The following is a 71,102-nucleotide window of genomic DNA, read 5'->3' as shown; positions in this document are numbered from 1 at the left end:
AGTTAGCATATAGTGCAACAATGATTTCAGGAGTAGACTCCTTAGTGCCCCTGACCCATTTAGCCCATCCCCCCCCCACAACCCCTCCAGTAACCCTCAGTTTGTTCTCCATATTTATGGGTCTCTTCTGTTTTGTCCCCCTCCCTGTTTTTACATTATTTTTGTTTCCCTTCCCTTATGTTCATCTGTTTTGCCTCTTAAAGTCCGCGTATGAGTGAAGTCATATGGTTTTTGTCTTTCTCTGACTAATTCCACTTAGCATAATACCCTCCAGTTCCATCCATGTAGTTGCAAATGGCAAGATTTCATTCTTTTTGATGGCTGAGTAATACTCCATTGTATATATATACCACATCTTCTTTATCCATTCATCCATCGATGGACATTTGGGCTCTTTCCATACCTTGGCTATTGTGGATAGTGCTGCTATGAACATGGGGGTGCATGTATCCCTTCGAAACAGCATACCTATATCCCGTGGATAAATACCTAGTAGTGCAATTGCTGGGTTTTAGGGTAGTTCTATTTTTAGTGTTTTGAGTTCTATTTTAGTGTATGAGGAACCTCCATACTATTTTCCAGAGTGGCTGCACCAGCTTGCATTCCCAAGATTATATACTTTTTTTTTTAAGTTGTATTTATTTTGAGAGAGAGAGAGAACATGCATGTGTGTAAGCAGGGGAGAGGCAGAGAGAGGGAGAGTGAAAAAGAGAGAGAGAGAAAGAGACAGAGAATCCCAAGCAGGCTCCTCGCTGTCAGTGCAGAGTAGGACACAGGGCTCGATCCCATGAACCATGAGATTATGACCTGCGCTGAAATCAAGAGTCTATGCTTAACCAACTGAGCTACCCAGGTTTCCCCAAAATTATATCCTTTACCTGATCTATGGAGACACCTGCTGTCACTGTGAGGACTTGTCTAGACGAGTCAGCTCTGCCAAGTCAATAACTGTGGGGCTGTCAGAGCAAGTGTTTCTGTCAGGAGAGCGGGCAGAACCTTATTCACAGGACACTGCATGGCTGGGAAAGCGCATTGGGTCTCTTCCCGGGCAGATGCTTTCTATGGTGACTAGCCATCTCAGTTTGCCCAGGACCTTGGGGGACAGGGTGTTCCCAGACATGAGACTTTAATGGCTAAAAACAGGAACGTTTCGGCCATTTTGACAGGGAACTCGAGGTCTGAAGCCCACAGGATCAGACTGTCATGGTTGGGTGGTCCATTCTGGCATCAGAAGAGGGGTGTGTGTGTCTCTGCGTGTGACAGAGCATGTGCATGAGCGTGAATGTGTGTGAAAGCTTGTGTGAATGTCACTTGAGTGTGTGTAAGAACATTGCACGTTTGTGTACAGGAACGCGTGCAAGTGTACGAGAGGATGTGTGTGTGTGGATAGGAGTGTGTGACTGAGTGTGTGTGTGTGTGGGGGGCAGTGTTCAAGTGACAGTGTTAGGCATTCTGGGGACGGGAGGCCTCACCAATCCGGAATCACCCACGGCAGTCGCTTCTGAAACATCTGAGCCTGGGCCAAGCCAGCTGGCCCTGGGTCCTGCCAGAGAGCAGCCCAGAAAAAAAAAGTTTGCCCTGAGTGGTTCAGTGAGCTCAGGGGTAGAAATTGTACATTTATTTTGCTCTATGACAGTATAATTAGCTTTTCCTCTTGTGAGGAATGAAAGGGCAGTGCTTTCTGACAGCTGTGGGAGCTGCCTTCCTGCCTGGATAAGTCTAGTATCCCCCAATATTGTTACACCTGTTTAAACAAGGAACAAAATAGGTATTTATTTGAAGTTCAAGAGGCCATATGAGCCATGGCCTAAATATAGGCCTGGATATAATTATAAAGATACTTAATTCTTTGTTCTGAGGGATTTTTTGCAGCCTGCTGTTCCCTCAGAGGCTCTGGCCATTTCCTTAAACACATGTACTTCTCAGAATGAGTAAAGGCAGGGGTGACAAAGCCTCGTGGAGTGTAGGGTACAAGCCTGGGGGGCAAGGGAGAGCAATGACTCCCAGACCTTGTTGATCATCAGAACCGTTAGGGAGGAAACTTGATAAAGATGTAGATCTCTGGAGATTCTTCCCTTTGGGTTTGGAACAGAGGGCAGGAACATGTATTTTTAAAGCTCCCCAGGTGATTCTGATGATTACCCAAGTTTGGGAACCTCTGACTTAAGTCATTGGGGTGGGGGACTCCTTCCTATGAGTACTTTCTGGGAGTAGGTCAGAAATGCTAATAATTGCCATTTCCTGACCACCCGTCACATGCAGGCACTCATCATTATTCCCATTTTGCAGATGAGGTGACTGAGTCCTTTCCTTCCTTTCTGTGCTGTATGCCAGAGCACCTCCGGGCAGGAGTTCATCACGAGTTTTAGGTCATAGGCCCTTTGTGACTTTGATGAAAGTATAAACCTCACACCATAAAACAAAACTGCACATGCACAGAAGATTTTGCCCAATTTTGGAGCGTTCATGGAGCCCCCTGAAGCCTATCCAAGGACCTGTGGTTAAGAATGTCCATCCTGGGGGCACCTGGGTGGCTCAGTCAGGTAAGCGTCCAACTCTTGATGTCGGCTCAGGTCATGACCTCATGGTCATGAGATCAAGCCCTGGTTGGGCTCTGTGCTGACAGCTCAGAGCCTGCTTGGGATTCTCTCTCTCTCTCTCTCTCTCTCTCTCGCTCTCTCTCTCTCTCTCTCTCTCTCTCTCTTTTTGACCCTCCTCTGCCTGCTCTCTCTCTCACAATAAATAAGTAAACATTTTTTTAAAAAGAGAATATCCACCCTAAAGGACATTCCCTATGGGGAGTCCACAAACAGGCATGATGAGCTGGGTCCTCAAAAGCCTGAGTAAAGGCTTACAGGCCACTGTGGGATTTATAGGACTTCAGGGCACAAGGAAGCTGGGGATACAAGAAGTGAGGATGGAAACAGGTCCCACTTCCAGTTTAGTTGGAAAGACATGACTGCATAGGAAGAAAGATATGAGTTCAAGGTAGTTTATGGCAGGCCCAAAGAAAGGTCCAGGCCGTGCTGCAGTTCAGTGAGGTGAGGCTGTGGACTGTGAGAGCGCCAAGGGTGGGGAGGCGAGGGCTGAGCCTTGGAGGAGCCTGGCCTGAGCTCAGCAGGGAGGAGAGAATTCTAGGCAGGGGGAGCTTAGTGATGCTTTGGGTGGGGGAGGAGGGGAGAAAGACACACCCAAGGCAGAGACCAGGAAAACCAAGCCTTTAAAAAAAAAAAAAAAGAGGGGCGCCTGGGTGGCTCAGTCTGTTAAGCGTCCGACTTCAGCTCAGGTCACAATCTCACAGTCTGTGAGTTCGAGCCCGCGTCAGGCTCTGGGCTGATGGCTCAGAGCCTGGAGCCTGCTTCCAATTCTGTGTCTCCCTCTCTCTCTGCCCCTCCCCCGTTCATGCTCTGTCTCTCTCTGTCTCAAAAATAAATTAAAAAGGTTAAAAAAAAAAAAAAAGATTCTGCTTTCTAAAAGATGAATTTCCCTCCCCACCCCTAAACAGGAAGGAAGAAAGAAAAGGATAAGAGAAAGAAGTGCTTAACAGAGCGATAGCCCTTGTAATCATTTTAAAATATGTTACACTGAACAATTAAACCCTTTTAACACAAAACGTAATGCTAGATTATTATGCTTTACAGTTACAGAAAAAATATAATTACAGAATAATTACATACTTTACTTAAACTATGTTAACTTACAGTTCCCCACAGATAATGTGGCCCAGGAACAGGACCTCAGATAAACTTGCATGGGAACCTCTGTCCGTTTATCTCTGAGACTCTGTGCATAGCACCATTTGCAGATTACGTCAGAAGTCTAAATTTGAGGCTCTTTGTAAAGGTGAAGTTTGAGCCAAAGGCATTCCTGCCCAGTGACAGACCCTTTCACAGTGTGCTTGAAAATCTGCAGGGAAAAGTGAGGCAAATAAGTATGTCTGGATCCCATTGGAGCAGCCCCGCTGAGTTTCCTCCTTTGTCCTGTAGGGGGCGCCGCCGCAGTTTTAAGGGAAGTAAGGTGGAGTCCCAGTAGGGCAGAGGGCAGAGGACTCTGGGTGTGGGAGAAACTGGAGGCTGGGAGACTAGCCAAGAAACAGGTGCAGAGAGGCAGCTGCAAGGAGAAGAGCCTGGACAAGGGCCAGGGAAGGGCAGATTCCAAGAAGGCAGGATCATCTTCCCCAGCGGCCTGGAGGACAAAGAGGAGGCAGAGAGGAGCTCTGGTTTTGCCTGCGAGTGACTGGGCAGTGGTGGCTCCACAGACAGAACCAGGATTCACAGGGTCTGCAGTGTGAAGTTCTGGCAGGAGGCAGGGAGGCTCACCCCATAGATGATCTCACGTGTGCTTCCTCCCAGTAGGAATGTCCTGATAGTTCCTTAAAAGACAAATTCTGCAAGCGGGGTTCCCTGCTGGCCTGACACTGTGCTCCCTGAGGGGTGTGCAGATTCTGGGGAGCACTGCTTTCCGGCTTGGGAGGTCCCTCTGTTTGCTCTGCCCAGAACCTGACACCATAACGTGAGATTCGGGTTCTTTAAATACACAAGGGATTTCAGCAACTCCAGGGCAAGATGCCTTGCAGGTATCTGCAGAACGTTTTAATGACAAGTGAACATAGGAAAATTAATAATAAAAAACAAAGTCAAGAGTGAATCTGTAAGGTTAGGTGGAGGCAGAAATAGGGGAACGTGCAGGTTGAGATGGACATTTACTCTTGGGTAGTATCAGGAATTAACAGTGAACTAAAGCTTACAAGAAAGTAGAAGGAAGTGTGGAATCAGATAGCTATTTCCCACAGTGGTTCAGTTCTGTACAAAGAACCATGGGTTTCAGAAATGCACGTTGCCACTGTCTGGGATAGTGAAATGATTTCTTAGACAAATAAAGTAGCTTCCTGCTTCTGAATGCAATGTCTTTGCATAACAAGGAGCTTACTAAACACACCCAGAAATCGTTACAAGATTCTTTAACCCATTAAAAAAAAAAATGATTGAAAACATGTTGGGAATCTGATTTCCCATGTTTAGACAAAGCCACACATGACTACTTTTAAAGAACAATTGCAACATAAAGATACATTTAGCTGTATTCTAATTTAAAAGCACCCCTTGCAGGCACATGTGACCAGTTATAGCCAACAAAATGTGAAATGTCTTCTCTCACCAGATACTGAATCTGCTGGTGCCATGATCTCGGACTTCCTGGCCTCCAGACTGGGGGAAACAAATGTTTGTTGTTTATAAGCCACCAAGTCTAAGGTAATTTCGGTATAGCAGCCAAAAGGGAGTAAGACAATGGATGTTTGCATTGTTTCTAGTTCTTCCCTGTTGTTTACAATGCTGTGGTTGACATCCCTTTACATAATGTCTTTGTGCTCATGCCTCCGAGTTTCTTCCAAGAATATAGCAAGAAGTGGAGTTACTGAGTCATAGTGAATATCCATTTTCAGTGTTGCTTGATATTTGCCAAATGAATCTGAAAGAGGGTGGACCGGTTTGTGATGAGAGCAGCTATTTTTAGAGCTTACATTTTTTTAAATTCTATTTTTTTCATTTAAAGAAAATGAAGTTTATTTCTTTATTTTGAGAGAGAGAGAGAGAGAGAGAGGGAGCACACATGAATGGGGAAGAGCCACAGAGAGAGGGAGAGAGAGAAGCCCAGGCAGGCTCCGTGCTGTCAGTGAGGGGCCCTACACGGGGTTCCATCTCACAAACCATGAGATCGTGACCTGAGCAGAAATCAAGAGTCTAACGTTTACCTGACTGAGCCACCCAGGCGCCCGGAGAGCTTGCATTGTATGCTTGTATCTTTGCCCTGTGTCCTCAGTGTCACGCATTCACCTTTAGAAATTTTCTAAACTAACCACTGTCATCCTAGATAATTGCGTTTTACAACATTTTCAAGGTTTTTTTTGTATGTTTTTTTGTTTTTTGTTTTTTAAGACATATTCTTTCAGCGCCTGGGTAGCTCAGTTGGTTTAAGCCTCCGACTCTTGATTTTCACTCAGGTCATGATCTCATGGTTGTGACACTGAGCCCCGCGTCGGGCTCTGTGCTGACAGCGTGGAACCTGATGAAGGTTCTCTCTTTCCCTCCCTCTTACCTTCCCTGGCGAGCACACGTGCACGCCCTCTCTCAAAAAAACTGAATAAACAAAATAAAAAAGACATATTCATTGCAAAAAATTAAGACGATTTGTAAAGGTATAAAGGACAAGGTAATGATCACCTGAAATCCAAGCCCCCAAAGAGGACCACTATTAACATTTTGGTGAATATGCTTCCAAATATTTCTGGTTCAAATGGATATGTGCGCAACATTACAGAAATGAAATCAGGCGGGATGTTGATTGCCTGCCTTTTCACTCAACGGTCTGTTATGAACATCTTGAGACAGTTTTCCAAATCTGTAAAACTCCTTGATCTCCTCTGGCTTGGAGTTGCTTTGGGGTTAGCAGATGAGAGAAAGGGAAGAGAGGAGAGAGAGCTAAACATGGCCAAGGGCTGGGTACGTGCTGCGTCTGATCTCCCCGTCCCTACCATCCCGGGCAGTGACAGGCCTGTCACCCATTCCACGGATGGGGAAATTAAGGTCATAGCAACGGAAGCAGTGGAGTTGGAATTCACTAAGGTCTCCCCCTTAGTCAACTGCATTTACTCCACCCACCTACCCCTCTCCATCTCCCACGGGGCTCCGCAGTTCTCCACAGGTGCAAAAGGTGAAAGGCACTTGAAGACCCAGAAGATGGGAGGCCGTCATCTCACCACAACCTTGGTGAAGCCAACAGGGGTGAGAATATTCGAAACTTGCCTCAATGCGGTAAGCGTCTGTTTTCCCCTTTCCCACCTCAGGCGGAGGGGCAGCAGGCCTTCGGAGGGGCATTAATCTGGAAACATCTCAGAAGGGAGGGTGAAGAGCCATGCCTTGACTAGATGGAAGCAGCCAGATCTGGAGAAAGGGTTCTAACTTCTCCCAGGCTTGCAAGGGGTGGGAGGGTCGAGGAACATGGGGAGGCAGAGATTGGGTGGCTAGTGGATGCCAGGTCTGTGGTAAGGGAGGAGGAGAGCTCTGAGGTCTTCTCTGAGTTGCCGGGAGGGCCCAGAAGACAGATGGTGAGGGACTGGGATCAGCTGTAGCTTCATGTAGCCAGAGGAGCAGTGGTAAAGAGGGATACCACTAGGGCCCAAGGACACAGCTTCCCTTCCTACCCCTGCCATTGGGTAGTGCCATATAAGCCCACGTTTCTTGTAGGCTCCCAGGATAGGGGAAGGGAGAACCCTAATTTTTTTGGCTGCTAAATTTCATTTTGGAGAAATAAGGGAATGTGACATTCCTTGAATTCGATACGGTGGCTTGAAATGCAAGGCTAATGATATGGCTCTGTGACCTGTCCAGTCACCCAGGACCTCATACTTAGAAGAACTCCCCGCACTTCAATGCCCTGCCGTCACCATCTTGAAACTCTTAATACGTTTTGGACGAGGAGCCCCAGTTTCATTTTGCACTCACGTGCCGATTTTATAGCTGGTCCTGTGAAAATGCATGGCTGCTGCATCCCCACATGGCAGATGCTTCAAAAGTCTTGCATCTTTAGGAGCACTCCTCACCGAGGGCTGGGGAACTTACAGAGAATGCTCACCACCAGGCAAACCCACCGTACGTCCACATGCATCATGACCCCCTCATGCCTATTCGTGCTGTTGTGTTTCTATAATGCTCATTCACCAAAGGAGTTGGTTACGTTCGTCTCTCCCGTGAAAGTAGGGCTAAATACAAACTTAATATGTATTATTATGACGCTATATATGAAAGCCATGGTGGTGCATAGAAGGGGTAGCCAAGATGAAAGCAAAGCTGCTGGGGGTGCTGGGTTGGGGGGGGGGGGCGTTTTGTCAGCGGGTTCCAGTGGAGCAGGCTCGAAAGTCACATGTGTGTGTCAAGAATCCCAGCCTGGTCCCAGGAACAAGCGCTTGCCTAGTGCTGACAGTTTGGAGTATTTGTCCCTGCACAGCCCCCTCTTGTTTTTCGGCCTGCAATTTGCACAGATCTTCAGAAGCTGTACATCAATCTGGACTCTTTGTATATATTTGGAGCTGAATAATGTGCTTTTGAAGCCATCAGATCCTGACGTTTATGATGTCTTCCAGTTGGTCCCCAGGTTCTTGGGACTTAAATGGCTGCTTTATGGAGTGAGGACACTTTTTTCCAAGGTTCTGAAATTTGCACAGCTCTAGCCTGAGGTTTCCAGAAGGACCTGGCCAGTACCTGGGTGTTTGTGGATGCTGGGCGGAAATGTCCCCCAGAGATGAGGGGTATGACCAGGGGCTAGGAGACTGGGGTGCAGCGCCCCTCTGACATAGACTCCTCCATGCCCTTACTCACTCTCTCTCATTGCAGTCCGCTTTCTCTGTAATTAGCACAGGACAGCTGCCTCCATTTCCTTACAGGTAGCTTTAATCACCCACCACGGGGGTATCAGGCACAGACCAAAGTGCTAAGGGGAAGGAGATGTTGTCAGGGGCTTCATGCCAGGTTTTATTACGGGCTTGCGGTGTTCTGGGCATTGCTCTAAGCCTCTCTCATGGGTGATTCTATTTAACTCTCAAAACTACTCAGTGAACCAGGCACTCTTATTATCTCCTTTTAGCAGCCAAGAAAAATGAGACATTGAGCGGCCAAAGAAACTAAGGCAAGCTAGCAAGTGTTAGAGCTGGAACTCAAAGCCTGGCTGAGCCTGCCAGTGGGATCCCATGCATGCTCACCCAGCAGACTGGTAGAGAGAGGAGACTAATTACAACAAGGACCCCAGAGCAAAGGTGCAAGCTGACACCCCTGAGAAATGTGGGGTGTTTGAGCATGAGAGAGGCCAGGAGGCAGCAGCTTCATGGGGGAGATGGTGCTACCAAGCAGTGGAGAAACAGGGCACCCTTCGCTTACCAGACAGTGACCGGATACGGGGGGGGGGCCCCACCCCCATGGTGCCCAAGCCGAGCCAGTCACATAGGTGAGCAGTTGGTGAAGAGGGGCCGTTCTGAGTACTACCCGGTACAGGTAACTCAGATTGTCTTCGGGTGTGGTGTCCCCAAAGACACTTGGGCAGCCTCTACAGGAGAAGGTCCTGTCACCTGGAAGAAAGGCGAGGTTCAGTGAAAGACCTCGCCCACCAGAAGCTTGAGGGATGCCCAGAGGGAAGCTTGCTCTGCTTTGTGCCCTAATGAAGGAGCATGAAGCAGGCGGGTGGGTCTACTCCAGGCACTGGGAACAGCTGTCAGAGCTCAGCAGAGGAGCGGTCACATGGAATGCAAGAGTGGGAGTATTTGGGTGAACCTCAGGAAAATGCCACGGAAGTAGGTCAAAAACCGGAGAATATTGGCAATTTGATTTGTTAATTCTAATCCAGCCCACCCAGCAGCTGACTGTCAGCTATGGCCAGGAGAGGATAGGTGCTCACAGTGGACAAGTTAGTGCCGGGAGCAGCCAGCACGGGGAGGACAGACACACTGGGTCACAGAAGAGGACAGATGGGACACATATGTGAGGCATCCAAGAGCACCCTGGAACCTGGAGACAGAAACTTGATGTGGCTGCCGAATTTCCATCAGCAGAAGCTGGAGGTGGGGGCCAATGTCCTGTGAATATCATTCAAACCCTGTTCTGAGCTGGTGTGGCCCAGGAATGAGGGTCACAGGCATACAGGCAGAGGTGGCCAGGCTGGCAGTGTCAGCTAAGCATCACTGCCACCCATGGTCCGGATGATCAAGGGAGGCTTCTTGGAGGAGGTGAACCCTGAGCTAATCCTTCAAGGGTGGGTGGGAATTAAAAACACGTGCGGAGAGGGGCGCCTGGGTGGCGCAGTCGGTTAAGCGTCCGACTTCAGCCAGGTCACGATCTCGCGGTCCGTGAGTTCGAGCCCCGCGTCAGGCTCTGGACTGATGGCTCGGAGCCTGGAGCCTGTTTCCGATTCTGTGTCTCCCTCTCTCTCTGCCCCTCCCCCGTTCATGCTCTGTCTCTCTCTGTCCCAAAAATAAATAAAAAACGTTGAAAAAAAAATTAAAAAAAAAAAACACGTGTGGAGAAGAGGAGACGGTGAAAAGTGGAGAGATCTAAACTTCAAAAGATATTTTAAAATAGGGAAAGTCACAAAATAGCATGGATACTGTGATTCCTTTTTTTGTTAAAAACGTGAGGGAATATATACATATATGCATATAGACACTCGTAAATATTCAACAAATGATATATGGAAGAGTATTTATTAAAATAATAACTATGCTACCATTATTGGGTGGTTTTTACTTCTTTTTGTTCACCTGTATTTTCAAATTGTTCTACGATAAGCATGTAGTACTCATGTAACATATAGAATATAGGCTGCCTTAAGTCCTATCAGTATGCAAATGCCTCATGAAGGAAGCTCCACCTGACTGTAAGTTGCAATGCACTTACGGGCATGTACTCTGTAGGTTTGATTCTATCTCCACAACTTACTAGCTAGTGAAATGGAATAATGATAGTACCTACCTCCTAGGCTCTTCTTCTTCTTCTTTTTTTTTTTTAATATAATGTATTGTCAAGTTGGCTAACATACAGTGTATACAGAGTGCTCTTGGTTTTGGGTGTAGATGCCCGTGATTCATCGCGGCAATACCCGGTGCTCATCCCAACAAGTGCCCTCCTCAATGCCCAGCACCTATCTTCCCCCCTCCCCCGCACCCCCTGTCCTAGGCTCTGTTTGAACTCAGTAAATGTTATTGGCTTTTCTCTCTCTCTCCTGAATACCACTTTGAACCATGCATGTGAAGGTGGTATAGACCGGAGGTGTAAGCCTAAGATTCTGCATTTCTAACAACCTCTAGGATGTCACATTGCTGACTCATGGACCACACTTCGAGGCATGAAGGTAAGGATGTGTTAATGTCTTTCTACAATGTCCAGGAACAAAATGCCCTTACGTGTGTTCAGATACTACCTGTCATATGGATTCTCTTTTCTCTTGGGCAGTGTTATGCTTTCTGTCCATCAGTAAACATAAACAACTACCTCTGTGTGTAAGACTCTGTGCTCAGTTCTGAGAAATCATGGTATCTGTTATAGGACAGGGCCGCTACCCTTAAAGAGCTTATATTTAACACCTAAACATCAAAATGTAGGCAGCCATGAAAAGAAGCTATCCTGGGTGCTAAGTGAGGGCTACAAACAACGAATGAGAGCAAGGTTCCAAAGTCTATTTTAAATTCTGTAAAGAACTAAAGTCCAAATACTTACTTTGAAACGTTGAGGATTAACACATGTTCCAGATGCAGGATTGCGTGAATACGTCTTAAGAGTTAATGTGAGTCGTGTCTCTCTATATAAATATGTGCTCCCATAGGATATGTGAGGTTGTGGTGTATTATTTGCATAGTTGCAAATCCTCCCCATTCCTTGTTGAATGGAAGAACCAGGGGTTGAGATATGGAAGTCATCTGGAACATAAATGCATAGGCTTGCGGCCACACCACACTATTGTATCCATTGTTTAAGGAACATGTTTGTCTCATTTGGCTGCATTTTGTGGGGCTTTCAGTTCCTGCTGTATTCCATTTGAAGATTATTACTTACTATGGAAACAGTGATGTCAAGTTGAATGTGGGTGGGGCTCAGGCCGTGAATAAACACAAAATAGTTCATCGCACAGGGTGCAAGTTATTCTTAGGTTTAGGAATAGCCAGTTTGTGCATGCACCCCTCCCAAGCCACGTGTCGGCATGCAGCAGCCTGGCAGGCCGTGGGGTGGTGCGCTTGGGAGAAAGTGTCCATTTTAAATGGCACAAGTGTCTTGGAGTAAATATGTCGGCTCTGCTGAAACAGGACACAGTCCACCTACAGGAGCAATGGGAAAGAAGAGAGGTGACTTAATGGGGCACATCGAGGTACGTGATCCAATGTGGGAAGCGTTTCTTGAGTAATGATTGCCCTAGGAAGCAAGAACTCTATTTTTGACATAAGGAAGTTCTATCGGGGGGGACGCTTTGGAGTGGGAACCCCTGGAAAACGGGGCTATCTGGGAGTACTTGGAGTTAAGCAGGACCGAGGTTGGCAGAAACTGCTGTGGAAAGCCATGGGGCCAGAGAGCCATCAGCCTAGCTCATGGAGACGAGAGGTGCGAATAAGACTGTTGGAAAATATCAGCTGCTTTTATCAGGTGCTAGTTATGTTCCAGACATTATATCCTTTGGTTCTCTCCATAAACCATATGTATGAATATGGTTGCTTCCATCTCATAGATGTGGAAACTGAGAGAGAGAGGGCAAGCACTTGTCACGGGTCAGAACAGAAGGATGAAATGAGATGAGTCCATTCTGACTCCAGAATGTACTTTTTTAAAACACCATTCCAGATCCTTAAAGAAAAAGACCAAACCAGGGGCGCCTGGGTGGCTCAGTCAGTTGAGCATCCGACCTCGGCTCGGGTCATGATCTCACAGTTTGTGAGTTCGAGCCCCGCATCGGGCTCTGTGCTGACAGCTCAGAGCCTGGAGCCTGCTTCACATTCTGTGCCTCCCTCTCCCTCTGCCCCTCCCCTGCTCATGCTGACCCTTTCTGTCTTTCAATAATAAATAAATGTTAAAAAAAGGAAAAAGACCACACCACAACCTTAGAGTTTACTGTCTTCTGCTGGAAGTGTTTTGTTATCAGTGGATCCATGAAACACACACCACGGCCTGGTGACAGAGCACCTTCAGATCAGGGGTAGGGTAGGGTAGCTGGAGGGTGATTGGTTCCCTCTGCTGACTTTCCGTGGTGAAGGCAATGAAATCTTAGACCCGAAGCCTGGGCAGGAATACCATTGCCTTCATTTACAAAGCTCCTACCGGGGCTCTGGGCACATGATAAGCACTGAGCTGGGCCTCACGGCCACACTAAGAGGCACAGACTATTCCACTCAACAGATAAAGGGGGCAGAGGTATGGCAATTTTCTCAGACATTCCCAAAGTTACTCGGCCAGTAAGGGGCCAAATCCTGTGACTCCAGGAGTCGGCCCTTGGCTGCTGTGCTCTACTGCATGTGGTCCAGAGACCTGGTGACTGCAGGTGAGTGCAAGGGCCCCCTGAGGTCCTGGACTCCCTGCTGGCTCACCAGGACAGTGTAGCAGACCCCTTCGACTCACTGCCTTTGACAAGGCTGAGGGGAGGCCCTCAGCCAGATGTATAGCTATTTAGCACTCCCTTCTGCTGGTCATTGTCTCCCTCTCAGCACCCAGAACTTTCTTCTCCTAGCATGGTTTGCCCCTGCATTATTCACCTATGCCCATGTTCTACTAAGGACCACTGACTGTTTCCCATGTGCGAAACATGGGGCCTTTTGGTGGCGGGGAGGGGTCAGCGGGGCCACCTGATTTGAGGCCCCAGCTCGAGGGAGAAGTTTGGCGAGGATGAGGCTTCATCACAAGTGCTAATCTCACTTGCAAAGTCTATCTTCTAAATCTTTCTGTAGGAATCATAAACAAGAAGGGAAAAAAATTCCCAGCAGACAACGTAAGTGAAAAGCTTCTGTGTAGAGGCTGTCACACCCCTGCCCAGGGCTGTGATGTGAGTCTGTGCAAACTGTCCCCAGTATAGCTGCAGGGGACACCATTCGCATCAAAGTCTACGTGAGTCAGACCATTGGTTCTTAAACATGGTTGCACATTGGAGTCACCTGGGAGGCTTTAAACGTTATTGGCCTCTTGGTCCCTCCTCTAGTGTCTGATTTAGTTGGTCTGAGATGCAGCCTGGGCTTTGGAATTTTTCAAACTGTTCAGGTGGCTCTAATATGCAGCCACGTTTGAGAACCACTGATTTAGACTATGCTGTGAATGGCGTCCACCGGGGGGTGTGCGGTATACAATTGGCTAGCCCTTCAAATCGGCCCTGCCCACACACATATGCCATCTTCAATGACCTTAACTTGCTAGTAGGGGAGATCACAGACGAAATACATACTTTTCTGCCTTTTGAGTCCCAGTTTCCCTTGGGTTGTGATTGAGGCTGAGGAGAGCATAAGTACTGACCTCTGAGTCTTTGAAGGCTCTCTTATACTTCTTGCATCCTTCTGAGGGATGAGAGAGAGGCAGGGGTCTAATCCTGCTGAAAACAGGGAGTTTGTCAAGCCCAGTTTTGCAGGCTGCACAACTCTGGTGCTCTGCCCAGGGCAAGCATGCTGTTTTGATCGCCTGGCTGAGTGATTTAGACCCTCGGAAGAATCTGGCTTATTTCCCCCGGTGCCTAGGTTATAAATCAGCCACCCGTTAGCAGCTGCATTTTATTCTCTGGGGCCACAAGGAAACTGTAGTCATTTTTACTGAATTAGCAACTTAATTGCACTAAATATAGCTCTAATGCCCCAAAGAAGTTATGGCAGCTCCCAAAGGTGTCTGGCTTCCTACACTCTCCCCTCTCCCTCCCCACCACAAACTCAGGGAGCAAGTTAAACTCTGAAGAACTCAAGTCCTTAAATCCTAGCTTCTGGAATGAACGCACTTTGTTTTGATTATGTCAATACCATTAAATCCTGCAATGTGAATTTAATGTCCCTGTTTCCATAACAACTAATGTCCTTCAAATGTGAGGATGGGTTACACTGAAAATCCCACAAAAACTGAGAGAAATGAGACAAATATGTGACACAGCAAGTCCTTGGTGTTGCGGTTCAAAGCTTGCCTGTTGTACAACTTAGATGCTCTGTAACTCATTGATGCTTCCCTGCTGATGAGTGCATCTGTCGTTCTGAAATTATAAGTCAAGCTTCTTTGGCCGAAACCTTGCTTCTGGCATGTGTATTTATACTTGGCATTTCAAAGTTAATATTTTGGGTTCAGCAGAGGGATTCAAAACAAACATTTTCTGAAACGTTCCAAATTCTTGAGCAGATAGTTGAATCTAAACCGAAGCGAGTGAGCGAGAGAGAGAGAGAACCAAGTATGGAAGAGGCTGCAGTTGCTTGCCCAGTATCCATTCTACAGTTTCCCCCCTTGTAATAGAACAACAGTAACAGCAAACAGCTGTGTTTCCCAGAATTCCTTTACAGCTTGGTAAAGCCACAGGACCACATTCCGGTCAATGAGGTGAAGGCTTTAAGAGAATCGAATCAGGTGTGAGGTATGCCCTTTTTTCTTTTCTTTTAATTTTTTTTTTTTATGTTTTGTTTTATATCTGAGAGAGAGAGAGAGAGACAGAGCGCAAGCAGGGGAGGGGCAGAGAGAGAGGGAGAGACAGAATCTGAAGCAGGCTCCAGGCTGTGAGCCGTCAGCACAGAGCCCGACGCGGAGCTCGGACTCACTAGCAGTGAGATCATGACCTGAGCTGAAGTCAGACACGCAACTGACTCAGTCCCCCAGGCGCTGCCCCCCCCTCCTTTCTTGTCTTTTTCTACTTCCTTTTACCTTCTAGGATGTAGACATAATGCCATGCTTCAGCAGACATCTTGGACTATGGGATGACTGAAGAGGAAAGCTGGGTGGTGACTAAAGATGACAGAAAGATAGGAGTCTGGGACACTGATGATAGGGATCTGCCCTATACTACCTACCTTTGGGCTTTTCACATGGAGGAGAGAAATAAACTTACCTTGTTTAAAGTAATGTCATTTGGGGGATTTAGTTATATGAAAACACATCTAATTCTAAAGTGATAGATTATGGCAGGAAAAAATTAATAGAAAAGTCATTTCTCCAGCTATGTTAGCACATTTTGGTCTGTGTTTGTCCACCTCCTCGAATGAACAGCATTGTCTGAGAACACGTGCCTAAGTATTTCTCACGCTCAGCGAGGTTAAGCAACTTGCCTAAAGTAGCTAGTAAGTGGCAGAGCTAGCGTTCTAGTTCAACCTAGGCTTTTACTCCTCCCTGTTTTCCCCATCAGGGTAGCATGACTTACTAATTACAAGTCTGCGGACTTTGTTGTTTTAATCAATAGTATCATCGTGTTTAATACTCAGCAGGCTGTGCAATGGTCAGGTCTGGGCTGAATCCACCCCAAACCCAAGGAGCCTGGAAGAATTTTGGTAACCATGAAGATGCTGTCTCCTCTGGAATCTTCCAGCCTTCATGAGTAAGTCTTTTGTATATCTCTTTTTTACCCAGTCCCCATCTATAATGCTCCCAGTAAATGGTAATAGACTTTGTACAACTGGAGGGAAGAGACTGCTTTGAGGTTCCACAAAAAGTTACCTTTGCTTAGAAGAGTTTAGTAACAGGTGGTTCCTTGACCAACTTTGTTGACCTTCTACAACGGTATTTCAAAACAAGCCACTTATATATCGACCGTGTAGCATGAGGGAGCACTCAATAACGGACATGGCTAATCTTGGAAATGAGATTTGTCAACCCATCAAAATTAAGGACAGGGGAGAAGGAAGCCTCTTTGTTTATTTGGGCCATTCTGGTTCAATGAGTGTGGGTGGCAATGAAATTTACTTATGAGAATTTTAAGTCCTGCCCCAGAAACACCAATTAAGTGACAAGCTGTCTGCTTCTCTCTTCATACTGAGAATAGTCTTAACTTATCTTAACATGGGACCCACAGCAGAGCTGTGAGGGCAGCACCAGTTCCTGGAGGGTGGCGGCTCCCTCCCTGGACCATAAGAGCTCTGAGGGCATGTACACCCAGTGCCTGGCTCACTGCATGCCAATACGATGAGCCTCCAAATGTTTGTTGCTTAAAGGGTTGAATGAATTTCTGAGAGCCTACAATGCTAACCGTGACTAATGTTACCTTAATACAATGGTTGTCATGCGGATGAAACCCAATCTTAAAAATAGATGAGAAATAGTTATAAAATCCATGTAAAGCTGGGTCCTTTGTGGCTAATCTTAGCACATTGTCACACTGAAAGGAACCAATTAGGTTTCCCTACATGTAACCGTAAAGTCAAAATAATAGTGGCTTAAACAAGTTTAAAACTTTATTACTCTTTCATTTTAAAGAAGTCTAGACTAGACAATCAGGCAGCATCATAATAGTCACTAAAGACCCAACTTTTTTTTCTATCTTTCTCCTCTTTTTTTTTTTTTTTTTAACATTTATTTATTATCAAGAGACAGAGAGAGACAGCATGAGCAGGAGAGGGGCAGTGGGAGGGGGAGACACAGAACCCAAAGCAGGCTCCAGGCTCTGAGCTGTCAGCACAGAGCCCAACGCAGGGCTCGAACTCACAAACCGTGAGATCGTTGGCCTGAGCCAAAGTCGGACGCTCAACCATCTGAGCCACCCAGGCGCCCCTCTCCTCCATCTTTATAATAAGTGGCTTCTTTTCTCAGGGTCACCTCATGGTCCAAGCTGGCTGCTACATCTTCTGTGATCACATGTAAGTTGTAGTCTTTCAGAATGAGTAAAAAGCAGGAAGTCAGAAAAGGAATTCCCCTAGCTGTGTATTTTCCACATAGTCTTTCTGGAAGTCCTATCCCAAAACTTCTGCTTACATCCAGTTAGCCAGAACTTAATCATATGCTCATACTTAGCTGCAAAAGAGGCTGGGAAATGTAGTGTTTTAGGAAGACACATTAACAGTCCTTCTTTTCTACCCCTGTAGTTTAGGCCAGCTGTTCTCAACACTTAGGCTCTTGAAAACCTTTTATACCCTTAAAATATACAGAGGAACCCAAAGAATTTTTGATTATGTGATATATATTAGTATTTACCATATTAGAAATTAAAATAAAATTAAATATTGTTTATTCATTATAAAATTAGTATATTTTAAATCAAATATATTAATATATTAGTATATTGTATATCAAATCATCACATTGTACACTTTAAAATCTTATCATTTTACTTGTGAATTATACCTCAATAAAGCTAGAAAAAAATTAAAAGCGCTCCAGGATCTTCAAAAAACTTAAAACATAAAGATAAAAATTATAGGGGCACCTGCCTGGCTCAGTTAGAAGAGTGTGTGACTCAATCTTGGGACCATGAGTTCAAGCCCCACGTTGGGTGTAGAGATTACTTAAATAAATAAATAAACAAATAAATAAACTTCTTAAAAAATTAAAAATAAATTAAAAATTAGTTTAATTTTTAATTTAATTTTAAAATTAAAATAAATAAAAATTATAATTATATACCCTTTATGTGTTAACTAACATATTTTTTCCAAAGTGGAAAAGAAAGGTGAGAAGAATGGTATTTCTTTTCAATTTTGCAAATTTTTATAAAAGTATCCAACTGAACAGAGGACAGCCAGATTCTTGTATCTATTTCTGCATTGAATCTGTTGCAATGTGCTGTTTGGGTTGAATTATATGAAGAGAATGTGGTTTCACACAGATGTGTAAGTTGGAAATATAGAAATATTTCTAAAGCTTTTCAGATAATTGTAGATATTATTCTTTGACATGACACTAAAACTCACATGGCAGTTTCTTAAAGGCTAATTGCAATATGGAATCTGAAATCATATCCATGATTATTTTGTGGTCTATTCCATGAAAAGCCATTGGTCTATCTAGCATGTTGAATGTATTTTTTACACGCACATGATTTTGTAATATCATGTAGTGCTCATGTGGAAAATATTCATTCACTGAGTTATGCCGACCTTTCGAATGTTAACATTTCATTATATAATAGTGTTTAAAATCACACTTTTAAATCTTCTTTATGTTTATTTTTTGAGAGAGAGAGAGAGAGAGAAAACAGCCAGGGAGGGGCAGAGGGAGAGAGAGGGAGAGAGAGAGAATCCCAAGCAGGCTCCACCCTGTCAGTGCAGAGCCCGACATGGGGCTTGAACTCAGGAACTGTGAGATCATGACCTGAGCTGAAACCAAGAGTTGGACGCTTAACAGACTGAGCCACCCAGGTGCCCTTAAAATGACATTTTTAAATACCACTTTGATCTCAAAAATAAAGTCAGTTTTAGGGAAGTTGTCAAACTCGTGATGACAAATAAAATTTTCAGAAATACTAATTTTCGCTTGAAAGGTTCAATATTATCATTAGCACTAAATGCTGTCAGTTATTTCCCTTGAAGTGACAAACTGACTTTGTTCAGTTTTGAAAGAATATCTGCCAGGTACACAAGTCTAAGTAGCCATGGTGCCTCCTGCCACGGGCCTTTGAGAACCACAGAGTAAGCTGGGAGGTCAGCCAGGGTGTCACTTAAGCACAGGGACCAGAAAGGTGACCCCTGAAGGTGAGCCCCCAGTGACCTCTGAGGGGCCAAATGAGGCAGAGACACGCTCTAGTCTAAACCTGTTCTCTTTGGAGCTTTATAGACAGAGATTTTTGTTTTCCCTTTGCAGTCTCTTTGCCTTCTGAAAAATTCCAAGCATGTTTTCGTGGCTCCTGTTCAGACTGTTGAGGGATCAGGGAGTCCTTCCTGGCTGACGGGGCGATCAGACCAGCCCCAGAGGCCCAGAAGGAAAAGCCTCAGCTGGAATGCAGGAGGGACCAGGAGGGAAAGGGCCCATGGCTGCTGCAGGCGCTGATGTCCTTGCACGGACCCATCCAGAGTGGGAAAGAGTAGGAAGGGGGACACAGTTAATCCTACAGCTCCTTCTGATGAGGAAATCGGGTAGCTAGAGTTACTCTCAGTTTCATCCCCAAAGGTCCCAAGGTACGTGAATTGCTGCTGTGGTGAGCAGTTTTTCAAGGTGTGGAGGCAGAGGCTGGGTTGAGAAAATTATCAAAGAAAGAACCTGTGGAATCTGACTCATGACTCTCTGTGTGCTGTTGTTCCATTGACATTGGTCACTGTTTACCTAACATTGAACATTAGCCAGCAGAGGACTTTAGCAACAACATATATGTGTGAAAAATCTTTCCCACACAGGGTGAATGACGGACAATGGAACACTCTGTTCTCTCTCCTGAGACCTTATGTGTATATGTCCATGTAAAAGTGTTATTCATATCACAGTATAAACATACCACGTTTGCATCTATGTGCCTTGTGTGTATGTCTGTTGCATATATAAGCAGCAGTGGCAATGAAAATTATTTACTCTAGGACTCAAGAAGATGCTGTTAACAGTACAAGTACATGGGGAAAGATCATTTCCTTCTCTTCTTCCTCTTTCTAAAAATAATTTTGTGAACAGATAGTAAATGAGCATGGTAAAAAAAAAAAAAAATCCATCAGGGGCACCTGGGTGGCTTTGTCAATTGAGCGTCCAACTTTGGCTCAGGTCATGATCTCGCGGCTCGTGGGTTCTGTGCTGACAGCTCAGAGTCTGGAGCCTGCTTCAAATTCTGTGTCTCCCTCTCTCTCTCTGCCCCTCCCCTGCTCGTGCTCTGTCTCTCTCTCTCTCTCTCAAAATAAATAAACATTTTTTAAAAATCCATTGATTAGCATGGACTAAAGTGAAAAATGACCTTCCCATCCTCTGCTCCAGAAACGATTATTACCAGTCCTTATGTATTCATTAAGACATATTAAATCTATTTTTAAAAGTGTACGCATACACACATTCCATCTTTTAAAAATTTATTTTTTTAAACTAATAGATTGGAAGATTCAAAGAGGAAAATCTCTGACTTCTTACACAAGCTTCACTTTCAGCCCATTGTGTGTAGACATATTTGTGTCTATGATTTACACACGTGTAGGTTTTGTGCTGGAGGACAAATTCTTTGTTCCAGAAGAAAACTTCTGGAACCCAGAAAACTGATTTCCTTCCCAGTTCATCTGGTTATTAATCTTCTTAAAAGCTCAAGGCAAATAAAATTCCCCTATCTGAGACCTTTGTGGTATCCCAAAGGCAGGTGAGAATCATTCCCATGGAGTTGTCTTCACTTTCTGATTTGTCATCAGTTCTTAAGAGCAATCCAGTAACGGTTTATTTAGTACGGCTCGCTGTTGATTTTATAACCAACTGCTGACTGCCTGGGACATAAAACTCTTGATGATTTACTAGTAGTAAATGGGCAAGAAATCCATAAATCACATTCTATAAGAGGGTATAGGTGAACACACACACACACACACACACACACATACACACACACACACACACACTTATCCACCTTCAAAGGAAGAGTTGTAGGCATGTCCAGAAAATATATTCATCTTTAACTTGAGGAGAATTGGGAACTCATTGGTGAGAGGTCCACAATCAATGACCTCTGCGAGTTAAATTGTACCAGGTAATATTTTAATGTTCAGCAAGAGGTTTTGCCAATTATTTCTTAAAGAGAGACTCTGGTTTCCACTTCTGAAATGTTCCAAGGAGTTTTTATGATTTCTGAAGGGAAGAACTTTTTTTTCCTAAAAAATTTTGCCTAGCAAGTCAAAACTGCTAAAGGTTGCCAGAATTTTCAGATACTCTTGAAAATATTCAGCAACTCATAATTATCAACTAAACATTCACTTAAAGATCGCTTTGTGTTTTTGTGTATGTATTTTTTCTAGGCCTATGTTTAGAAAAAATCTCTAATGTGCAAAAATTAGAAGAAATAAGTTTCTTTTTCCAGGGAAGTCTTAGAGTTTCAGGGAAGTGACAAAGGAGGAGATATAAAGTGAAAAATCTTGAAAAACATTTTTGGTTGGGAAGTGAGATTTAATAAATATGAATCTGCTACTATGAACAATTTTCTGGTTGTCTGCCTCCCAAAATACAGTATAAGGTAACTAGAAACTTAGGATGCATTTAGCAAAAAGCTAATCTCATTTGGTTTTTGAATGAAGAAAAATGAAGAGGTAAAAATAAAATAGAGAAAATTGGGGGTAAGTTGAACTGTGATTTAGATATTTGATGACCTTAAGGAAGTATACATTTTTTAGGTGTAATCATGGCATGACTCTTTTTTTGAGTCTTTACCTTTTAAAGGTACACAATGAAATATTTTTAAGATGACGTGATTTACTTTTTAAAAATCCAGTTGGGGATGCCTGGGTGGCTCAGTCAGTTAAGCATCGGACTCTTGATTTTGGCTCAGGTCATGGTCCCAGGATCATGGGATCGAGCCCTGCACTGAACATGGAGCCTATTTAAGATTTTCTCTCTCTCTCTCTCCCTCTCCCTCTACCCCTCCACACCTCACACTCTTCCTCTGTCAATCAGTCAATCAATCAATCAATAAAATATCCAGTTGGGTTATACAACTGCCAAATCATTATATTGTACACCTGAAACTAACATAATGTTAGATGTCAGTTATACCTCAATTAAAAAAAAATCTTTACAAAATAAAATAAAAAGATGAAAAACCCTGAAAAAAAATAATAAAAATCCAGGTTGGGGATCGTGGGTGGGGGTGTCAATGAAACAAGCTTGGCCATGAGTTTTGAGGTTGGGTAATGGATGACCCCGCAGGGTTTCATGTACTATTCTCTCTACCCTTGTAGTTGTTTGACATTTTTCACAATGTAGAAAACAGCAGAACAGCTAAGTTGAAGTGGTCATGTATTAGCCATTTGGAAAGCTCTTCATTTATTTATTTCATATTTGTTACTCAACAGGAGCCGGGTGTTGGTTGTGCAGAGGGCTCTGCATGAGGCCTTTGGTGAATGCCAAGTGGTGTGAGTTGCATTCTGCAGACAGCACCCTGGTTATCTCGACGGGCAGGGACACTACTGAGAACTAGGTGGGAAGCTTTCTTTGTTGATAAAAGGAGTCTACCTGACAACGGTTACTACCAGGAGCTTCTGTTTGGGGGAGAAACACCAGCCGCCTGGGGTGCAGGGTTTCAGCCAGCCCTGCTCCAGGGATCCAACAGTAAACAAGGCCCATGAGGCACTCCAGAGGTCAGAAGCTGAAAACAGACACCCACAGCCAGCTCTTCACAAACAAGAGTCTTTATTTTTATGATGTACCCCGCCCTCTGTCAAAAAAAAAAAAAGTGGGGAGAGCATTATTTAAATGGCTGGTTTTGTAGCAAAGAGCTTGAAACTCAGATCGGTGCCCGGCACAGTGGAGCCAAAGGGAAAGGATTGATTGATCGCAGGCTCTGGGAAGCCCTCCACCTCTGCAGGACCCCTCCCTCTGGAGTTCTATAGAAGGGAGGAAACACACACCCAGATTGCACAAGAGATCCAGTCCTTGGTTGGCCCAAATGGATCAAGAAGAAGTCCCAGGAGCTCTGTGAAAGCTTCTTCCCCTTGGTGGCTGGGCCTCACTTCACAGGCCTAGATAATCCCTCTCCTGCCCTGTCAAGATCCTGAGGTGTTATCAGTCTCTCCAGCCAAAAGGCCCAGCCCAAGTCGGCTCCCAGGAGAAGTTTCCACACAACATTACATTCTTCAGAAACCTGTCTCCTTTGATTAACAAGACCTTTTAGCTTTCTTTTGAATTCTATATAGATGGCCAGAATGCACCCATACACGGTGTCCCGCTAAAGGCTGAGGGTGGAGAAGTGTCTCCTGGTGTTGTGGTAACCTAGATCTGAGCTTTGCCAGCAAAGTCATTGTTACACCCTATGTGACACTGGGTTTACCTTAACCAGTAAGTGTTCAGAATCATATCACAGCTCCCTCCTCATTAAGAGCATTCAATGGCTTTCCAATTGCTCTGCCGACACAGACTAAAATGGCTGACAAGGCTGACAAGGCCCTAAAGGTTCTGGCCTGGGCACTGAAACTTTGAGCACGTTCCCAAAGCCAGGGCCACTTTGCACACTGATAATCTCAGGGTGGATAGCATAGCAGGGGCCGGACAGACTCTGATTCACTAGCCCCACATCACAGTCCTCCATTCATCCCTCATAAGATACTGACAGAAAGAATGATAAAAGGCAAATACACGGATGACAAACTAAAAATTCTTCCAGTCAAAGAGACCGAGCAAAGACTCAGTGTTGGAATCCAAAAGCCATTCACTGGGCTTTCTATAATGCTGGCACCTGCAACCCCCGAGTGAAGACAGAGACCATGGTGTCATGAAGCAAGAGAGCAGGTGGATGTAATTCTCGGGTAGCAGAAGGCCCCTCTATTTGGTGCCCTGCAGTAGTAGAGGAATACTGTTTACACAGCCTGTAAGGTGCCCCCTTAATACTGCCTCCCGCTTAAGGGAGATTGCCAGGCGTCTCCCTCCTTCTCTTTGACTGGGTATCAGCTACTGTTCCCTCAGCTACCAGGACAGTCCTCAGAGGTCAAGAGACATCAGTCACAAAGCTTTCCTGTGTGAACAGTGCTCCCTGGGGTTCTGCAAGGCAGGGGCCTTGACTTCACTTCCTCAAGCAAGCCCTCATGATCCTCCTGACCGGTCCAGAGCTATGAGACCCCTCCTGGATGTCAGAGAGTAGTTGATCAGATCTGTCTCCCCTCCTAGACTAGAAGCTCTGCTCTTCTGTTGGTGGGTTTTCTCACTGTTCTATCCCCACTTGGCCCATGTCCTACCAGGGAGTACAAGTTGAATGAACAAGTTCTCATTTTCCCACCCCCTGACTATTCCAGGCCTGCCACCCACCTCGAGCTCCTGACACTCTGATGCACAGTCTTCGGAGGCATCGATGACCTCTGTGTTGGCACTTTTTCTCTTTCTTGGAACAGGGATGGTGCTGAGTGATTTTGTTGCCTGGAGCTAAAAACTCCCCAAGGCCACTTCCCTGCGTGTGGGACTCGTGGCATCACTGAAATAAATCGGCTTTCCTGCCTGGCCCGCTTCTACACATGGGCACCCTTTCCAAACATCTTTTTGTGATTTGACCTTCCCTTGATGCTCATTATAACTGAAATCCAGGAATATAGAGTTGTGGGATGGGGGAGGATGAGCAGAGCAAGGGGTGAGGAAAGCAGGCACACAGGGCTCCAAGTGTCATTGCCAGCAGGCATGCCACAGGTGATGCTCAGCTGTGTCCCTGTCCCCAGACTTCCTCCCCAGAACCAGTGGCTCTCAGTTAGGAATCCAATATTTCCTGACTATTTCTGTAAACAGAATCACATTTTTCCATTACTTTCTATCATCACACATCAAAACGAATTCTCATATAAAAAGGTTTTGTTCCTAAGATATAATACAGATCACAATAATAATAAACCAAGCATATTTTAATCATATCCTTGGAAAATGAGATGTTTTTGATAAAAATTAGTAAAAATCATGAACATGGTACCAAAATGTGAATATGAACATGGTACCAAAACTTTAAGGAATTGTTGAATCCTGTCTTCCTCTGGGATGAGCCTCCCTTATCTCGAGTGACAGGAAAATATTTTCTTTTAACACTCAATGGTCGTAACTGTCTCTTCTAAAGTCTTCGATCCGTGGTGGTGGTTTATTACACAGTTCAGATTCAGGGAGATTAAGGCCACCAACTTCTTTCATATAGAAGATGAGCTTCTGTTGACCATAAAGATTGTTTCCATGATCGATGATATTCCGGGTATGGACACGAGGCTCTATTTTGTCTAATTGAGCAGAACTCATCAACAGGTGCTTATAGAAGCACCCATGTTCTGTTGGTCCCTGGGCCCAGGTGGCTTGTGTCCAGCAGAGATCCTAGCCTGGGTGGACACATCAAGCTTTAGCCTTGCCAGTAGTCCTTGTGACCCAGTGATAACTTAAGGATTTATTGACATCATTATCCTATTATTATTTATTTTGTATGGTTATTATTTTATTTTGTAGCCAGCTACCTAATACTTTTTGAACAGGAGACGTTATTTTACTTTATTCAGCTGTTAAAATGTTTTGCAGCCGTTAAGATACCCAGAGCCCTCAGGGGACACCGGATGGCAACCGAGTTGTTTGGGGATCTGCAAACCCCCTTTGAGGGGCTCAGAACCGGCACTGGGGAATCTCCAGGTGAGCCTATTTTCTCTTGCCCACCTGCTGCCCACCCCCCACTCTCACTTCCATGGAAACTTCCAGAGTCCCAGCAGCCGTGATGTTTCCCTTGGCTGCTGGAGCTAAAATTGAGACACCAGTGCCTTCCTGGCAAGGGGTGGGTTGTGGACAAAGAAAAAAAATTTCTGCCCATCAACCATATGCGGGGATGTCCAGTTGTACCAGAAGGAAATATCCCCCCACCCCGGGCCTAATTTTTACCAATCTGAGACATGTTGGTTCCCATTTCCCCTCCCACCACACCCCCTTGAACAGTCTCCATCAGGCTGCCTAGGCTGTCTTACTGTCGAGACTCTGAAAGTCACGGCATCCGACACCTCATTCGTCAGCAACAATGACTTAAATGCTGTTCCCTCAGCCTCATGGTCTAGCGAGGAAGGGAGTATATTTCCTCATAGGGAGGAGGAGAGAAGCAGGTGGAGTCCTCTTCTCCCAGCTCTGTCTCTTCCAGCTGGTCAGCATCAGGGCCGGACCTGGCAGTGGGAGCAGAAAACACAGACCCGTTACAGCCCACGATGCGTGTCTCAGAGCCGACGCCACCACCCTGGGAAGAGGCCACACAGACCTTCACATTCTCCCAACACCTTCCTTCTAGACCGGACAAAGCCACGGGCTGTGACTGTGACACCCGCAAGGGGAGCGTCCCCCCTCCACACCACGTACCTGTCGTTTCCACCAGCCACGATCGAAGAGTAGTCTTGCTCTCCAATAAATGTGGCGTTGTCTGGAGGGTAGATGGTGTAGTACTGAGGAGGACTTGGCGTGGCCGTCACCACCCCTCCAGGTGGTATGAGACCACAGGGGTTCACCACTGGCTGCAGGTAGGCGGCGTTGATCCCAAGGGGCTCTTGAGAGCCATAGGGAGGAGGGATATATTGCACCACAGTGGCCCCATGGAAGGTGATGGGCTGGTTGATACCAGTGAAAACAAATGATTGTCCTCCCGCCGTCTGCTCCAAATCCAGAGCCCTTTCCTCACTTTCTTTGCACACCTGGCAGGAGAGCATTTTGAACTTGCACACAGCAATCAGGATGAATGTCACTCCAACCGATAGCAGGATGGGCCCAAGGAGCTGGGTCCATTCAAAGTGAGAGACACCTTGGTATTTGATCCAGCCCATGATGGTGAACGTGATCCCCACTAGTCCCAGGAAGATGCCTGAGAAGAGCAAGGTGGCCCCTGCCTTGTCATCATCGGACACCTGGATGTCAGCGGTACTGGGTGTGTAAGGAGTGACCGAAAACACGTTGAGAGGGAAGTCGTCCAAGCGGCTGCCGCCCTGCTCCATCGTCCGCATGCAATCACCCCGCTTCCCAGAGCGGAAAGGGATTATGAGAGCTCCTCAGAGCACAGCAAAGCAATCACAGGCTCCGATTAGTTATGGAAGAACTTTGGGCCTCTGTGGTTAACAGAGTATAACAGGCAGAGGCCTGAACTTTGTTTAGAAGAGTAAAGGTCTGAGAAATGAAGCTTGAAGTTTTCTTATACATTGTCCACGATTGGCGGCCTCTGTTTTACAATTCAATGACAAGCCCTTTCTCATTCACATTCATTCATTCATTCATTCATGAATTCAAAAAGTGTTTGAGCCTGTCCTTTTGTGCCATGAGGTGCTTTTCTAGATGCTAAAGGAACCGCTCCCAGGCCCTGTTTGCATCCTGCCAAAACCAGGGTTCTAGAAATGGCAGAGGGACCTCCGGGGCCTCTGGCAGAGCAGGGGCCCTTGATGTACCCATCGCATGCTCAGACACCTAACCCGCTTTTCCTGCTGGGTCAACTCACTGGAAGGGAACAGACACACATTTCTTGACTGTGTCATCCTTCCCACATCAGGGGGCTCGACCTGTGATGACCCTTAACCACCCACAGCCCTCACCGAGCTCTTAGGCGCAGCTGTCTTCTGGTCAGCCCATATGCCTTTTGCTTTCAGCCTTGGGGAACAGTTCCAACCAGGGGTGAGGAAGGACCCCCCTAGGAAACCTTCCTATGCACCACATCAGTGGCAAAAGTTGAATGAGCGTCAGGTATGACCTGGCATCTAGGGGACACCTACTGCAGACCCTCCCTCTGTGGTGGCAGCACGGTCCCTGGTCTCCAAGGTGACGTCAACACCGGCTCTTTTTTTAAAGGGAACATTTTTTTTTTTATTAATTTTTTTTGAGGGGAGGGGTAGAAGGAGAGAGAGAATCTCAAGCAGGCTCCATGTTCGGTGGCTTTTTAAGCCTGCTGTGTTTGCAACCAAACTCAAGCTAATTCAGAGAAGAAAGCTTGACCTTTAATGACATTATCGGTCATTCATGATTGCAGAACTCGAAAGCGGCCCCATAAATTTGTTCCTCCACAGAATAGTAACTGTAATCCCCTTCCTTTCCTGGACAGGCCTTACCCAAACAGATGTGTCTCTTCAGTGGTTAAATATTATATTAGCTCCCTTTCCCATTAATAAGCAGAGGTCTGGGAAAAGAGTTGCCCTCTTGCCCTAGACAAGGCTTCCAAACTTTCCTAATGATACAAATCACCAGGGCCACTTTCTTTAAAGGCAAAATCTAAGTTCCTAACTCAGACCAACAGAATCAAAACTTCCAAGGAAGTGTGAATGCCCCGAGTGGCTTTTATCATCAGAATCTTTGTTAACCTACTCCAAGTTAATCCCAAGTGCTGCTGGAAGACCAGTGGACTTTGTTTCCCACCAAAAATGCCTCCCCTCTGCTACAGGACAAGGCCTGTAATCTCTAACTTCATTTCCAGCTGGGAAAGCAAGCAGGTGACCCCCCCTCGGATATCGTCCCAGATGTGTCCTTAAGCAGCCAGATGGGCTGGTGGTGCATTTGAAGCGGTCTGCCGCTTTTCCCACTGAGCTAGATCAAAGACCCAGAGAAGCCAGCTTTTCTCTCTAATCATAAAAATTCTGATCAGCTAGCCTGACATTCTTTTCATGCTCTTAATCCCTGAGTTAACAGTTGAAACAGTCCTTGGCATTTAGAAAAAGCTAGGCTTTCAAAATTCTTCTTCTAAACCACTCAGTTTATATTTTTCATTTGTCTGTAGCTATGTCCACTTGCAGCTAAGAGAGTAACTGGGAACACTGAAGGAGCAGGGCGGAGGGATCGCCTTTATGAAAATATCCCATGACAGCAAAACTGGAATGACTTTCACAGCAGACAGTCCAGGAAATTCTCTTGTTACACTTTCAAGGTCACCTTGATTTAGCTTCTCCCTCCAAAAGCTCAAACTCTGTGTATATGGTAAATAACAATTAAAAAACAAAACAAAACAAACCCCTAACAAACTGAATTCAACAGCATATTAAAATGATTATGTGCTATGACAACCAAGTGGGATTTATTCTTGGAATGCAAGGATAGTTCAACATTCAAAAGCGAATCAGTGTAATACATGAACAGAATGAAGGGGGAGGCAGGGAACCCAGTGCTTATATCCGAAAAAAAGTGTTAGGGTTCATTGAACATATTATGGACCAGGCATGATTCTGGATATTTAATATGCATGGTATCATTTCATCCTTTTAACAACCAGGTTATAGTCAATCAAGAAAATGATGCTGAGCTCCAGGGCCTGGGGTCACTTGTATATTTGACCACTGCAGCTTCATGGCAGCGGGGCCCTGGACACCCACGACCACAAAATAACATCTGACTCTGCTTTTCCCTCTAAAGTCATTTTGACTTTAGTCATTTCTTAGTTTAGATCCTACTTAATTAATGATGTGCTCAATTTAATTCTTATGTATACATGATTTGCATATGTAGATAACGTCTAGAATTACGTACGGTGTTACATTTACATTTGAGTAGATTGCCTGTTATTTCAGCCATTAATGTATTTCAGCATGGAAAGAGACATTTAAAACAATAAGATTATTTTAGGAGGAGAAAAGAAAAGAACCCTATGCTGGTAATTAAGCTCCAAACCATCCTTAGGTACTCTGCTTTAGCGAAGACTCTACCAAGGAGATTTTTCCTTTGCCAGGTGGCTCCATGTTAGGATCTGCCCATAGGGCGCACTGGAGGGAGACTGCAAGAGAAAGAAATTACTATTTCCCGTTTTGCTTGCTGTTACTGTCAGTAGATTTCATCATTCTGGCTGTGACAGTTCCAATTTCTAGGCGTCCCCCTGCAACACACCCAGACCAGCCTCACGGTGCCCCTTCAAAGATACCAGCAATGTATTGTGTATTTGCAAGGTGCCAAGAGAGTACATCTTAAAAGTTCTCATCACAGGAAAAATTATGTAACTATCCATGGTGATGGATAGTAACTATGTGGTATACGTGAAACTAATACAATGCATGTTGATTTAAAAAAGAATGACCAGCACCAGCCAGACGGTGCTTCCTCCCCAGAGGTTTTTGGTTGTTGGTTTCGTTTACTAGATCACTGGTTTATTATGAAAGGATATAACACAGGAACAGGCAGATGGTATGGGGAAAGGGCGGAGCTTCCATGCTCTCTCCCTCCAAATCTCCATGTGCTCACAATCCTGGATATGTGAACCTCTCCAGAGGTTCTTGGCCCAAGATCCTCAGATGCCAGCACTAGCTAAGCGCCATTTTCTACTCAGAAAGCTGGGTCCCGATTCCATGGGGTCTCTTCTCCAAGCTTCTACGTTGTAATATAATTCCAGCCTCTTCCCTTTGCCCCCCAACCTGCTACTACCTGAGTTACCTCAGTGCTCACTTTTTGCTTTTTCAGTCCCCCAATATCTGTTTAATTTCCTATATTAAATCTTTCTATTAAAATAGCTCGTAAAGTTTCTGTTCCCCTAACTGGATCCTGACTGATACATAATATTAACAGTGGGGTTAGGAAACAGACCTACAAAAATGGGATTATGGGGTTGGTTTGGTCATTTCTTGGCCTCAAAGATAGTGCTGAGCTCCTTGTCAATGAAGAATGGGATGTTAGTAACCTATGGCATGCAGTAATATCAAAACTAATCAAAGCATCACTTGTAGTAGGCTGTGAGGAAGTTCCTGGTGAAGGAAGTGATGTAAGGACCAAGTGGCTGCTACATTTAACCACAGTGGTAGCAACAATGGACTATGAGGTCTGTGGGAGTAGGGTGGCTGCATTGGAGTGCCCTAGAATAGTTAAAAAGAACATTAACGAGCTCAAGGCTTTAAACTCTCAGCTCAAGTAATGGTCAGGAAACCAAAGAGCTTCTACGGTGGCCCTAAAAGAATGTCTTTTTTTTTTTCTAGTACCTGCAGGGCTGACCTCCCTAAAAATCAAACACACAACTCAAATATGCAGGTTACATAATTACGACAAAAGTTTAATTTGAAGCCTCATCAAGTATGTCATATGCAAGTTCGGGGGCTTGTGAAGGATTGGGCTCCTGAGATTTAGAAGGAGGACACCCATGGAAACTCAGATGAAGTTGATAAGCTTGAGCCCCCAAGTCATTCTGAGCCATCCTTGTTAGCAGAAGCAACTGTGTCCTCTTACTCTTTTTGGAGACACTATGGTAACCTCAACTGAAGTAGCAAACGATGCCTCGTTTCCTCAAAATTCCTGCTAACCACCCCTTGTTGCCTCTGAACATAATGGATCGGTTTTCAGCACACTCTAGGGAAGTGGTACAAGGTTCTGACACAGGAGAAAAGATCTTACAGTCTCTGTGATCGAGGAAGTCTCTCCCTTCAATTTTAAAATTTGATTTTCATTGCAGTGACATTATGTGCAATGAAAACATCCAACTTCCACCTTGCAGCTGTTCAAGAATATGTAGCATTGAAACTTGACAAACACTTGGTGACTAAGCCAACTTTGTGAGCCTTTTGTCATTAAGGTGAGCAATTCATTCATTCATTTTGTACAAAATTCGACCCTTTTTAGGATATTTCTTATTCAATGACTAAAAATAAGAATAATTCATAAAGCAGTGGTTCTCAAAGCATGATCTCCAGATCACCAGCATCTAGCAGCTTGTTAGAAATGTGAATTCTTGAGGGTGCCTGGGTGGCTCAGTTGGTTAGGCAACTGACTCTTGATCTCAGCTCAGGTCTTTTTTTTTTTTTTTTTTTTTATTTTTTTTTTTTTTCGTTTTTTTTTTTTTTTTGGGACAGAGAGGGACAGAGCATGAACGGGGGAGGCGCAGAGAGAGAGGGAGACACAGAATCGGAAACAGGCTCCAGGCTCCGAGCCATCAGCCCAGAGCCTGACGTGGGGCTCGAACTCACGGACCGCGAGATCGTGACCTGGCTGAAGTCGGACACTTAACCGACTGCGCCACCCAGGCGCCCCAGCTCAGGTCTTTTTTTTAAATTTTTATTTTAGTTATTATTATTTTTTTTTTTTTGACAGAGAGAGAGAAAGAGAGATGGAGAGAACGCACAGGCAGTGGAGAGGAGCAGAGGGAGAGGGAGAGAATCTTGAGCGGGCTCCATGCTTAGTGCAGAGCCTGACTTGGGGCTCTGTCCCACAAGCATGAGATCATGACCTGAGCCGAAATCAGGAGTCGGATGCTTAACCGATTGAGTCACCCAGGTGCCCCCCCACCCAGGATCCCATCTTATGGAAAATTTCTGTGTCAGTTATTATCCGAGTACCTGGGACATGTCCTCACAGACAACATTATAAACCCAAGCTGTCCCCCTATGGGTTTCACTCTTCCCTTTGCTCTCCACTTGAAGCAGCTGTGGGATTAAACGAACCGGAGGCAAAATGACTTTCCTTAAGACGCAGTTACAATTAAAAAAACAAAAAAAAAGTAAAAAGGGGTACCTGGGTGGCTCAGTCGGTTGAGTGTCCAACTTCCGCTCAGGTCATGATCTTGCAGTTCGTGAGTTCGAGTCCCACATCAGGCTCCGTGCTGACAGCTCGGAGCCTGGAGCCTGCTTCGGATTCTATGTCTCCCTCTCTCTCTCTCTACCCCCACCCCGCACATGCTTTGTCTCTCTCTGTCTCAAAAAGAAATAAACATTAAAAAAAATTTTTTTTGAAGATGCAGTTACAATGACAAAGGAAAGCTAATCAACTAAAACTACATACTTCCAAGAAACAACTCAGGTTAGTGAATCTGCCATTTAGCAAATTAGTTGTTTGGGAGATCAACCCAGATCCATGACTCTATGTAGAATAAAGACTCGGTACATCATCGACATCTATACTTGCGTCAAAACACTAAAAGTTGATCTCAGTCTTTCACTAATGTTCAAATATGGCTTTTTAGCACATTAAAATGTATCTTTTGTGGCCCCTGAGTGGCTCAGTTGGTTAAGCTTCCAACTCTTGATCTCAGCTCAGGTCTTGATCTCAGGGTTGTGAGTGCCAGCCCCAAACTGGGCTTCATGCTGGGTATGAAGCCTACTTCAAAAAAAAGAAGTATCTTTTGATAAAAGCACTCTTTTTGGTTTGGCTCTTTCGACCTAAACTTTTTTCAGCCACATCTATAGAGCAGACCCACCTTCTTCTGAGGCAGTCATGACACTGACCTTGCAGGAAATTTCAGGTAGTGTTTTATTTGCTCGTTTGGTTGTGGTTTATGATTTTATAGAAATGGAATCACGTTAATCTTTGGCTCTTTTTTTTACCTAGCAGCTCATACCGTCTTTCCCAAATCCATACAATTTATTTTTAATATTCTGATGAAAAGGACTGCTTGATACAGTTACAGCTGAGCATTTCTCCAACAAGATATATCAAGATATGAAATTGCAATCAAGGATTAAGCTCATTTTTTGCCACAGTAATAAAATCCATAACCTGAATAAGAATCCAGGGTAAAAAAACATTTAAACTTTGGTATAGGCACTGTTGTGGCAAGAGTGTGGTAAAACAGACAACTTTAAATTGTGAGAACCTAACTCGGCACAACGTCTTTTTTTTGGAACAGAGTGATTTGGCAATATCTATTACAATTGAAAATGCACATACAGTTGAATTCAAGAAGATGCAAGTATTTGCTTCTAGGAGTGTAACCTACATATATATTTTACACGAAAGAGTGTCTTAGCAGAATGGACAATGAATGTCTGCACTGTCAGTGCACAGCCTGCTTGGGATTCTCTCTCTCCCCTCTCTCTCTGCCCCTCCCCGCCTGTCCCCCTCCCCACAAAAGAGCAAGCAGGTCTATAAGAACAGGTATGAGATGATCTTTAAGATGTGTTGTATACTGTTGTATAGTATATTTACTATGCTACCATTTGCAAGGGGAAAGTGGTATATGCTTGTCACTGAATGTATGTGCTTAAAATATCACTGAAAGGATACACAATAAATTGGGAAAGAGAAGTGGCTGGGTGTTCCACTTATCTATGTATAACAAACAGTGCTCTATATAACAAGCCACCCCCAAACTTTGTGGCTTGAAACACAATTCCGTAGGCTGACTTGAGTTTTGCTGGGCAGTCTGCTAGGAATGCAGCCATCTGTCAGCCCAAGACTTACAGACTGAGCTCAACATCCAAGATGGTTCACTCACACGGCTGGGAGTTCTGCTGGCTGTTGTTAGAAGCTCAGCAAGGTTGTTCACCAGAGCTCCTACCTGTGGTCTTTCCATGTGATTTTTTCCCAGCACGGTGCCTGGCTCTCAAGAGGGAGTGTCCTAAGAGTGAGCATTCCATGGGTCCCAGGTGGAAGCTGCAAGGATCTTATGACCTAGCTTGGAAGTCTCAGAATATCACTTCCGTTTCATTCTGTTGCTCAAGCAGACCACTAAGCCAAGCCAGATTCAAAAGGAATGAAATTAGATTCTTCCTCTCTGTGGGAAGAGTGTCAAGGACACAGTGCATGTGGACTAGGAGATAATATTGCCATCCTCTGGAAATACAATCTTCCATAGAGAGATACTGACTTTTTTACCGTTTAGTCTGTGATACTTCTTGAACTTCTGTCCACATGGACATCCAAGTGTGTTTCAAGATTTTAGATCAACCGCATTTGTAGTTGTTTATGGTCGGTTAGTAACCTCATCCTTCTTTACAGACACGTTCTCTGGGGGACTCATGGGAGTTACACTGTCACAGCCATCAGTAACATCAAGTTCTGAATTGTCCTGAGTTTCTTGCACATTTTCACTGCTTGTCAGGCTTACCCATCAAACTTCCTGTTTTTAACCACCAACCCACAGTCTTAGTTAAAAATTGTAATTTTGAAATGATTACAGTTCAAAGAGATCAATGAAAAGTGACACTGAAACCACAAAAACAGAGTTATCAGAGAACTCTTGTGGGAAGTGAAACTAAGCATGGTCATGCATTTGTTACCAAAACATTTGATTTCAGCACATTGTGGTGGGAAGGAAACTGCTTTGTGGAAGCCTCTGTGTGTGTGTGTGTGTGTGTGTGTGTGTGCCCGCGCGCGTGAGATATCAAATGCCTGGAACCTCACCCTCGAGAGAGAGGACTCTGCACTTAAATGTCAGGTGTCTATAAATCAGTTGGAGGTGGATATTTGAAGGAAATCTCAATATTAAGAATTATCTACTAGCCAGCTTGTTTCATTTACTTGAATTATGTCTGTGACCGCAGTTTATATTCCTCTTTTACAATAAAAAAAAAAACAAACCATGGTGGTTGAATCATAGCTATATAGTAGTCATGCAGAAAATCAAAATTGTCCCTGTGTATTTTACCTTAAGAATCACCAAATATTTGGGCGGGGGGGGGGGGGGGTGAGGATCGGTGTCGTATGGACTCTGAGCATTCATCCCAGCCTCTTGCTTGAGTTTCCTAATACCCATGTGAGGGGCACTGCCTCAGTTTTACAGGTGATTAATCTCAGCCACAGGAAAGGGTGTTATCTGACCAACCAGCAGGGCAGGAGGGCAATCTGTTTTCCTAAACTGTTTTTAAACCGCTCTTCCATGAAGGGCACGCGCCTGCTGACGAGCGATCCCTCTGTGTTCCCGAGTCAGGCTGCGTCTGCTGAGGGTCACTGGGACAGGCGGTTCTTAGGATGTTCTCTCCGACAACCTTTACATTTCTTTTTTCGACTGAACTGAATGTTACCTTGGTGGTGCTAGAATGTAAGTCACAGCCACTGACATTTCCAGCAGGCAATAATAAGGGGCGGAGCTCGAGGCCTGAGGATCTTCTGAATGGGGTAGGTCTGCATTAGGCAGTAGCTCCCTTCCAAATTTGGAAATTTAGGTACTTGTGTTAACAGCCATAAGAAGTTCTGGGCTCTTAAGGGAGCCGTGTAATTAGATTACACTCACCTGGATAATCCCTTTTTGCATCAACTGTGTCATATAACATAATGTAGTCACAGGAATGATATCCCATTCACAGGTTCAGGGGGATAAAGGGTATGGAATCTCTTGTGGGAGCAGGTAGGGCATTTTTAGAATCCTGCCTACCACATTCTGGTTCTGCTGCTGGGAGTCAAGACAGCATTTAAGAACAAGTGATCAGATGAGAATGACTCTCCTGGGGATATGTTTTCCCAGGCTTCGTTGGCATTAATTGCTAAGTAGGCTTAGGTAACATTTGCAGTGGGTCTTATGGTCCTTAACATGTACAATTTACCCTCATGCCATGGTTCTCACAGTGTGGGCGCAGGACCAGCCTCATCAGCATCATCTGGGACCTTGTCAGAAATGCAAATTGGGGGGGCGCCTGGGTGGCTCAGTTGGTTAAGCGGCCGACTTCGGCTCAGGTCATGATCTCGCGGTCTGTGAGTTCGAGCCCCGCGTCGGGCTCTGTGCTGACAGCTCAGAGCCTGGAGCCTGTTTCAATTCTGTGTCTCCCTCTCTCTGACCCTCCCCGGTTCATGCTCTGTCTCTCTCTGTGTCAAAAATAAATAAACGTTAAAAAAAAAAAAAAAGAAATGCAAATTGGGGGTCGCGTCCCAAACCTACTCAATTAGATGCTCTGGGTTTGTGGTCCTGAGATGTGTGTCATTAACAGGTGATTCTGATGCTACTCAATTGAGAACCATTTTTCTAAAGTAAGTCCCCAGTTTCTTTCTTTCCTTCCTTCCTTCCTCCCTTCCTGCCTGCCTTCCTTCCTTCCTTCTTCCTTCCTTCTTCTTTCCTCCTTCCTTTCTTCCTTCCTTCCTTCTTCCTTCTTCCTTCCTTCTTTCCTCCTTCCTTCCTTCCTTCTTTCCTCCTTCCTTCCTTCATCCTTCCTTTGTTCCTTCATTCCTTCCCTCTCATTTCTCTGCATGTGTATGTGTGCATGTGCATAAATTAGGCCATCTCTAAAGTGACTTCTGTTTTCAACAATCTATGATTCTGTGAATATTATTAAAATGATTACAGTGTATAAACCAAAAGGCACATGTGTGCATCATCTGTGTGTGTGTGTGTGTGTGTGTGTGTGTGTGAGCTTACATACGCACAGTGGCTGAGAGCAGTCAAATCCTGGCTTCACTAATTACTAGCTGTGTAGCTGGGGCGGCTGCTTAGATTCTCTGAGGCTCAGTTTCCTCATTTATAAAAGAGGCTGTTAATAGTACCTACTTCGGAAGGGCACAAGGATCGAGTGAGAGGACATGGAATGAGTCCATAGCCTAGTAGCTCAGTGACTGTCAGCTGTAGTTATTTATCTTGCTACATTTAAGTGTCCCCCTTGGGTTCTTGAGGAGCTGCGTCCCTAGTAGGGCTGGAGTACCAGGCCCAAGTCAGGAGGCCCTGAAACCACTGCCCGGATACTAAGGATTAGCTGAAGGTCAAGATGAAACTTCTCTGATTCTCAGGGTCAGTTTAAGTCATCCCACTACAAAGGGAGTCATTTAGGTAGAGTGTGTACGTAATCCTGTGGCTGCCTCAGTGTCCTCCCCTGGGAAGCTTGAGGAGATCACAACATAGAATCAGCTGAAATGTGGAGAAAAGAAGCTGCAAACAGTGGGCCTTTGTTATCTGTGTGTGTCTGTTTATATGTTTGTTTATTTTTGTTTTTTAACTTTCTTGTTGCTTTTCTTTGTTTTGCATCTTGAAAGGAGCAGAAATAACTAAGGCCTGGAAGAGAGTCAGGATGTGCCTCTGTGAGGAAGCGTGTCAGGTGGGACACCCCTCATCCCCCCCCCCCCACCCGACTTCACGGGACCCTCATCCCACCCCGACTTCACGGGCCTCACCAGTCAGGCTTCGAGGGATCTCCCCAGAGCTCGCTAAGAGGCCTGAATAAAGATGAAGACCTCGTTGAGCCAGACACAGGGAGAGAGAAGAGGCCCCTCAGCAGGGTCTGCTTCCTCCAAGGGGAGCTCCACACTCCTCAACCTTCTGGGTCATCCTCCGTGCGCTGATGTGGGAGGGAACGCAGAGGCCACCCAGTGTGAATTGCTGCTGTCTGAAATGGAAGCCATTCTCCCACGCGTAGGCAGGCAGTGACATGAGAGGCTGAGCCCCACAGCTGCTCCCCACCCGCAGCCTGTTCCCAGGCACCACATGGCTCCTTTAAGCTTCTATGCCACCAAGAGAGTGGCCCAGCCTGGGAGACACTGCTCTGCTAACAACCGCTAATAACCACAGGAACTCTCCCGGTGGGATGCGGATGCTGGCCTGGTCCTCTTCAGCCCCAGGAAGAGGAGTTAGAGCTTGCCGATATGTGTGCTACTCGAGGTGGGTCTCTGGCTGAGGTCTTAAGCGGCTGCCATATGTCCACCAGTCTTATGCAGGAGGTGAGCTCCCCCAGTGAGAGCTCTTAGGACTGCAGACCGGCCAGGTTCCTGGAAGGCCTCACCATTCACAGTTAGAGGCCCAAAGGTGCACTCATAACCGTTCTTGCCATCCAACACTTCTCGTATTCCCCGTTAATGTGTCTGCATATTAATCCACTTGGTCCCCTTCATGCAGACCAACGTTGACCAGTGTGGGGAGTGATTACAGATACTGCCTTCTCCCCTCTGTTGCTCCAGAAAGCCCGTCAATAATTTGATTCCAGTTAGCTGGAACCCTGGGTAACAGAACATTCTGCAACGCTAAACAATGTTTATAAAATGTTTATAAAAAAAATTTGGAAACCAACACCCAGCATCCTGAGGATATATTTTTTTAACTGGTGCTGAGTAAAAAAGTGTTAGAAAAAAAAAATGAAGTCCGTAGCACAATATAACATATGAAAATAAAAGATCCATACACAAAACAATACTCCTAAAACTACAATGATATTTTTCACATTGATGTGGTTGCCTGTTTGGAGTAAAGAGATTAGCGCTAGGAATGGAGAAAGCAGGGAGAGGGGAGGAGAGGGGGTGGAGCGGGGAGGAGGGGAGTGGGGGAGGAGGGTGCAAGGGAGGGAAGAGGAAAAGGGAGGGGGAAAGGGGGGAGAGAGGAGGAAGGGGCGGGAGAGGGGAGGGGAAAAACTTGTAATGATGATAGCCAACTATGTCTCAAGGAGTATGAGTAACTCTATCCTCTAGAATGAAGTTACAAAACAAAAGGAAAGAGAAGAAGCAAGCCCTCGACTTGTCATTTCACTTTACAGATGGAGAAAACCAAGGCTCAGAAGCATGAATTCTTTGGCTCTGAGGTTTCACGGCCATCGGGGCAGAAACCAGGTATTTTGACTCCCCCTTCACTGCTCTTTCTACTCTGTCACACTGCTGCACAAGTATTTACAATACCTTGATTCTTGCCCTTCTAATGAGTAATTAATTCGGTTATAGTTTTAACAAGAGAGGTTGATCATCACCGGTCCAACTCATACCTTCTCCTCCTGGAAGCTACCCCACGCTGCGCCAAGACAGTAGCCCTGCTGGCCACCAGACCACCTAGCCCTCCTCCTCTTGAGGTGGGCATCTGATGCAAGGGCAGCCTTTCCACAGATAGGGGGAAGGCTGGCCAACCATCCTGGTTTGTGTTGGACTGGGGGGTTCCCAGAAGGCAGGACTTTCAGTGCTAATTCCAGAAAAGTCCTGAGCCAACTAGGACAGGTTGTTCACTCAGGCAGGAAGGGACTTATTACCTGTGAGCTCGGGTTCCAAACCACAGAATAGGCAATCAGGTTCTCAGAAACGGGCAAACTAAAAGACTGGGCCTGTCACCTGAAATAGAAGGGCCATGATATGGAAAAAGGGCAAGGAGAGATGAAGAGCTGCCATGTTGATCACATGGAAACAAAACTTACGAGCAGAAACTGTGAACAAGTAGAGGACACTGACTGTATTTTAGGAAAACTGACTTTCAGTAGCTTCTTCCTTAAAAACCACCGTGGCCAATTGCAGATCCTTGTGGAGACTCTTTCCAGATTTCCAGATGCTTCTGTTTGCTGCTGCTGCTGCTTCTGCTTTCATTGCCAAGGAAAGGGCTACAGCAGACTCTTCCATATTAAAGCAAGTTCTCTCCAAATCATGCTGCTTATCTTCTGAATTGAAACGAAATGAGCAAAATCCAGCACACTTAGCAGTTTCAAGTTGGGAAACCCCAGAGTGACTCTTCCTGACTCCCACCTCACATTTTTGGAGCTCAGGAAGCTCCTTAATCAACCAAAGCTGAGGTAGCAGACTGTTTTTCCCAAAGATAGCCGTGACAACATTTCCCATCTCTCATCCTCTTCTTAACACCGTCTTATTTGACACCCTGTGGCTACTGTGAATGTTGGCTGCTGATGGCTCACAGCTGATCCCAGTCCAGAGACTTGCCCTTGGCCCATGGGAGCCTTGTCTCCCAGAGGAATATGCCGACCCCCCCCCCCAAGGGAACACCCAGCCCAAGCCAAGCTGACACAGGGGTACAAAAGGCCAGCCTCACTGCATCACAGAGGACCAATCCAGTGGCACGATTCTTGCTTCACTACTTGGTGGGATCAGGCTGTCTCTTGTCTCCAGCTGAGGCCACATCCTTGCTGAGCGTCCCCCCCACCTTGCACCCCTTTTTTCTTTCCTCGCTCCTTTCCCCGTGTAAGTACTTCCTTAACTAAGAATCCCCCACTCAAGGGTATTTCTGGAGATCCCAACCCAGGACACGCTTCTGGGGAAAGTAACAATTGTGCACTTTCGACTGAAATCTATGTGTGATTTTTTTGTGATTGCTATTAGCTTCATTTAACAGCATTTATTGGCGACCCATGATACACAGAAAGTGTGGAATAAGGCCTGGCTTTTACAGTCAAGGAATTTATATTGTAGTAGGGAGGACTTACAAGTAACCACAAACTCTACTCGAAGATAGAATTCAATATGAACGACAACAAAGTTAAAAACCTAATTCTGGAATGTAGAGAAAGGGGTGCTTGATTTTGACTTGGAGAATCAGGAAAGAAATATACACGGGGAGGTGGCATTTCAACGGAGACTCCAAAGGTGGTAGCATTTTGGTAGCCAGAAGACACAAGGAAGGACATTCCAAAGGTGGGAACAGTGTGTAAAAGGCACATATTCCCGGGATGCATGCTGTATTCTCTACACACCGGAGAAGCAGTCTGTCTGCTACAGTAAATTTGCTTATCTCTGTTCTGTCCAATAAGTGTTGAGCCGATTTTTTTTTTTTTTTTTTTTAGGTTTAACTCTCAGAGGGCAATATTATTTCTCTTATTTGTGTGTTTCTGGAAGGAAGCCCTATTACAGCCCCAAATATTGATAACCGAACCATGAGGTGTTACTTTCGGCAGCCACCAGAGGGACCTCCTAATGGTAAAAATGGCTCTACAGGAATGACAAGAGCCTTCTGCTGGCCTCATTACCCTTCAGTTAGCATCAGCCATAGACAGGAGAAGCCCAGTCTGATGTCTACTCTAAAGCGCCTCCCTCCAGGCAATCACTACCTCTGAGGCATTATGGATATCTTCTTTGAAAAGATGCCTGTTCAGATCCTCTGCTCATTTCTTCATTGGATTGTTTGGGGGTTTTTGGTATTGAGTTGTGTAAGTTCTGTATATGTTTCAGATGTTAACACCTTATCAGATATGTCATCTGCAAATATCTTCTCCCCTTTAGTAGATTGCCTTTTCTTTTTGGTGATGGCTCCCTTCATCGTACAGAAGTTTTTTATTTTGATGTAGTCCCAATACCTTGCTTTTGTTTCCCTTGCCTGAGGAGATGGTGTTGCTCAGCAGATACCTGAGAGATTACTGCCTGTTTCCTTTTAGGGGTTTTATGGTTTCAGGTCTTACATTTGGGTCTTTAATCCATTTTGAGTTTATTTTTGTGTATTATGTAAGAAAGGGGTACATGTTTTTGTTCTTACTGAACCATTGGAAAGTAAGTGGTAGACGTCATGATATTTCGAACCTAAATACTTCAGCTAAGAATATACCTAAGAATAAGGACATGCTTCTCTCCAACCACAAAAACATGATCACACCTAAGAAGATTAACAATCATTCTGTAATATTATCTAAGAGCCATGCCCTATTAAAATTTTCCCAATCATCCTAAGAATCTTTTATAGCTTTATTTTCACTAAATTAGAATTCAGCTGAGATTGACACATTACAGTTTGTCATTATTTCTTTTTAGTCTACTTTTTAAAAGTTTTTACTGATGTAAAATTAATGTAATTTTAACATATCCATTTTAAGTGTGCAGTTTGATGAGTTTTGGAATAAATATATATAAATATATATAGGTTTTTTTTTTTTTTGAAATATATATGGGGCGCCTGGGTGGCTCAGTCATTTAAGCATCCAACTCTTGGTTTCGGCTCAGATCATGATCTCACAGTTCATGAGATCCAGCCATGCTTTGGGCTCTGTGCAGAGCCCGCTTGAAATTCTTTCTCTCCCTGCCTCTCTGCTCCTCCCCGGTTCATGAGCATGTACATGCATTCTCTGTCCCTCTCTCAAAATAAATAAACATTTTTTTTTAAAAGAAATACACACACACAAACACACACACACACCCCTTCACAACATCCACTCCAAACAAAATATAGAAAATGTTCCCTGGGGCACCTGGGTGGCTCAGTCAGTTGAGCGTCCGACTTCAGCTCGGGTCATGATCTCATGTTTCCTGAGTTCAAGCCTATGTCGGGCTCTGTGCTGACAGCTCGTAGCCTGGAGCCTGCTTCAGATTCTGTGTCTCCCTCGCTCTCTGCCCCTCCCCTGCTCATGCTCTCTCTCTGTCTCTCAAAAATAAATAAAGATTAAAAAAATTTTTTTAATAAAAAAAAAAGAAAATGTTCCCTCACGCCACCTTTGCAAACAATCACCCATTCCCACCCTGCCCCAGGCAACCACTGATCTGAATTTTATTACTGTAGTTAGCTCTGCCTGATCAAGAACTTCAGAAGTCCAATAATACAGCTTATATTCTTGTGTATCTGACTTCTTTTGCTCAGCATAATATTTTTGAAATCCACCATATTGTTGGGTATATGAGTAGTTTGTACCTTTTTGTTGCAGAGTAATATTCCATTATATGAATATTACCCGTTTGTTTATCCATCCACCCATTGATGAACATCTGGATTATTTTCAGTTTTAAGCTATTATGATTAGCTACTATGAACATCCATGTATGAGTCTTTTTGTCGACCTATGTCTTCATTTCTCTTGGGTAAAAATCTAGAGGTAGAATTGCTGGATCATGTAGTTAATGAACGTTTAACTTTATAAGAAACTGCTGAAGTGTTTCCCAAAGTGTTTCAACATTTTACGCTCTTACTGGGAACATATGAGACTTCTAGTTTCTCTACATCCTCACCAGTGCTTAATACTTTCTTTTGCTTTTTGGCATTTTATGGGGTGTGTAGTGATCTCAGGGTGGTTTAAAACATTTTTTTAACATTTATTCATTTGTGAGAGTGAGAGAGACAGAGCATGAGTGGGGAAGGGGCAGAGAGAGAGGGAGACACAGAATCCGAAGCAGGCTCCAGGCTCTGAGCTGTCAGCCCAGAGCCTGACACAGGGCTCGAACTCACGGACCTTGAGATCATGACCTGAGCCGAAGTCGGACGCTCAACCGACTGAGCCACCCAGGTGCCCCCTTTTTTTTTTTCTTTAATTTTTTTTTTTAAACATCAGCATGGTTTAATTTGTACGTCTCAGATCTCTAGGGAAGCTGGACATCTTCTCATGTGTCTATCGCTCATATATATAGTACAGCTGACCCTTGAACAACATGGGCTTGAAGTGGACAGGTCCATGTTTATGCAGATTTCTTACAATATACTAAATGCATTTTCTCTTCCGTATGATTTTCCTAACATTTTCTTTTCTCTAGCTTACTGTATTATAAGAATACAGTACATAATACATATAACATACAAACTATGTGTTAATTGGCTGTTGATGTTATGAGTTAAAGCTTCGGGTCAACAACAATAAGCTATCGTAGTTAAGTTTTGGGGGAGTCAAATGCTATACACAGATTTTTGACCACACAGGGGATGGCATCTCAGCCCCCATGTTGTTCAAAGGTCAACCGTCTGTTAAAATATTTGCCCTTTAGGGGCGCCTGGGTGGCGCAGTCGGTTAAGCATCCGACTTCAGCCAGGTCACGATCTCGCGGTCCGTGAGTTCGAGCCCCACGTCAGGCTCTGGGCTGATGGCTCGGAGCCTGGAGCCTGTTTCCGATTCTGTGTCTCCCTCTCTCTCTGCCCCTCCCCAGTTCATGCTCTGTCTCTCTCTGTCCCAAAAATAAATAAAAAACGTTGAAAAAAAAAATTAAAAAAAAAATATTTGCCCTTTAAAACTTGGGTTATTCGTTACTGATGTGTGCCTATGCATTTTTGCCAGGTTTATTCATTATTATTTGTTTGTTTGTTTGTTTGAGAGAGAGAGTGGGAGTGCAAGCTAGGGAGAGGGGCAGAGACTAAGACAGAATCCCAAGCCAGCTCCATACTCAGCATGGAGCCCACTGCAGGGCTTGATCTCACAACTGTGGGATCATAACCTGAGGCATAATCAAGAATCAGACACTCAACAGACTGAGCCACCCAGTCTCAGTTTTATGCATTATTGCCCCATAAATGCCCCAGTTTTATGTGTGATTATTATTTTCCTCCAATGACTTGGGCTTTTCATTTTCTTAATGGTGTGTTTTGAGGAGAAGTTTTTATTTTTGATAAAGTCCAATTTATCAATATTTTCTTTTAAGATTGGTACTTTGTTTATATCCTGTCTGTGAAATCCTTGCCTACCCCAAGATTAGAACGATTTTCTTCTTTGTTTTTTCTAGAAATATTGTAGTTTTAGCTTTTACATGTAGCCCTATAATCCATTTAATTTTTATATATAGTGTAAGACAGGAGTTAGGAATTTTTTCATACATATATCCATATCTTCTAGCACCATTTGTTGAAAAGAATATATTTTTCCCATTGGATTACCTTAAAAAAATAAATTGGCGACACCTGGGTGGCGTAGTCTGTTGAGCATCCTACTCTTGGCTTCAGCTCTGGTCATACTCCAAGGGTCATGGGATTGAGTCCCACATCAGGATCCATGCTAAGCATGGAGCCTGCTTGGGATTCTCTCTGTCTCTCTCTCTCTCTGCCTCTCTCTCTCTGTCTCTCTCTCTCTGTCTCTCTCTCTCCCCCCATCCCTCCCTCTGCTCCTCTCCCCCACTCATGTTATCTCTCTCTCTCTCTCTCTCTCTCTCTCAAAAAGAAGAAAAATAACATGCAAAATAAGTTGATCATAGATAAATGGATCTACTTCTGGACTCTAACCCATTGTCTATCCCATGCCAATATCACAACAATTACCAAGGTGTTATAGTAGCTCTTGAAATCAACGTGTAAGCCTTCCACATTTGTTCTTTTCCAGAATTATTTTAAATCTTCTGGTCCTTTACATTTTCATATAAATTTTATAATAAGCTTCCTGGTTTTTATTTTTTTAAATGCCTGTTGAGATTGTAAGTGGGTTTACTTTGAATCTATAAATCACTGGAGAAAACTGACATTTTGCCAACATTGATTCTTTGAATCTCTGAACATGGAAAATCTGTCCATTCATTTAGAGCTTGTTCAATTTCAACAGTGTTTTGTTGTTTTCAGTACACTATGTGTGTGTGTACACATATATACATTTATATATAAATTTATCTGAAACATTTTTTGACATTGTAAATAATACTTCATTTCCCACTTGTTTGTGCTGAAATACAGACATACAGTTGCTTACTGTATATTGACCTTGTGTTTTCTGTCCTTACTAGATTCACTTTTTGGTTTCCGTAGCTTTTCTGTGAAATTCTGAGGGTTTTCTATGTTCACAACCATGTTTTACTTCTTCCTTTCCAGTGTGTGGGCTCTTTCTTCCCTTGCCTGTTTGCACTGGCTAGGACGACAGCAGAACGTTCACTAGAAATGGTGAAAGAAAACTTCCTTCCTTGTTTCTGATCTTAGGTGGGAAATATTTGGTCATTTACCAAAAAGTTTATTACAGAAAAAGAAAAGGATTCAGAAAAAATCATTTTACAAAACTCAAAAAATCCATTCATGATTAAAGTTCTTGGTAAACTTGGAATAAAGAGTCAAAGGTATCTATCCTTGCTGTCCTCTTTAAATATGGTTAAGTTTTGTTTTCATGGATAGTTAATTTATACATGGATTAACTTGATTCTTTGAAGACCTACTTTTTTTTTTTTTTTTTAATGTTTTACTTTAGTTTTTGAGAGACAGACAGAGACAGACTGCAAGCAGGGGAGGGGTAGAGATAGAGGGAGATACAGAATCCAAAGCAGGTTCCAGGCTCTGAGCTGTCAGCACAGAGCCCAACGCGGGGCTCAAACACTGTGAGATCACGACCTGGGCTCAAGTCAGACGCTCAACCGACTGAGCCACCCAGGCGCCCAGAAGACTTACTTTTAATCTTCGTTGAGATAGATCTAGAGTAGCTAGTTAGTCCTAATCCTGAGGTGTGGCCTTTTTGATAGTCTACTCAAAGTCCTTGGTGTTCCGTGAGGCCTTTCCCCTCTGGCTGGTCAAAACTCAATCATCTCCCAACTCTGTGTGAGCTCCAGGAGTTGTTATGGGCTCCACGGTACCCTTTCTTTCCTGGATGGTGGTTTTTTGGCCAGGCTGGTGCTGTCTCCCCCAGACACATGCACAACCTGGTATTTAGCCAAAGACTCAGAGAGGATCCCGTGGCCCGAAACCCCTTCTTTGGTTAGTTTCTTCCTCAAAAAATATTCACCGGTGGAAATTCCAGCTGCCTCAGCCTCCCCACTCTCCAATGATCTGTCTCGTCAGCTCTGTGAGAACTCTGTATTCTGTTTGTGTCCCCCTCCCTGGGTTGGGAAATGCAAATGCCTCTGGTAGAAAGCCTGGATGACTGTAGACTCACTTTGTTTGTTTCCTTTCTCTCAGAAAGCCCAGCCCTGTGCTGCCAATCATTTCACGTCTGAGAACAATTATTTAATATGTCTCATCTGCTGCTCTAATTGTGTGTGACAGAGTGGCCAGCCAGGACTACTTACTCTGTCATTGGTTGGAGTACAAGAGTCACTGGTCTCTTAATTTAGAACAGGGGTCAGCTAACTTTTTCTGAAAGGGCAGGAGAGTAAACACTGCAGGTTTGTAGGCCACACTGTTTCTGTTGCAATCACTCAACTGTGTCACTAGCACAAAAGCAGCCACACACACTACGTAAGCGAATAAGCATGACAGCGTTCCAATAAAATTTTATTTACAAAAATAGACTGCTGACCCGTGGGTCATAGTTTGGCAGCCTTTGATCTAGAACAGGACCTTGGCCTGTTTTTCCCTGCATGACATAGACTCTTTCAAGTGTCCAAGCCAGTCATCTTATTGAATTCCCCCAATTCTGGGTGCATGTAGTTATTTTCTCAAGGTATTGTGTGACATGTTCCTTCATCCCCTGTGTGTGTGTGTGTGTGTGTGTGTGCGTGTTTTAAATAAATTGTTAATAATTAGGTCAAGAAGCTTCATGAAAGGGTAAATGTGTTTTGGCAAGAATTTGTCTTAGGTAATATTGGGAAGATTCACTTCTAAAAAAGCATCGTCAAAATCAGTACAACGGTGCTTCGATGACTGATGAATTCCTCTGCTCACCCATTCCTCCTCCATCCATCGGGGATCGATCCCTCGTGGGCTCACCCTTTGCCATGTGCATCTCTGAGTGCCCTGAAAGGCCCAGTGAGGTGGTCCAGCCTGCCCTCAGTGGGGTGGGGCAGGACAGGACTGTTGGGTGACAGAAACCACAGTGCTGAAAAGCCAATGCCTCACTCTGTCTTTCTGGGCCAGGGCCAAAGGGCTTGCTTGATCGGAAGTAGCTGTAAAAATTCACCAGCCCCTCAGACTCAGTGAAATAGAAAGAATCTCTTGGTGAGGTCCAACCTGCATTTTTAACCAGTTCCATTGTTAAAAATAGGTCAAAGGAAAGTAGATGTGATGAAAGTCCCTTCCTAAGGGGTGGGGAGCCATCCACCTGGGAGGTGGCTGCATTTCCCAGGACTTACCAGAAAGGCAGACACGCCTTACAGCCCAGGGGTCAGGCAGCCCTTTAGGTATGGGAGAAGAAGCCTCTTGGCCTCAGGGACAGTGGCGATTTAAAAATATGTCCACAAATTCTCTGAGACACCTCCCTGGAAAAGGTGGAGTTAATTCCTCTCTCCTTGAGTGTGCGCTGGCCCCAGTGACTTGCTTCTCACAGACAGAATGGGGCAGACATGATGACGTTTGGAGTCAAGACGAGATCCTGAAAAGCACTGAAGCTTCCTCCTGGCTTTCTCTGAAATCTCTTGCTCTGAGGGAAGGCAGGCATCACATTGCAAAGACACTCCAGCAGCCCTGTGGCTGTCCCCGTGGAGAGGAACTGAGGCCTCTTGACAACAGCCAGCATCAGCCCTATGAGAGACCATCTCAGAATTGGGCTCGTCAGCCCCTGTCAAGTCATGCCAGAGGCCTGTGACCCCAGCTGACATCTTGACTGCAACCTCAGGAGAGGCCATAGGCCCAAACAACTCAGCTGAACTGCTCCTGAATTTCTGACCCACCGAAACACGAGAGACAATATATTTTTATTGTCATGGTAAGCTTGTTGTCCTGGGGTAATTTGTTATGTGGCAACAGGTAACTATTACAGGGGCTTTGCACACAGTTCTGGACTGCTACTGAGTGAGCCCCCTGTGCCACTCCAGTTGAGGCAGCCAGCTTGAAAACAACACCATGCAGGGTGGTGCGTGCTGTCCCGTTTGACGCATGTGTCTTCTCAACTGGCTGCTGACCTCACAGTGAAATTCCCAGGCAGAAACCTACACCGAGCTTCCAAAGAATCAGGAATTGGGGCATCCACTCCCCCGGGGGGACTATGTTTGGAGATGACACCATTGCCCCTTCCTTACCCACAGAGTGTTCTTTTGAGACTTCTGTCTGAATGGAAGGCAGCTGGGCAGCCCCACTCCTGGCAGGGGAACAGCTTTTCTAAATGTAGAGCCAACGGCACATATGGGTATCAGAACCAGCACCTTTATTTCATTAACACCATGTTCCAACAGAATCAACTGACTGGCCATGATTTTGAAAAATAATGAAACGATGCTTTGGTGCCAAATTACCCCAGTCAACTCAACAGGAACTACGAGAGCAGGTTAAAATGTAAGTGATCACGAGTACTTTTTGGATTAGAGTGAGTTTGGGAATGAGGGAGCAGAGTACAGTCCTAATGATGACTCCTTGTTGATGGAGTTCGTATCTGACATCTCTGTGGAAGGTAAGAATGAAAAGTGACTTTGCTCGAATCAACAAAGATTTGAGTTAAAAATTTTTTTTTCAGTTAGGCTAGAACCCAGGAAACAATGGGCAACATATGGAAATAGTTCACAGAAAAGAAGATTCAAAAAGCTCTTGATATTTGAAAAAATTCCCAATTCCACTCACAAGGAAATGTAAATTAGAACTGCCCTGAAATAGGATCTCTCACCTTTCAGATGGGCCAAAATCCAAAAGTTGGATTTGGGTAACACATTCTGGTGTTGAAGTGGTAACGAAATAGGCGCCTGTGTATGTTGCCGATCAGAGTATAGAAGGGCACACACCTCGTGGAGGAAAATGTGGCAGCATCTAACACAATGACCTATGCATTGACTGTTGAGAATGGCACCATTCCTCGAGGCTGGCACTGAAGACATACCTTCTCTGGTCACAAGCACTGTAAGCACAAGGTCATTCACTGTGATATTATCTCTAACATTAGAAGATTAGAAACGATCTAAATGTCCATAATTAGAGGAATGGTTGAATAAACTACAGTGTATTCACACACGAGGGGGCCATGTAGCTGTACCAAAAAAGGAGAAAGATCCCTACGTATGGAGTCATTGTCACGAGACCTTGTTAGATGAAAAAAGCAAGATGCAGAGCAGTGTATGTTTGTGTGTGTTGTGTGTACATATATATATATACACGTCTATAAAATTAGCATATCGTAAACTACATGCTATAGTATTTTATACCGTATATATTGGTACATATTTTGCAATATGTATTCGTATTCATATATAAAACATATATATAAATATGTATTGCAAAATATATATCAACAAAAAAAAAACACTGGAGGGGTGCCTGGGTGGCTCAGTCAGTTAAGCATCCAACTTCGGCTCAGGTCATGATCTCACGGTCCGTGAGTTCGAGCCCCGCGTCGGGCTCTGTGCTGACAGCTCAGAGCCTGGAGCCTGTTTGAGATTCTGTGTCTCCCTCTCTCTCTGACCCTCCCCTGTTCATGCTGTCTCTCCCTGTCTCAAAAACAAATAAACGTTAAAAAATAAAAATAAAAAAAACACTGGAAGGAGACAGCTGAAACTAACGGAAGGAATAATGACCTAGATGGGGTTGATGGAAAAGGGTAGGTGAGAAAAAGGATACAACCAAGACTTTTCGATGCACACCTCTTAATATAGTATATGCTTTATGTGTTCAAAAACTGAATTAAAAAACAAAACTGGGCGCACCTGGGTGGCTCGGTTGGTTAAGGTGTCCGACTCTGGCTCAGGTCATGATCTCATGGTTTGTGAGTTTGAGCCCTGCATAGGGCTCTGTGCTGACAGCTCACAGCTTGGAGCCTGCTTCAGATTTTGTGTGTCCCTCTCTCTCTGCCCCTCCCCTGCTCATGCACCGTCTCTGTCTCTCAAATATAATAAAGTTAAAAAAAAAAAAAAAACTAACCCTAAATGTCAATGGAGATTAGTGACCAAAATTGTATATCAAATTAGTGATACAAAGAAAAATAATTATTTAAGTGACTTCCAATGTACTGCTCTAAATTTACATTTGTGCTTAGCGAAATCAATTTTAAGGATTTAAAAAACTTCAAAAATCTTTCAGTTTATTCGTTAGATTCATTAGTAGTAATACCGAATGACAATTCAAATGGAGAAAGAATCCCAAAGCCAGGAATCTACTATGGAAAGAGGAGACACTTCTAGGAGCTGGACTGTGTTTCTAGTTCCCTTCTGGGGCTGAAGGGCACCCCCTGAAATGGGCCAGGGCGGGAACGGAGCAGTGACCAGCCGATGGCCACATATAACTGGGCATCAAGGTCCCTTTAGCAAAGGTGCACAGCCATAAAGGGCACAGGCATCTTGAAGGACATCAGGCTCTGCCAGCCTGCACCAGCGGGACCTGAGATAACCTGTTACTGCTCCCAGGGCAGCAGGGAGCAGACACAGGAGGGAAGCAGCTTGGCCTGGCCTAGCACCTGTCAGACCCGGGCTTCTGCCCCAACCCTGCAGGTCCCCAGGAGAGAGCCGCCGGTGGGGAGGCTCCTTCCTAGCAACTTTACTGCCTGAGCACCAGGAGGGAGGAGGAAAGTTCCAGAGCCTGAGAAGAGAATCTTGGAGGCACGTTAGTGCCTCATGGCTTTTAAATAAGTGTCATCTGAGTGGTTTGGCACACAACAGCAGTGGTGGCTCATCTACCCACCCCGCTCACCCTGCCGAACTTCTGGCCCCTTCAGGCCCAAGCAGCCTCCAGAAAGCAGCCAGAGTGGTTAAATCACTGACCCCATCTCAGCCCTGGCAGGGCAGGGGCACTCCCCTGAGTGAGGTGGGGGACAGATATCCTTTCCAAGCAGTCACATGCTTCACCCAGCTGGAATCTCCCCCATCCCCGCAAAGCATTTCCTACTAGGGAAAGCTGCAGGCAAGCCTTCCGCTCTGTTCTTGTTGTGGCCCTCAGGCTGGTGGCAGCATGCATGATGCTCCAGGAATCCAAGCTATGCAAGATCCCAGGAGTGTGCGTGGCATGAAGCAGACTGACCATGCATGGTTCCCCACCAACAGTCAGAGGACATTTCACCCCTCTGGCCCACCCACCACCCCCACAGCATGCTTCCCAGCTCGTCTCTTCTTTGGAGAAGTTCCTACAGCAGAGGCTGGAGGATCAGGGTGTCCCATGTCCAGCGTGGCAGCAGGGCAGATCCCAGCCTACCACACTGCCCGGGGAGCTCTCGTAACTGACCCATCAGAGGCTGGGGGGCCCCTGGAGGAAGCAAGACTCCTACTGTTCTCCTACTATTTCCCACTTGGACATTGTCGAGCATTTTCCATTTCAACCTGGCTACCTTTTACCTCCACTCTGCCTCATCTTGACAGACATCGTTGATGCTTCCAGTTGTAGGCACCCAGCAGTCCTGACTTCATCCAACACGAAGAAGCAAAGATAAACCCATGCCTTCCCTAATAAATGAGTCCAAGGTCCCCCAGTCTGGAACTACCGGAAGTCTCCCTACATGAAAGGAGCGAGGGCCTCTGACATCGTCTCCCCACACCCTCGGGGTTGTCTCCCGGATCACTGGCAGGGCTGCCTAGAAGGCTGGGCTAGGGAGACCGTGTGCAGCCCTCGTCGACACTGGGGGCTGACGGTAAACCCACATCCTTCCCTTTTAGGACCCTCAGCACGGGGACGGGCTCTGTAAACAGGCCTCTCTGGAAGGCATAGAAGTCACAGGGGCTCATAATCCCAGATAATCTGGCCCACTAGGTATTGCGTCTGCAGTTTCTGTGGTCCCCATGGGCAGTGTTTTGCAGATCCCGAGATGATAGATGTTACTCCCCTGGAGATTTGGATTTATTGGCCCAGTCTGGAATGGAACCCGGCCATTAACCTTTTCAATATTTATAGGGGTTCTTATCCATGTGGACCCTCATAGATCCCGCCAGACTACTGTGTCTCTTCTGCCTGCCTAAGGCCACCTTCCAAGGTTCCCTTCCTATCTCTAGATCCATCCCTTTACTATGACCTGCCCTGGAATGATATCCCCCTTCAGGGGATATCTACCACCCACATGGCGATAGTCCTCTGCCCAGCACCCAAATCAGAAGGCCAACAGTCACATGACACAGTCACAGGACACCTGTCCCAGGGGCCTCGCCCCACCCCACTGCCACCTCTCGGGTATAAATTGGATGAGCACATCCTTGCTCCCCCCTCAGCTCTCATCCTCTGAAAAGCTGCTTCCCATGGCCTGCCTGCTGCGTTCCTCCTTAGTTTGTAAAGTGAAGAAATAGCAAAGGGACCTTACCTGGTCCAAAATTTGCTTTAGTTTTAGTAGGGGTTAGTCCACTTAACTGACCCCGGGAGAAGATGAAGAATCCACAAGAAGAGGTTTTCATGGCATGGAGGCAGCGTGGAAACAGTGTACCTTGTGTGGATCGTCCCACCTGAACTTGCAGAGCCCGTCACTGTTTGCCAGAAGGTGGCTTTCACACCTCCCGCCACCACAGGAGGGAGATCAGGAGTGAGATTTTCTATGCCACTGATGATGACGTTTTGGTATTCCAAAACAAGTGACACCCTTGGAAGGATGTTCCATGTTATCGGTCACTGGAGAAATTCAAACGAAAACCGGAATGAGGTACCATTTCATACTAACCGGGGTGGCGATGATGATGATGGTGATAATAATGATAACAAGAAATAACAAGCGTGGGTGAGGACGTGGAAGAATTGGAACTCGCACACCTTGCTGGCGGGAACAGAAAAGGTCCAGCCTCTGTGCGAAAAGGTTTTCATTTAAGTCAGCATGGTCCAGCAATTCCGTTCCTAGGTATATGACCAAAAGAATTCACACAGGCACTCCAAAAGATGCTCGTACTGATACGGATGATGATGTGGATGAATCTGAAAAATATCATGAAATACCTAGAAAAGGTAACTCTACCAAGACAGAAGCAGATTGGTGGTTGCCGGGGGCTGGGGAGGAGGGAGGCAACGAGGAGTGACTGTTGCGTGGGGTTCCTTTTGGGGTAATAAAAATATTTTGGAGTGAGATAGAGGAGGTGACTATGCAACAGGTAAATGTACTAAATGCCACCGAACTGTTCACCTGAAAAATGGTTCGTTTCGTGTTATGTGAATTTTACCTCGATTGAAAATAATGTTGATACGTACGCAGGAAAAAAAACAAGTAACAGTCACTACGTGGCTTTTCAGAAGCTGTCACCCTTTGCCAGAACCTGGATAGGCAAAGGATGTATCTTCCGTGACTCAATGATTAGCCCCAGCTCCACTGTGACGTCAGTCCTTCAATAAACATCTTCACCCCGGGGACCTGTCTCAATGCTCTGTCTTCTTCATTCTCCACCTTCCTCAATGCTGCCGAGAACAACAGAGGTAGAAGAGACTTCCTAACTAGAAGGTCAGACTTACACCCAAGAATTTCTAACTGCATTTCAATTATATTAGCATAGAAAGGGAAAATACCCAGTTACAAACCCCAGCTTTGAGCCACTAAAAGGTCTTGGATATAAGGAGAACTCATACGTGTTCAGTGTGAAGTCTACCTAGAAATTTCAGCTTAATCGTTTTAAACAAATAACAGCAGAAGGAAGTGGTCATAATCTACCCTTGGCTCTAATTTTAAAATGTGAATAATTAACCTTCCAGGAAAAAAAAAACACACGGAATTTTAAGAGTAGTTCAATAAACGTCCAATTCAAAAATAGATCATTGCTGGTACCCATGATTTATGGTGGTGGTAATTCCCATGGAATCAGTCATGACTTCGGTTGAACTACTGGAGCATTAACGCCCTTAAATTCTGCTTTCAGGCACCTAACTGCTGGGTAATATGCATTTTTTTTTTATGTTTTTTTTTTTAACTTTTATTTATTTTTGAGACAGAGGGAGACAGAGCATGAACAGGGGAGGGGCAGAGAGAGAGGGAGACACAGAATCTGAAACAGGTTCCAGGCTCTGAGCTGTCAGCACAGAGCCTGACACGGGGCTCAAACTCACGGACCATGAGATCATGACCTGAGCCGAAGTCGGACGCTTAACCGACTGAGCCACCCAGGTGCCCCATGGGTAATATGGATTTTTTATGGGGGTTAGGCTTGTGTAAAGGCATAAAAAGTTCACGTTTTTGCGTGATTTCATTATCACAACAGTGCTGTTACCACAGATTTTTATGTTCCAAAAGTCACTTTCTCCCGGGTAGAACTGCTAATACTTAGTGGTGATTTCTGGTTTATACCTAGAATGAAATACTTACCTTCGCACCCAACAGTACAAAAGCTGTTGTTCATCAGTAGCCTTATAAGAATAAAAGTCGGTGGTCCAGGCAGCCTAGCACCAATACGTTGTAACAGAAAGGCACACCCTTCCACGGGAATCTAGCTACCACAGTAGCCCAAGAAATCTCTTTTCTGACAGTGTCATTCCACAATGAGGAGGCTTCAGGATATCAACGTGCTGGTCACTGTCCTGGTGTAAACGACCTAATTACCTTCTTGCAAAATGGAAGAAAGAAAAGAGGAATAGGAAGAGGAGGAAGAAGGATGACGGGGAGAGGGAAGGCAAGAAGAGGAAGAAATAATAAAGAACTTAGGAGAGTCGTCTAGTTTCTCTGCTTCAGAAGCAGTTAACATTGGAAATAGAATGGGCCAGGCTAAACATTAACAGCTGCCTCCGGTCAGCCTTTGACAGAAACAGGGTAGCCACAGGCTGGCTTTCAGAACCCAGCTAGATGGGTTCAAAACCCAACCTCACCACTGAGAAGCAGTGTGACCCGGGGTAACTTAATTAGCCTCTCAGAACCTTTGTTTCTTCGTCTACCAGGTTGAATGTAGTAGGTCTAAATGAGAGAATCAGCTTATGGGCACTTTGCCTCGCCCGTGGTCCAGAGCGCTTAGTGCAGAACGTTCGCTACGGATGTTGATACTGAAAGGCCAGGGAAATCAGAACAGAGCCGATGCCACTGTATTTTTTTTTTATTACAAAACAAATTATATAAAATAGTGATTGATTTTATGTACAATTGAACTGGAGTCACGGTCGGGAAGGCTCAGAAGATGGGGATAAGGATGTGGTTGCCGCGATTTCTTTTTCTTCGTATCTGGGAGGCAGTTCAGAGGAGAGATGCGGAGTGTATGAGATCCCAGTGGATGAAGGAGACCCAGAAATGGTGTATATAGATTCACAATCTCTCTCAGAGCCCACACCTTGGCCCCCAGGAGTTGGGGTCCTACTAAAAAGAAGGAAGGAGAACAGAAAGGAAGGAGAGAATAGTGACACACATTAAATATGAGGTTCTTTTCAAACGTTTAATTATATGCTTTTAGGAGCATTTGCAAGGGTCTCAGGAGTAATTTCTTCCATGTTGTATTTCTTATAGATATATCTTGATTCCTTACTCCCTACTTTTCTTACAGCTGATTGTAACATTAAGAGAATTTTACCCTGTTTTGTTTTCCTTGACATTGAGAAGACGCAAGGTAGGAACGTATAGGTGCCATCCAAAATGAGTATACACACACACACACACACACACAGAGTTATTACTCTTCTCTGCCTGACTCTTCTCTGTTTCTGTCTTCCGGGACAGCTAGCATAAGGCAGACAGACTGAGGCAAATAGAAAATTAAATCAAACCAAAAACTTGAAGGGAGGCAGTAAAGCACAGTGGTTACTGGAGTGAGTTCTACCAGGCAGACCTGCCTCTGAATTTCCACTCCGCCGCTTTCTAGCTGTGTGATCGTGAGCAAGTTACTTAACCTCACTAAGCCTCAGCATCCTCATCTGTAAAATGGGGATGATCAGAGTGCCTACTCTCCTACCCATGAGAATTACATGAGATAATGCAAGTAAAGCCAGACTGTGGCACACAGAAATCATGGTAGTAGCAAGTAGGAGTTGTTGTCGTTTTTTAAGTTAATAGACATTTATTTAGGGCTTGGGGAGGTTCATCATTGGAGTAAAGAATATAAAAATTCACTAACAGAATTCTACAAATGCCCAGAACGTAACCTCCCCTTCATCCCTGCAGGACGGTTCCTATATCCATCTCTGGTTGGATCTCCAGCTCACCACCCAGTTTGAAGCACAACAAGAACATGGGCCTTAAAACACGAAGGACCAGGTAAGGCAGCACCCATCCCCAGCAGTGGGGGTTTCCAGACATCCCGGTGGCCGTGAAAGTCAGCCTCCCAGCCAGTCTGGCCGCCTCCAGCCTTTCCCCATTATGAACTGCACCAACCACCGCTTGCATCCCATGGCCATGTCTCTAAAACCTTCAGCTGCGTCCCTCTGCAGGAAGGAAAAACACCTAGATTTATGTTGTTTAACCTAACCCCAGGTATGCGTCCTAATTTGTGGCATATGGGGAGCGTGGCGGAGGGGAGTGTGAATCTTATCTATCTCTTCATTCAGTCTGAGAAGGTTCCGAGGCCCAGGGAACAACTGAATATTGAGAAGAGAAGCCAAACTTGGTCAGGTCAGGGTGCAAGCTGATTTTAGCCAGTCACCCAAGTACCTCCATGAGGTACTGAAAACCTGTGTACCTGTTGGAGGTCGCTAGGGGACCCCCATATCTCCCCATGATCTAAAGCGGCAAAGCCTAACATAGGGGGCCTCGCAAGCCCTGTCCCAGTGCTCAGTCTGGCTGATGAAGTGTTAAACATTTGGAGGCTCACCCATGCTAGGAACTCATAAAGATACCTGGAGAAGGCTTCATATTAACCCGGCATAACCACCTTTACAATTTTTCACATATGTGCTGCCTACAGTTTCCTGAAAGGTACCGTTACTATTAAGGCAATAATTCTGATATCATGTCAGCAAAAAAGATCCTCCCCCTCTAACGTTGATTCCTGTACCGCAGCCTTAAAACTAATTTGGCCTGAGCTTAGCCACAGACCCGAGAAGGTTAAACATGCTTACTCTTGAAGTGCAAACGCAAAGTCTTACCCATAGTTAAAAATACTGTAATACGAAGGTGGATTTTCATTCGGAAGCAAACCGTTAGCCCCAGGACTTCGGGTTACTGCAGAGGCTGAAGATTCAGGAAAGTAAGGTGGTGGAGGAGGTGGGAATATTATCACGGCATCACCTGGGGAAAGACAGTATTTCGTTGAAAACAGGTGAGAAAGAAATGCAAGCACATCAGCAAGAGCAAAATAAATTAATGTTACGTTTGGCCCATGTATGTAAAAGGTCAAAACACCTATGCCAACTCCAGAATTGAAAAGTGGGACTATCAAATTCACAGAGACATAGGGTGGACGTAGCCAGGGGCTGGGACAAGGGGGAATTGGAATGAATGTTTAACGGGGGACGGTTTCTTCTTGATGATGAAAAACTTCTAGAACTTGGTAGTGGTTATGGTTCCAAACACCGCGGATGTACGTAATGCCTCTGTGCACTTAGAAACGCTTAAAATGGTACATTTCATGTGATCTATATTTTACCACAGTTTTTTTCAAACAGTGGGCCACTATTTGCTAGCAAGTCTGAGCTAAAGTGTTTCTGTGAAGCATTCGCTTCCTGGGGTTGTCTCCTGCTGCAAAGCTTACTCCTTCTCAATTTGAAATTGTGAGTCATCGACACTGAGCTGTTGGATGAGGCGCCTTGTTCCTTACATGCGGTGTTAGCCTCTGAGCAAATGACAACAGGCTAGGCCACAGCCGCTCTTTCAACTGCCAAAGCTGTGCTGCGCGCCCTTCTACAAGCTTTTATTCACCCTTTCACCCAAGCTTTCCAAGAGAAAGTCACACTCCAGTTAAGCTTGTTTTTCTGTTTTCGGTTTTGGTTTTTGTGTCTGCCTTTCTGTTGCTGCTGCTGTTCATTCCAGAACACATCCCGTGTTGTGGGGAGGAGACAGTGGAAACCAGATGCAAACTCTACCTTGTACTCCAATTCCAATACAGAACGTCCCACATGGGTTGCCCAGATCATTCTGGCCCTGCGGCAGCACCAGAGGTCTGCTGAAATCGAGGTCCGAGGGCAGCCTCTGGAAAGCCGGCAGCACCAAATGACAGCTTAGGCAACGTGAAGGAGAGAGGACTTTGATTCACCACAGGGAGGCAACCGGTTTGTACGGGCAGCAGACCCGAGGCCCGTCTAGGTCAGGACAAGGTTCGTTACCACTACCAGGGTGCCATTTGCCAGTTACCAGCCTCGAGGGGCCTGGGCTGTCACATCTGTGACCGGCAGGCCATCCCTAACTGCACCTGCCTCAGAGAACGGGCAGGAGGGCTGGGTTCTTGTGTGCTGGTCACACAGCAGACTGACTCAGCTCTAACACACCCGCGAAGGTGCTTAAAGCCCAGGCCACCGGCAAGTGGCACCGATCCACGTGTCGGACGAAACACTCTCGGCTGGCCACTCTCCGCCGTATTACCTCGACTGCTTCCCCAAAGCGGACTTAGCCCTGCCAAAAATGTGTTAAGTCTTCCTCTCCCTCCGTGAGCACATGGTGCCTAGAGCTTAAAATGTACGTCGCTAACCTAAACTTGATAACATATAATGGTTATCTTGGGATCCTCATGTAGTTTTTTTCACAGGTCTTGGTAGGTCAGAGGAAGTAAGGCTGACTGTGCACTTTAATTACACAGCGTGGAACAAAGGCCCCGGGAATAAGCCTCTAGAGCAGGCCAGTCACCTGTCCAATGCAAACAAGGAAGTGCTCAAAGCCACCAGCTGTCTCTGGGGCTTGTCCAAGCCTCTGCTTGTCCTCCCTCTGCAAGGGAGGCTCCCCGCCCTCCCCACCCTTGCAACCTGCTCTCCCTGAAAGCAGCCCCATCCCCCCTGGATTTCCCTTTCACTGTGTCCCCCAGGACCTGATGTCTTCTGGGAGGTGACAGCAGACATCCCTCAAGGGAGGCCTAGCTCATAGCCCTGCTTGTATATCCTGGACGCGGCACTGAGTGTGCCCACAACGGGGATATCTCGTGTGTCTGGGGAGGAGGGGCTTCCATTCCAGGAACAGCTGAATTCTGGGACTTGGCCAAGGACTGCCTCTTATCACCCCAATCCTTCATAAGGCAGAACTGAGCATCAACAGACAACGTCTATCTGGAGTCTTAGCAATTACACCAAAAGGCATGGCTGCAGAAAACCTAAACCCTATCCCATAATATCAAAGGAGAGAAAAACAAGGAGTTAGGCTGCCAGACTTTCACAGGGGTGATGGTACTGAAAGGGTTAAGCGGAAAAGCCAGCCTCAGGATGAGACCACCCAGGAGTCACTGTGCCCCAGCACCAGCAGCCCTGCTTTCTGCTGCCCCTCAACTCCAGCCACGAGGAGAGAGGCTGAGCCCCAAAGATCCCCCGATAGTAAACCCCAAGGGCATACCTCGAAATGCTCCCGAGTAAGTGGAAGACTGTAAGCATCAAACGCGTGTGTTTACTTAGACCCACCGTGTTCCCCAAAAGGACTGAGAACATCTACAACATAGGGTAAGCCCTTTAGCCAAGTAACGGCTGCCCAGGACCCTAGGCGAAACCAGTGCTACGCGGGGCCACGGTGTGTGCGTGGCCGCCTGCCTGGGTTGGGATCCTGGCTCTGCCACTTGCTGGTCTGTGCCCTCGGCAAGTTATTTGAGATCCCTGTGCCTCAGTTTCTTCATCTCTAACGTGGAGATACTAAGAGTAGGCTGCCTCATTGGGTGGTTGTAGGTGTGAAAGAATTTGACATAGTAGGTCCTTGAAGAACACTTGGATGGGTATTTGGTCCCAGGATGAACCCTGCATCTGTGTTAGCTATTATTAATGTATAATTGATATTGGTGTGGCCCCCATAAATACATAAATACGCAAATAAGCCGGGAACTTCAACCATGGCTCAAGGATGCGTCTGTAAACCCATGTGCCTTGCTCTCCAAGGCCGGTGCCATGCGAGGCTGGCAGTCCAGGGAACCCCCTGCCGTGAATACTGCTGCTTCCACCAGACCCCCCTCCCCCCGCTCCGAACATGAGAAACGTGCACCACACTCCTTCTCTGCTCCTGTCCCATCATGCTCTTTGCCGAGCCTTGCAGATGTCAAGGCTACGGCTTCAGAGCTTTTCCCTTTCCAAAGCAGGAGACTGAAAAAAGAAAAGAGCGATTGGTGAAACTGAACAGCAGTGGGGTTTTTCATTGGTGGTGTGAAACTGAGGCAAAAGCTACTGATGTTCTGTAGGGGGCCGACTCTGGGAGCTATTCCTCCATCTGTTCTGCAGAACCCAGAGAACTCATAAGTCCTGGCTGGGCATTCCATGGGGGAAAGAAGTGACAGGTGCGATCACAGTTCAGTTTCATCTGTGCCACTATTTCCAAACTTTGCCTCCATCCTGAAGCCACGGATAAAGTGACAGCAAACGAAGAACGACGTGGGAAACCTTGCAGAAAGCCGCCTCAAAACATAGAAGATGACTGGCCTTGGGACAGACAGGATCCTAGAATGTTAGTGCTGCAAGGAATCTCAGCAATGCAAGGCTCATTTTATAGATATGTAAACTAAGGCCGGAAGAGGTTAAGGACTTCCCAAGGACAACCAGCCAGTGATAGCCAGGGATGAGAGTCTGCATGGCCGGCACAAAGTGCCATGTCACTTGGCAGGTCTCTAACGTGACAGAAGGTTCCCAAGCTCTCCTTAGCAGTTTCTGTCACCTTTCTCTTAATTTGCTCTGTGACCTCAGTCAAGGTCACAACTTAATGTCCCAGTGCTTTTGCTAAATAATAAGGAATTGCTGGGAGGAGATGAGGTGTACAAGGATTCTTCCAGGGCTTAACACAGCAGCAGGACTGTGCACATGTGCGTATGCGTGCACATGTGTGTAAGAGAGAGACACAAAAAAGAGAGACTCTGGGCCAGACCCGAGGGCAGCCCAGTTGATGCTACAGCCACTGTGCTACGAGCATGCGTAGGAATGACAGCCACCTACCTACAGTGACCTGGACGGGCTCCGTGTTCTGGATCTGTCTGTCTTCAGCTTCAGAGGCCTCCTGGCCCACATTCAAGTTGTTTCTCTTCTTAACATGGGCAACCACAAAGAAACACAATCCCATGAGTACAATCAAGGGTCCCATGATCTGCAGGGATAGGAATCCACAGATCTGGGGCTCCACGTCGGCAGTGTCTGTCTCATTCAGGGGTTCCTGTGCCCAGTCGGAGCCACATCCAGGGACCCAGATGCCAAGTATGCTGATGAGCATGCCGCTTGTCAAGAACAGAAACCCAAAGATGAGGCACTGGGCAAACTGGCGGCTCTCTCCACAGAGGAAGGCTCGGTCCGGGTCTGCCTGACTGCCTCGCAGGTGCCCCTCCCGGAGCTGAAGCCGTGCCCGGGAGCGGGCCAGGATCACAGCCCCGAGCCCAACGGCGGCACAGGCAGGCCCAGCGACCTTCAGCACCATGCTGCAGTCTGGGAAGGTTTTGTATTGGCATGTCTGGAACCCAAAGATGGAGAGCAGGACTCCCACGCACAACAGGATGGCACCAAAGACAAAAAGGAAGAAAATGACCTTGCTGACACTCCTGTCTGGCTGGACCCCATCTGGCTCAGCAGCAGCTACAGGAGACATGGCCAGAAGAGGCCCCTTCCCCAGAGCCAGGCAGAATGGATTTCCTTCCCTCCGGTGGGGTGGTTGGTCTCAACAGCTCTGAAAATGTAACCAAACACCAAATTAAAGTGGGCACAGGTGTTCCTGACCCGCCCTGGCCATTTCAGAAATCACACTAGGATGAAATCATAGGAACAGAACTTTATGCAAGGGATACACTGGGGAACAATGAGCTGGTTTATGAGTCAGAAGCACCGGCATTCAGAAACTTTTGAATATGTAATTTTATGTAGATACTCAAGAAGAGGAAATGCAATGACCATGCACCTAAGAGTATCTTTAAAAAAACAAAACCCATACAATAAACGTAACTGGGCGTGGCTTTTCCTGTTATGAGTCTTACAAACTCACTTCCCCAGGCAAAAACAAAAACAAAAAAACAAAAAAACAATGGCGAGTGAGGGAAGAACTACTGGGATTATTTCTGATTTACAGACATCCCACGTTTCATCACAGCTGCTCCGAACATTTCTAAGTCGGTAAATTTTCGTTCAGTAACTAACTTTCCATTTCCTGTTTTAGACTGTGGCAACTTTCCATTCCCAGCCCTTTTCTAAGGCTGTCACATCTCCAGGAGGCCCAAGGTCAGCAGTTTCAATTGAATGGGAAGGCAGTTCAGGAACAGAGTGGATTTGGTGGATTTTAAGCGAACTGTGTCAAACTTCGCCCCTTGAGTTCTCAAACAGGCACTGGGGCTGCGCCGGCCTGGCTGACCGGGCTGGGATGACCCAGGGGTGTGTGGCACAGTGGGTCAGGCGAGGCCTTGCCTCCCAGGCGTGCAGATGGCCTCTCACTCACCCTCCTCCAAAGTGCCTCTCACTTCCACAAAAAAGGTGTAGGCTCAGTTAACAATAAGCAGCCAATAAAACCACCAGTTACAGAGCACTAAACAGCAAGAGAACTTGACTTTGGAAGAAGCGGGTCAGTGAAACCAAGTGGGAGAGTACCTTCCACAAGATTACCAAGCCTCGCGCTTACATTATCCTATATGAAGGGTGCCCTATGCCGTTGTGAAAAAGTTGCCTAGTTTACTACGTTGACTAGTTATCTCTTCTTACTCTAATGAGTGGAATATTTTACCTGGACCCTTCAAGTTGAGGCACTGGAAAAGGCAACCTAAACGTGAACACCATTTTTACCTGCTCAAGGAAAGAAAACTTAAAATGCTTTGTGCCATTTGTATCCATGATCATATGAAGGAGATTGAGATTGAGGCTCTAAAGCCAAGGCCATCTTGATAGATCCAAATGAGGCCCAAGGAGGGTCAGCTAATTTAGGTAACGAAAGCAAATAGCTAGTCTTACACTAGGAAGTACTTTTCCAGGAAAATGTGCACTGAAATCAGAAGGAAGTTGGGGCGAGAAGGAAATATTGGAGGGAAATAAGTTTCCATTTTAGACCTAGACAAACTATATTTATGAAGATGCAATAAGCTGAGACAAACACTTAAAGACAAGGTTGCACTAATTGAAGAAAAAGAAATCTAGATCATGTAATCTCTTTTGCTGGTTCCAGTGATAAGGGTGATTCTCTGTTACAAAGTCCTATCAGGAATTTCTGGTGCCTTCAACTCTGAAGCGAGTCACAAGGCTTCAAATGACTTCAGGCAAATTCCCAAATACTAGTAAATAGAAGCCTAAAACTGGACTTGTAGCTTTTTTCCATGGACTAGTGGACTAAACACCTGCCATATGTATTAATCCCTTATCCAAAATAGCGTGTGGGTAGTCTGTCTGTCTCGTATACATGCACTCACAAACGGACACAAAGACATCTACACTAACAGAAGAGTAAACCTTTTTTAAATACCAACCTACGTTTAATCTCCCCAAAGCCGAATCCACCTCCCCAACACAATTTTTCAAAGGACATTTCCAAATCATCGGCATCTCCCCCAGCCTAAAACTCGGGTGCATCTGGGGATCCAGGCAAGGGCAGCCAAAAGTCTTTTACAGGGAGTAGTTTCGTGGGTTTTAAGGAGCCGGAGCGCAACAACAGCCCCGAGCGGTTCCGCTTGTGGCTCCCACCCTTGCAGGTTTAGCTCAGGATCTCCGGCGCTGGCGCCGCATCGCTCCCCAAGACTTGGTCCCAAAAGCGCAGCGCCAGACCCCGCGCGGGGACCCAAGCCGCTTACCTGAAGCTTCGTCAGGCGTGCGCGCTGCCTGCGCCGGGGCGCGTCCCGGGAGCCTGGCCCGGGCCTGGGGGAACGCGCTCTGGGAGGCGGCGCTGGCCGTGGGCACCCGGCTGGGCGCGGCCTCCCTGTGGCAGCCGGCACCGCACGCTCCCACCTGCGCGTCCGGGCGCGGAGGGCGGGCCGCCACTGTATTTACAGGAGGAGGCGGTGCCAGAGGGGGCGCGGCGGGGCAGGGCCGACTGGCGGGAGCTGGCCGCCACCGGGTGCTGCCCTTCGGGGCCGGAGACGCGCCCGGCGCGGCAGTGGAGGACGGGGGACGGCCTTGGAGCCCGGGGCGGGCAGATCTGGCCGCTTCTACGCCCGTGACCGTGCGCGCAAGGAATCCAGGAAAAATGGGCACCCCCGCCACTTCGCTGGCCCACAGCCGTGGGAGGTAGGGGGCGGCGAGTTGAGGTTCTCCTCCTGGCTGTCCGAACTGCGCGCTGCGAGATCCAGGCAGCAGGAAGGGAGCCGGTTCCCTTCAGGATCCCGGGCCCAGAGTTGGGGCAGGGGGAGACGCGGGAAGGGGACTCGCCCGCTGCCCTCTCCGATGTGCTGGTGGCCCAGGCAGGACTGGGCCCTGCGTTCCTGAGGCCGCGCTTTCGGCCACGACGCCGTCTAGGGCTAGTCTACCCAGCAGTGTGTGCCACTCCTGCCCCTCCGGAGACCTTGAAGGGGGGCGTCCCTGGAGCAAGTCCCTCGCTGCGAGCTCCCCGACCAGGAAAGGGTTATGGAGACACCAGGTCCCTGAAACTTGCGCTCTATTAGAATGTGAGACAAGGGTCCTCCATACCTGAGCCATCCAGGCAGGAGCTCCTAGCTCCAGTACTGAAGCAGGCCTTGGGCAGGTCAGCTCTGTTCCTTCCGCGCTCACACTTAGGCTCGGTCCGCCTTACCACAGAGCCCCCTTTCGGGTTCTCGATTGTTAATAGTCTACCGGAATTAAACTGGTAACTTTCCCTGCCCTTGAACCAGTCCTTTCCTTTCGGGATGGGTTTGCTAATCCCCATGCTATTTGTAACCTGCCTCACGACACGTGACAGGGACCCAACCGTGCCAGTTTCCACACCAGAGGTCAGGGCGCTGTGGAAGGTGAATCAAAGGCTCAGCCCAAGTACAGCGGGGGAGCCCTGGGGACTTTCCCCAGCTCCATTGCTTCTCCCCACTTCCTGTCCCCTTTGCCTGAAACCCAGTCTGGAGTTAATGCCAATTGCTTTAAGCTTTTTAAAGTGTGAGCACTCTGCATATCTAATACAGCAAGTTGTTCTCTAGGTCTCACTCTGCTTAGCTGATTTCAAGGCATGAGAAGGAGGGGACGGAGGGAGGCAGAGGGAAGGGCGCTTCCCTGGGCTTTGAGTGCAGGACCCCCGGGTCAGAGACATGAGGCTTGGGGAGGGAGGCATACTGGACACGTTCCTGCTTTGGGAGTTGCTGGGGACAGTTGTCCCGGTGGCCAGATGTCGCCTTTCTCCCAGCCGGAGTGCCTTGGCCTCTGAGAATCTCTGCCCTGACTGAACATCACTGATTGTCACGGTAATGCATAATACTGATGCCACCACCACCCCTTGTTCTGTGCCAGGCCCTGCGTTACCCACTCTACCTACAGCCTCCACTTGTTTAGTATGTCTCCAGCGCCGCAGAGAAGGCTGGAGCCAAAGGGGGCTAAAAACGGGTCCGTTTTCAGTTGTGGAAACCAAGGCCCAAGGGCAAAAATTGACCTCCCCAGCTGACTCGTACGGAGCAGGGGCCTGAACCAGATGTTCTGGCTGTTCCTCCTAGGTACACCCGTCACCCAGAGGACGCACAGTGCCATGAACTCAGAATGTGGCTTTTTATTACGTGGCTTTTTAATCAGTGTAATAATATAGACACCGTATCCCAAGGACATTGCAGCAATCCATGTCCCGGGTAGGGATCCTGGTCAAAGTGTCAGGATATTTCCAAGGTAGAGAGGCCTCAAAGTACACCTAGCTAACAAGCAGAGAGCCAGCAGGGGTGATTTCACAACAGCAGTGGACATGGAGCTTTCTAAGAACACAGGCCCTGAATACAGAAAGTGCTCTCCCTACGCAGGCCTGCTAACAGCTCTTTTTTGTACAAGGGGGTTTCCATCTGCTTTCCCCGCTCATGCTTTCCTTCTCCTGTATTTGAAACTCAGTCTCTGGTCACATCGTGTGCGGACCTGCGAGGGCCCTGTTGACACAGCTGCCCCCCCCCCCCCCCCCGGTGCCACATGACTGCGGGCTGGCCACACATGACGGACTTGAATGTGCTGGCACCAAGGACGATCAGATTAGCCTCCACTTGGGATATATCTGCCGCTTGGACTGTTTGTCTTTTGGAGCCTGTTTGACTAAATTAAAATCCTTAGAAACCGATCAGCACTCAAGTATGAAAGACATGACCACCAGCCTCCAAGGTGCTCGTTTTCATAGCAGACCTACTTTCAGGAAAGAGGCTGGGTCACCTCCTGCCTGTGTAAAACCAAGTGGCCTTTTCCAGCTTGTGTGGTAGTGAAAAAAGACAAGACCAGACAGACTCCTTAGAAAAAGAGCCGCAGAATGAACTATTAAAAACGGATGAATCTTGCATTCAGGAAGTGAATCTGGACAGCGAAGACGTGGCATGCGTTCATTCATTCATGCGGCAAATATTTAGTGAGTACTGAACACATAACAAGGCCAATAGACAAGACACAAAATCCTTTGCCCTCCTGGAATTTCTATTTTAATAAGGAGGAGAAAGACAATTAAAAAAAAAAAAAAAAAAGACACGTACGCTATCCGGAGTATGAGGTGGCAGTAAGTGCTGTGGGGAGTAAGAAATCCCAGGAGGAGGCAGGGGACATTTCGCTTTCAGCAAGGTGGCTGAGGAAGGCGTCTCTGAGAAGGTGACACTGGCAGAAATTTGAAGGGAATGGGGAAGCGAGCATAGTGATGATCTATTATTGCCTAACAAATTACCCCAAAACTTAGAAGCTTAAAACAACAAAGATTTATTATCTCTCACTGTTTCTGAGGGGCTGGAATCTCAGAACAGATGGGGGAGGGTGGTTCTGGCTGGGGATCTCCCATCAGGTTGCTGTCAAGCCATCTGCAGGTGACTGGGGCTGGTGGGTCTGCCTCCAGGGTGGCTCACCCATGGCTCTGGGCAGGAGGCTTCAGTTTCCAACCACGTAGACCTCTGCAGAGAGCCGCCTGATTGTCTTCATGACACGGAAGCTGACTTCCCCTAGACTGTGTGATCCAAGAGAGAGCGAAGGAGGGGGAAGACGCAGTGCATTTTGTGATGTGGTCTCTAACGTCCTACACCATCACCTGGCTTTGCGTTGTTCCTTCGAGTTGGGTCAAAGGGAGGGAAATTAGTCTCTACCTCTTGAACATATTATAAAACATATTATAAACATTATAAACATATTATAGTATTTATAATTATAACATATTATAAAACTATCACAGGGAACAATAGTGATATTTATCACTATCACTATTTATAATAGTGATATTATAAAACTATCACAGGGAACAATAGTGATATTTTGGCAAAGGTGGGAAGAGCACTTCAGACAAAGGAAAGAGTGGATGCAAAGGCCCTGAGGCAGAAGCAGGGATGGCATATTCGAGGAAGAACAAGAGGGAGGCGAAGGTGATGAGGTAAGCAAGGGGATGAGGAATAGGAGAGGAAGTCAGAGAGGAAAGGTGTGAGGTGAAGGGGGGGGAGGGGCACATGCACCAGATTGCGAAAAGCTTTGTGGTGCTCTGAGTGACATGAGAAGTCTTGGGAAGCTTCTTTAGCGGAGTGTGTCGTAGTCTGACTTTTTTTTTTTTTTTTAAAGGAAACAGTAGCTTCCAGGTGAGAGTCACATGAGGTCCTCCTCAGACTCAGGAAGGGTAGAAGGGAGACATTTAGGAGGCTAATAAAATAACCCAGGAGATAAATGACTGTAGCTTGTGTTTGTAGGTGATAAGGCAATTGGATTCTCTACATGCCAGGAAGAGAGAGTCAACAGGGTTTTCCTTGGACTGGATGTGGGTTTTGACTTTAAGCTTTTGGGCCTGGGGAACCAGAAGGATGGTTCTGGCATTGCCCCAAGATGGGGAAGAATGGGGGCACCTGGGTCGTTCAGTCGGTTGAGTGCCCGACTTCCATTCAGGTCATGATCTCATGGTTCCTGGGCTCGAGCCCCAGGTCAGGCTCTGTGCTGACAGCTCAGAGCCTGGAGCCTTTTCAGATTCTGTGTCTCCCTCTCTCTCTGCCCCCACCCTGCCCGTGCTCTGTCTCTCTCAACACTAAATAGACATAACAAAAAAAGAAAAGAAAAGAAAAGATGGGAAGAATGAAGGCAGGACCAGTTTGAGAGGGAAGCTTTGGGGCCTGTTAACTTTAAGGTGCCCAGGAGACATCTGAGTGGAGACGTTGAGTAGGCAACTTTCCTGTGCTCTGTCGGGTCTGTTGGTTAAATCAAGAGGGCTGGGGTCCCTCTCACACGTGCATACGTGGGTACACCCGCCGGGTAGCTATCAGTGCGACTGAGGGCTCCGAGCAGGCACGGAGCCGTGGGCAGTCTGGGGCTGACCTGTTGGGGGGTTCCAGTGTCTCCAGGGGCCGCCGGCAGCCAGCGTGGCCAGGAGGGAGCGCTTTCCGCCAGTGCGGCCACGTCCGCTGCTCTGTTCCCAGAGCAGTGCCCTGCGGAACCCGTGTCCTCCACTCCCCCCCCCCCCCAACCCCGGGACAGGCCACGTGACACTCCCGGGAGCACTGCCCCGCTGAGAAGCAGCTTGGGGTGGGGCCGGCGGTGCAGATTGGCTTCTGGCGCTCAGTATCTCGGTTTCCGGATTTACAAGACTGCAGAAGGACAGGGAAGCAGCCAAGTGTGCCACATTCTTGTTTCTGTCTTCTGCCCCAAATCAACCTCAGCAGCCGGAAGCATGCTTTTCTCTTTCCCATATCTGACGTTTCTCGGGACTCTGATGGAATTTGCTCTCGAGCGCTTGGTCTCGGGTCCGTATTTCAGGGAGTGCTCCCAGGACACCTGGCGACACCTCTGAACCTAGGCGGGTGTCCTACAGCTGCCGGCCCCTGCCAAGCTGCCGCGGTCAGGGGAGGCCGAGGCTCCCGGGGCATCTCCTTCCTCTGTGCCCCTGTGTGGGACTTAGAATAGGCCTGACAGGTATACCTGGGTAGGATGGACTGACTTGGCGGGCTTGAGCCAAGGGCTTTTATTTGGCCCCTTAGGTGACCCCCAGTGCAGACTGATCTTTTGCAGAGTCATTTTATTGCCTGGAATGGTTCTGTTGACTTTCACTGGCGATAACAGCTTGGCAGGAGTGCGGCGAGCTGAAGCCAGGGCTCCGGAACTCGAGGGGTTGTTTCGGAGAGAGTGAGTGAGGATTTGCAGTGGTCTCGGCCTCCGACTGGCCAGACAGAGAGGGCACTTCGACAGTGGTGGCAGCCTGCGGGCAGCGGGCTGGAGGACAGACCAACACACTGACAGCAAGAAGTTTCTGGAAATGTGACCGTTTCCTGGCGCCTTGCCTTGCCTCCATCTAACACTTCTTGCTGACTGGGTGGCAAAGAACAAGTTTCTCCCCAGCATGTAAAAGGGCGTGAGTGGACCACAGTTTAGATCCCGGCTTTGCCACCTCGTAGCTGTGTGACCTTGGGCAGGCAAACAACTTTTCCGTGCCTCAGTGTCCTCATTTGTAACACGGGAATAAGCAGACCTACCTCAGAGGATGTCTTGAAGAATAGATTTCTGGCACGTGACTGGCCACCAACAATGTATTTCTGGCTAGTCACCTCATCTTCTATCTGTGCCTCTTTCCTGGCCCATAATTTTCACAAGGCTGATCTTACCAATCCATGGAGAAGGTTAAGGGATGGATGAGGACAGAGATCAGGAGCTCTCTCTCAGAGCAAAATGAATCGTGTCGACTTCTCTCACGCAATTGCAATGGTCTGAGCCGCTGCTAACTCAACCATAGCACATTTCCCAGTTATTTCTAGGGGTCCTCAAAGGTATTTATGATATGATTTCAAAAATGACCTGTCCAGATGGCCACTCTGTGTTGTCTGCCCTGTTGTTCTGCCTCTGCTCCACCACCATCCCCAGCCACCAAAGCTTCTGGAAGGGGCCTTGCCGCTGTTGGTGTCCCCGGAGGGATATGTGGGGACCCATGCAGGCTGCTCCCCCAGCCAGTCGGTGGCCAGGGTCTGGGGTTCTACCTGCCGTCCTCTCCTGGATCCACCTGTGCATCTCGGGCCCATCACTACACCCTCGGTTCTGGCCCTCCACTTCCTGGTTGCCCCCGATGATTCCAAAGAGGAGTCAGTTCAGCTTACAGTGCTCCAAAAATACGGCCAGGTGAAGTAGATAAGAAAATAAATGAGAAAAGGAAAGGAAAACGAAAGGTTGGGTATATTTCCAACCTGATTCACACAGCTCGTGCTGATGGATGGTATGGTCTGGTGTGGATGCCAGGATCAGGTGTGGACGCTTGTCTGAGACACGTAGAGATGGCTCTCCGAATGGCTCCACCCAGACTGGGAGCG

At 46.3% G+C, this 71,102-nt stretch overlaps 2 protein-coding genes across 3 annotated transcripts; both read right to left on the bottom strand.

Moving 5' to 3' along the window:
• Positions 1-26,106: 26,106 nt before the first annotated feature.
• TMEM174 (transmembrane protein 174) lies at positions 26,107-27,103 on the bottom strand. The gene is made up of 2 exons (XM_049649626.1): positions 26,403-27,103; positions 26,107-26,212 (listed from the first exon to the last, which is right to left on the bottom strand). The coding sequence occupies exons 1-2, from the start codon at positions 27,035-27,037 to the stop codon at positions 26,107-26,109; spliced, it is 741 nt and encodes a 246-aa protein (XP_049505583.1). The 5' UTR covers positions 27,038-27,103.
• Positions 27,104-55,625: 28,522 nt separating this feature from the next.
• Positions 55,626-65,531, bottom strand: TMEM171 (transmembrane protein 171). Of its 2 annotated transcripts, none has more exons than XM_049649625.1 (4): positions 65,344-65,531; positions 61,699-62,416; positions 57,742-57,883; positions 55,626-56,020 (listed from the first exon to the last, which is right to left on the bottom strand). In XM_049649625.1, exons 2-4 carry the CDS (start codon positions 62,336-62,338, stop codon positions 55,825-55,827), a joined length of 978 nt encoding a protein of 325 aa, XP_049505582.1. In that variant the 5' UTR covers positions 62,339-62,416; positions 65,344-65,531; the 3' UTR covers positions 55,626-55,824. The 2 variants fall into 2 exon arrangements, with proteins under 2 accessions (XP_049505582.1, XP_049505580.1); XM_049649623.1 differs by having other exon boundaries at positions 55,627-56,023.
• Positions 65,532-71,102: the final 5,571 nt, after the last annotated feature.

Source organism: Panthera uncia (assembly GCF_023721935.1).
Source record: "Panthera uncia isolate 11264 chromosome A1 unlocalized genomic scaffold, Puncia_PCG_1.0 HiC_scaffold_17, whole genome shotgun sequence".
Taxonomy (NCBI): Eukaryota; Metazoa; Chordata; class Mammalia; order Carnivora; family Felidae; genus Panthera; species Panthera uncia.
The sequence above is the reverse complement of the archived record's forward strand: the minus strand, read 5'-3'. Positions and strand labels throughout refer to the sequence as shown.

Excerpts from the sequence above, each read along its gene's own strand:
- TMEM174 (XM_049649626.1), bottom strand. The coding sequence starts at position 27,037 with ATGCGGACGATGGAGCAGGGCGGCAGCCGCTTGGACGACTTCCCTCTC. Across the intron at positions 26,213-26,402 it reads GTGGCTGGTGGAAACGACAG|GTCCGGCCCTGATGCTGACC; the intron begins GTACGTGGTGTG and ends TCCCACTGCCAG.
- TMEM171 (XM_049649623.1), bottom strand. The coding sequence starts at position 62,338 with ATGTCTCCTGTAGCTGCTGCTGAGCCAGATGGGGTCCAGCCAGACAGG. Across the intron at positions 57,884-61,698 it reads GCCCGTCCAGGTCACTGTAG|GTGATGCCGTGATAATATTC; the intron begins GTAGGTGGCTGT and ends GTCTTTCCCCAG. Across the intron at positions 56,024-57,741 it reads TACAGTATTTTTAACTATGG|TAGGACCCCAACTCCTGGGG; the intron begins GTAAGACTTTGC and ends CCTTCTTTTTAG.